Source organism: Epargyreus clarus, unplaced genomic scaffold (assembly GCF_041222505.1).
Source record: "Epargyreus clarus isolate Ecla_fem2 unplaced genomic scaffold, WU_Ecla_fem_2.2 ptg000009l, whole genome shotgun sequence".
Lineage (NCBI taxonomy): Eukaryota > Metazoa > Arthropoda > Insecta > Lepidoptera > Hesperiidae > Epargyreus > Epargyreus clarus.
In genome coordinates this window covers 6,452,460-6,524,548 of record NW_027332217.1, presented here as the reverse complement: position 1 = coordinate 6,524,548, position 72,089 = coordinate 6,452,460, and the positions used below count along the sequence as shown (strand labels likewise).

General features: G+C 33.9%; 2 protein-coding genes across 3 annotated transcripts; both read right to left on the bottom strand.

Annotated features, from left to right (window-relative positions):
* Positions 1-3,726: 3,726 nt before the first annotated feature.
* On the bottom strand, positions 3,727-8,092 carry LOC140745145 (uncharacterized). The gene is made up of 3 exons (XM_073076916.1): positions 7,945-8,092; positions 6,555-7,515; positions 3,727-4,749 (listed from the first exon to the last, which is right to left on the bottom strand). The coding sequence occupies exons 1-2, from the start codon at positions 8,090-8,092 to the stop codon at positions 6,563-6,565; spliced, it is 1,101 nt and encodes a 366-aa protein (XP_072933017.1). The 3' UTR covers positions 3,727-4,749; positions 6,555-6,562.
* A 4,636-nt stretch (positions 8,093-12,728) lies between these two features.
* On the bottom strand, positions 12,729-49,051 carry LOC140744850 (uncharacterized). Of its 2 annotated transcripts, none has more exons than XM_073076542.1 (11): positions 48,786-49,051; positions 39,383-39,444; positions 27,628-27,715; positions 23,864-23,971; positions 22,749-22,888; positions 21,689-21,919; positions 20,990-21,292; positions 20,619-20,715; positions 19,705-19,817; positions 14,332-14,403; positions 12,729-12,990 (listed from the first exon to the last, which is right to left on the bottom strand). In XM_073076542.1, the coding sequence occupies exons 2-11, from the start codon at positions 39,437-39,439 to the stop codon at positions 12,868-12,870; spliced, it is 1,332 nt and encodes a 443-aa protein (XP_072932643.1). In that variant the 5' UTR covers positions 39,440-39,444; positions 48,786-49,051; the 3' UTR covers positions 12,729-12,867. The 2 variants fall into 2 exon arrangements, with proteins under 2 accessions (XP_072932643.1, XP_072932644.1); XM_073076543.1 differs by having other exon boundaries at positions 19,705-19,814.
* Positions 49,052-72,089: the final 23,038 nt, after the last annotated feature.

Here is a 72,089-nt window from a genome sequence, read left to right as displayed (position 1 = left end):
GTTTGAGACAGAAATGCGAGCGAAACTTCAATGGTATGCACAATTGTAGCACTACCATGAGTTTACAAAAGTATTACTCGCTAGCGACTGCGTAAAATAAATGTATGAAAAATTGTACAGCGCCTCTGGTGGTTACTCGTAGAACTAAAATCCGTAGTGGCGTAACTCGATACGTAAAAAACCTATCGAAATCAAATCGCTAGCTAATGTCATTATGATCTATTGCCATACAAATTCGGTCCCATGAGTCATTAATTTGACAGACGTTGTCAAGAAATACCGTAACGATAGTAGTTATGTTATTCACTAGCAAAATGACAATAGTTTTCTATTTACAATTTCTATAGTGGCGTTTCTATGCCAACTCATGGTAGTGCTATTGAAGTCTCAAACTGTCTTCAAATTATGAAATTATCCGTATAACTTTGTATTTGGCGAGTTGACACGGAATGCAGTGAAACTAATTTTGCAATCTCTTACTGCTATTAAATAAATGAGATAATAATACAGGCATTTATATCAAACTGAATAATATTACTTCTGTTTTACTTGACGTACAAGTTTTCTAAGAAGTTAACAATTATCTTAAACGTCGTTAACATTAATCTTCAGCTAGAATGACGACAAAATGTTTTGAAACTTCATATTTTGGCAAACCTTTGAAATGAGGTGTCGAGGTGTTTTATTATTAGCAATTATAAGAATGATGTATAGCGAAGATACTGGAATTGTCGTAATATTATTAAGATACTCTCAACCCTATTTTTCAATGTGTTTGTCACCATCAGGTTAACAAGCTAAGTCAAGACAATATTTTGTCTACTGGCCACAACCTGTATGTATATATTATATACATATGCGTTTTATAAATTGCTAGATATTTACCTAGGTGGTATAATTCAGTTAGCGAATAGTTTCTTTCTTCTATTTTTACGCCTACTGTAAGTACTTCAACGTAAGAATATTCGATATTGAAACAACGAAGATATTGTCAGCATGCTAAATGTAAAAAGATTGTGTTCTGATGTCCTTTTAACATTTTCAACAAGTACAAGCAACAAAATGCAAGCACGCTCTCGTATTATCTAACGAAGTTCGTCGTGTCACAGCCCTATGACTTATGGGGTTTAGAAAAGGTGTAGGAATATTCCATCTCATTTCATATTCAATTTTTAAGGAACATGCTTAAAGAGATATCTTCCGTGAAATGTTTCTTCGCGCGGGTTTCATTTCACGTAGGGCTGTAAACAACGCAACTTGCCGGCTTTACGAGTCCACATTGCGTATTATTGCGAATTTATCGTCATTTTCTTGTTTGTATTGCGTTTGGAGTATCGCGTATCGTATTACCGTTTTGTTTTTTCAAGACTGGGAATACGTGTTCTTAGTATATTATGCTACTGTTAAAGTAACAATGTATTTTGTTTGCATTTTCTGTTTATTTTTCCTAAGATTAATTCAATAGCGAGGCGTCATCGGACTACTAGGTACTTAATACTCAAAATATATGAACATAAAATAAGAGGCGTAGCACATTTTCGTAGTAGTTATAGCACTTTTAGTTCGGGGCTATTAAGCAGATACCCAAATTCTATTAAAAGATATGCGAGATATCGTGTTTCGAAATTTACGTGCAATTTCAGTCTCTACCCCTATTTTTTAGAATAAATTCCTAGTATTTACTCCCAGTGAAGTCTTATTAAAAATAGTTCGTAGTAGTAATCGTTAAAAGTGGTTCGTAAAACGATATGTATTTTTGTGTAACAATTTTTTGAATACACACAGAATAAAACTCAAATTTTGTTATTTGTATACCTGTTATTATTACATATTTAGTGATTATCTATTTAGTTTTTTGTTTACGACGTTTAGATAACTCAGTAAGAGTCAAGCTCCTCAAGGGAACAAAAAATATATAAGAGGAAATCAACCTAAGTAAGGAACGTCCCGAATGAATTCGTATGAGTCAGATATAAATGTATGTCATTTTAGCTTACTTACGACTGACATAGGTGCTTTATATACAAGTTTCATAAAAGTTAGAATTGTTTTGTATATAAACAATCTTTCATTGCCGGTTTAGCCCCTTAGGGGTTGATTTTTTCAAATATTTCTTTAGAGCTCATCTACGTTATATAAAATGGATATATTCGGCATAATATGATATGCTTTCTGTATTAAAATCTGTATTTCGTTTTAATAATGTTGTTTATCAGTTTTCTTCATTTATTTATAATATACGCTGGTACTTAACATCGTATCACGTTTTACTATCGAAAAGAAACGGCGCAAGAAACTCTATAGCGCACCTCATTTTCTATACTTACCTTTATCTCGAACAGTCTGAAGAAACGACTAAAATACTGCCTCAAAAAACGTCAGCTCAAGACGTTTAGTACGATTTATCTCGTATTATTCATACCTTTTGTCGCACTTCTCTCGACCTCCCACGTACATCGGAAACCCGATAAGCATAATAACTAGTCCGTGATTATGTTAAAAGGTTCATTTGTATTCGGTTTCTTTGTTATAGAACAACGCCTATACGCCACGTATATTTTTTCTATAATATATCACTCGAAAGATTACGGAAGAAATACGTAGCAGAGGTAACTGTGCATAACAAAACGTGGGAATGAAATGTTGCATATGAAAATGTAGGATATAGTTTTACTAAATTGTATTTTGTTTGTGAAATTGAAACAGCATTCGAGCATGTAATCTACTTGAAGTATTAGAAGAACTTAGAAGTAGTTGCCCATACACGGCAGGCTAAGGAGTGTGTGTAAGTAACCATATTCTGTAGTATTAAATGTAATCGTTTATAGTAATGCTATTTTATAATGGTTATAGTAATGCTATCCCTGAGAAATGATAAAATTCTTCAGTCAAGAGAGAAAATCTGTACCCTTACCATGAGTTTATTGTTTTGACAAATATATATATAAATAATATGATTGTTTTGGTATTTGTTTACGTATTTGCCCATACAACTTCCAATCAGCGCCCCTAGCGGATTGTATCGGAACTATAGTGTCAGTAACGTAACATTAAATGTCAAAAAAGACTTTAGCACTTACTTATTTTTACGTTTACTCAGTCTACTGAAGCAAACGTAACATAATTAATGATTAAACGAACTTACCTGTAAGTGAAGTTCTATCATAATTATGTGAGGTGCTTCGTTCGAAGAGATTAGATATAATACACATGTAGTCTCACTTACAATGTCGCCATCTATGCACTTAGTTCAAAGAATAGATAAAAAAGAAAAAACAAAAATATGTAGGTACGTCACCAATATTACCTGACGGCTGCACTGTATTCAACTTGTCATTTAGTTTAGAGTCGACACAAGATTATATTTCACAATTATTATTAATGGGCGATAAAAATATTTTTGGGGAAGGGAGGGATGCTAATCTCTTCGAACGAAGCACCTCACATAATTATGATAGAACTTCACTTACAGGTAAGTTCGTTTAATCATTAATTATGCTTCAGTGCTTCGTTCTTCGAGATTAGATATAATACACATGTAGATGTTGAGAGTAAATTGTGAAATATTAATAAAATATTGTGAGTTATTCAAACGAACATATATTTTATAAAGAAAATCATAAACTAGTATAATAATGATTTTAACAAATCAGAAATACTAGAAAAATAAGAACAAATAATAAAGTGTAATTTCATGAAACTACACAATATGTTAATTATAACCAAGTAATGAGATTAATTGTTAATATCTAGTATACTCCTAGCGAAGGAGTGATTATGACAGTCGGCAGTTATTGCTCTATTGTAAAATTTGGCAAAAGTTGTAGATGTGCCACTCCATCCGGCAGTTTTTCGAATTAAATCTAAATTAATACCCTGCCTGTGAGCTCGAGATGTGCTTGCATGTCTAGTGCTATGTGCAGAAAATTTTGTCACATCTACTCCACAAGTTTTCAAAGTGCGTTTTATCCATCGACTCAATGTTTGCGGAGACACTTTATTATGTGGTTTTCTCGTACTAATAAAAAGATAAGTGTGGTTATTTCGTAGGGACTTAGTTATGTCTAAGTAATCAGATAGTAACCTGGCTGGGCAAATATCAGGTCTGTCCCGAAAATAAGGGAGTACAAGAGTTGGTTGTACTGAATTCACAAGTGAAGTCTTTATTAAGTCGGGTATTTTAATTGTAATTTCACTACAGCTAATATTAATGTTACGAATGTTAATTAATGAAAAGGTTTGAACCCTGTGTGCTGTCACTAACGCGAGTAGAGTGACCAATTTATATGAAATTTTTTCTATGGATAAATTTTGGTTTGGTGTCCAACTTGCTAAAGTTTCTATGACTAGTGAAGTATCCCAAGTCATGTCGTACTTTGGTAACGGAGGTCGAAGTCTGAATAAACCCTTAAAAAATCTTTTTATACGATCATCCTCCCCGAGTCGATGGCCAAGAATAAGAGAGAGGGCAGATCTACAACTGTTAAGGGTCCCGTATTGGGCGCCTGAATAAAATAAATCAGTTAAGAAATATATAACATTGGGTATGGAAGCCTGGTAAAAATTTATATGATTTTTAGAACAAAAAAGAAACCATTTCCTTAAACAGGTGTCATATTGTTTGATAGAATTTTCTGATAGCGACGCAAGCATGATGTCGATAGACGAAGGTGATATACCCCTCTTCAGAAAAGACTTCCGCACAGTATCCCGGCAACCAGGGTAATTTTCTGGTGTATGCGTTGGTTGCTAGAATGTGAAATGATAAGTTCATTAGAAGGATGAAAATACAATGGCTTAGATATCAACAGCCCTTGGAATAAAGGGTACCATGGCTGTGTTGGCCACACAGGAACTATGAGGATACCTCTAGCTTTATCGCTTATTATTTTTCTCAATGTTTTGAGAATTATTGAAAATGGTGGGAATCCGTAAAAATACCATTGAGACCAGTTTATGGAAAATGCATTGATAGAAAATGCATCAGGATCTTTATGCCAAGATACATATTTGGAGCATTTCTTGTTAATGCGACTTGCAAACATATCGATATCTGGTTTGCCAAAATTATTAATGATTTGTTTAAATGCTAAATTAGACAATTCCCACTCAACGTCAGGATGAACTCGTCTTGATTCGGCATCAGCGATGCAATTTTCGACTGATGGTATATAAACGGCATAAATAAAAATATGTCTAGCCTCGCACCACGTCCATATGTCTTTGGTGATTTTTGTAAGATGGGGGTATTGAACTCCACCCATGCGATTGATATATGATATTGCTGTCGTGTTATCAATACGTAATATTATCTGACAACTTCTTACTTCTTTAGCAAAAATTTTTAAACCTATGAACGCTGCCAGTAATTCTAATAAATTGATGTGTTGAATTGATTCGTTACAACTCCAAGTACCACTTGCCCTTTCTCCCGCACAACAGACACCCCATCCCGTAGTTGAGGCGTCAGAATATATTTCGAGATTATATTGATCATACTTGATTCTACAAACAGAACTATCAATAGATTTTATCCACCAATCAAAATCGGAATGTAATGTCGATGGTATGGTCATATAATTATTATAATTTTCATCTACCTTAAGATTTAAAAATTTACATCTTTCGAATTCTTTCGTATATAGCCAGCCATACTCAATAGCAGGACAGGCAGAGGTTAATAAGCCTACTAACCGAGCAAATTCACGAATTTGACATCTCTTCATTTTTCTAAATTTTTGTAATTCAGTCTTAATTTTTGTGCGTTTTTCTAAAGGTAATTTTATTTCCATTTTATTAGAATCTATTATAAATCCTAAAAATCTACAAGAAGTACTTGGAGTTATACAGCTCTTTGATTTGTTTATAACAAATCCGAGGGCACAAAGGAGTTTCTTTGTGATATCAATATTGTTAAGGCAACTATTGTAACATTGTGATATTAAACAAATATCATCCAGGTAAATTGTAGATAAATTTCCAGTACATCGTAACAATTTTATTACTGGTTTCATTATTTTTGTAAACACGTAAGGTGCGGTATTGAGACCAAATGGTAAGACATTAAATTCGAAAAGTCTATTGTTAAACCTAAATCTTAGGTATTTTTTCGAATTATCGTGTATTTTAATCAAAAAATATGCATCCTTGAGATCTAAAGTGGACATAAAACAATTTTTTGAAACGAGTTTTACCATTGTTCTCAAATCTTCTAATTTAAAATGCTTTGTATCTATAAATTTGTTAAGCTGTTTTAAATTTAAAATGAAACGTGATTCGCCATTTGGTTTTGGTACTAAGAATATACTAGATATAAATTGGTTAGTACATGGTTTACATTCTGATATAGCTCTTATGGATATTAATTTTCCTAAAGCTTTTTGAAATTTATGCATTTCGGAGTCAGAATAATTTGGACACTCTGGAGTGTTGCATTGATATGGCATTTGAGAAAATGGAATTTCATAACCACAAATCCAAGACAAAATAGTTTTGTCAGGGGTTATCTGTTTCCACTGATCGTAAAAACAACAAAGTCTACCAGCATAATTTACCGTTTCATCTAGCGTCGGCCGCGACTCGTGCTCGGACGCGAGCCTCTGTATGAGGTGGTATGCTGATGCTTCGGAGGGGCAGGCTCTTTCGCTCTCGGTGTCCCCGTTGGCCTGCGGTTCGCGGGGGGAGCCCTCCAGTTTAAATTCCTGGTGGACGGTGCTGATTTCAGCTTATTTGCGCTAACTTTAGTTGGCGCAGTGGTCTTCAATTCGGCTCCAGATTTGTTAATAGCTTTCGCGGCTTTTAATGTCTCTGAAAGGTCCTTCCCGAAAAGTAAATCCTCGATTTTTGTTAATTGGAGTTGATCTTTTAACTCTTTCTTGAGCGATGCTAAAATAAAATTGCGTCTTGTGACCGACTCATTGTGTTGGGCGTCACAGAGAATACGTCCTGTATCCATCAGTAATTTTAAGATTATTTGATCTTTAGGCTCTTTAGACAAAACGTGAGTTATAGCTTCGCTAAGAGAAGATATGGCGCAACTTATTTGTTTTTGTTTACCCTGCATAGCCTTATCACGCTTTAAAACAATCTCTGTAATTGCAGCCTTTATCTCTGGATTTAGAGATGGGGCGTCAATAAGTCTGCAATTCGTTGGGGGTAAATATGATTCAAGAAGTTCCTTTCGAACGTCCTTATTTAAACCAGAAGTAGTTATAAACTCAAAACGGACAGCTACATCCTTTTGTATATCTTTACCAAACGCTTTTGTGGCTAAGGGATCAGCTCCTAGAATATCCAAAGTAGCGTCATCCAACTCCTGTATTGGAGTGTGGGCCCCTTTGTCAACATCGGTATTAGAACCATCTAATGCCTGAATAGGCACTTCGGGTTGTGGTACAGTTCCGTCTTCGATGGTTGGCTCCAATGAGTGTTGGTAATCTGACCTGGTCGACGGACCCGGCTCGTTTGTTTCCACCATAGAATTTTCTACGCTACCCGATTCAATAATTATGTCATCTGAAATCGAATATTTTTATATTATTTATATGCCCTGAATAAACGAGGTTATAATATAATAATATAAAAACATTTAAATGACAAAAAACTATCCTTTTGTATTACGTGAATACGTAAGGAAAAAACTCGTCATGAGATAGTATAGAATCGGTAAGTTGCTTATATACCTAAACAGGTATTAGCGGGTACAAAGTGTATAACTTGTACAATTAATGCGGGTAAGAAGAACTCGAGGCGTTGCTTCGTGAACCCGATTTATACAAAATTTTATTGAATAACATACAACTGTGTTGTATCAATAATTCACTATTGGCCGGTAACAACTCGAGTCGTTGAAACGCATGCCGTTTATGTTTCTTCATTCATTGAATAGACTGTTCACTAAATAACCTATAGCACTTGAATGAATATAAAGAATATAAAAATTACCTTGAAGGTTATTTGACAACTGCGAAGAATCTGTAGAACTAGAATTCCTACGACGGCGTTTTCCTTTTAAAAGTTTCCTTTCCAGCTTCTTTATTTTCTTCTTAATATAATCCAAGGAATCGGTATCACTACGTTTTCTTTTAGGCATATTTAAAAAATAATTTGCACGGACGAATAAAGAAAAAATATTAAGTGCGAAATGGCGGAGCACTGAACTGTGAATGACAAGTTGAATACAGTGCAGCCGTCAGGTAATATTGGTGACGTACCTACATATTTTTGTTTTTTCTTTTTTATCTATTCTTTGAACTAAGTGCATAGATGGCGACATTGTAAGTGAGACTACATGTGTATTATATCTAATCTCGAAGAACGAAGCACTGAAGCATAATAATAGATTGAATAAACGTAACGTAAAATTGTGGGATGTTTTGAAAACTCATGGTAAGGTTACTGATAATATTTTTCAAACCAGTCTCTAATAGCACTTGACGCTACTGTATTAAGACAGCGATGTGGCGTTTGACCCTTCGAAGTTTGTATCAGTACGTTAGAACATTTGTAGAAGATCAAATAATGCGACTTAAGTGTCACAGGTGCTATATGTAGAAAACTTATTTTAAAAGCACTGATATATACTGTGGCCCAAAAAGATTGATCGTATGCAGGTTCCCAGATCTCGCTATGTCTGTCAAACTAGTTGGTAATACTCATGGTGTTAATCAGTGCTTGTTCATAATGCATAAATTTCGTACTCGGCATGTTCCTGTACTCCGAAGATTCATTTCATTAGCACCACGCGCGTGACTAAGCAGAATATTCTATTTCGATGTAAATTACCGTCTTCCAGATTTTAGGAACTTGTTCTATGGTAAACTGATAACGACAACTTTTAAGAAGAACCCTTTAGTACTCGTTTGTAGAGCCACATCATAACGCTTCGGGACAAAGTTCTACAACTTTCATTTTCATGTTTAACGTGTAGAACAAACCATACATAACACATACAGAACATACCAGAACAATTATAAGACCGCAATTAGTGATTTCGATGGAATTTGCTTTGAAGCATTCGTGAAGAAAAATGCTGAGCTGAGGCGATGTTTTAACGTTCCTTTAATCCTAATCTTCCAAAAAATCGATTCTCACTATTAGTGCAGTATAGAATATAATACGATAGATTTTTTGTATTTTTTCTTACCAAGAATACAGTTCATCGTTTATTGCTTCTCTTCTGCTATGAGACTAGTAGGAAGATATCGAAATAGCTGCGGCATAGTAATAATGTTAAGCTTCAGGCTGTGACGTAAATATAATGGAAATTTCCAAGAGTTTATCTGTATCAAATCGCTATTTGTATACAGTTATACTAAACAAGTTTTGGGGCGTCATTGGAATTAGGATTTAAAATTATAAAGCTATTTTAGTGGTTGAGACTCTGCCTCTTATTCAGGAGCTCCGAGGTTCAAACCCTAGGCACGTATCTCTGACTTTTTTATATAATAATATAGGAGTAGCATTTTTATAATAATATAAGACGAACATGCAGTCCACCTGATGGTAAGTGGTTACTACCGCCCATGGACATCTGTAATCAACCCCAGATAAGATTAGATATTCCTACCTGAGGCCGGCCACAGATGCCCCGCTACCCCTGCGGACTAAACTAGAACGCCTCGAAAACGTATGTCTCCCTTACCACACCCTTCAAAACAGAAAACATCAGCGCTTAACACTGCTGTTATTAAGTAGATATAGGTGTGGCGGTGGTGCCGCCGGGGTCGAACCACAAAGGGTTCTACCACCTTCCATAAGTTCCATAAGTTCCACTTTACAAAGTTATGTGCGTATAAGAGATTAATTAACATTTGCTACATCGTGAGGAAAGACTCACACCTGAGTATACTTTAAAAAAGTTCTCAAATGTGTGAACCTTATTAATTCGCACTTGGCCAGTGAGGTGAACTACGGCCTAAATGTTTTTACTTTGAGAGAAACCGTGCCAAACGGTTGGACAGTAATGGGTTGACGAAAAATCTATTTTTCCATTAGTATTCCCTTTGCAATAAAGTTTCAAGTACAATTTTAATATAACATGGATATGCAAAACTTATTCAAACTGTAAACTTAATTTAGATTGCATTCATAGCATACGCGGGAATCAAGTATAGAGATAAGTTTCTCATAACTTTGAGTTTCTGTACTATTTTCATCAGAGTTTAAATCTTATATATAACATTCCCGTGTCACAATGTTAGTTACCGTACTCCTTCGAAACGGCTTTACCGATTTTCACCAAATTTTATATGCATATCCAGTAGGTCTGAGAATCCGATACTATCTATTTTTTATACCCCTAAGGGTAATAATTGATAAGGTTGTTCACTCTTAACATTTTTTATTTAAATGGTAACACAACGTTTGCCAGATCAGCTAGTAATTATGTATTATTATTCAATATTAATGTAATTATTATATGTAATTAAACTATGTACTTAATTACTATGGTACTTATTACGTGATTCCTTTGTATAATTTATTGTGGTTAAGATTAAAATCTTTTTTATCGTCTTGCTACTTCAATGTATTAGGAAAAATCTCTAAATGTTGTATATTTATAGTAGATTATAACGATACTAAATTATAATAATCTTAAATAACTATAATACAAAATCATTATTATATCAAGAACAAAACAAATCATAGTATTAAATAGTCGAGTCTTATATATCCGTTAAAATATACCCTTCACCTACTTCTAAAGCCCAAAATAACTATACAGTTTGATTTATCTGTACAGAGTACATTGTTTATTATCCAAACTTAAAAGCTTAGGAACCGTATATTAGAATTATGGGGTCGCGTACCGATTTATCAAATTCTTTCTTATATTCAACTTTCCTACGCTTATGATGTTTAATAACCTAAGTTTGTACATAAATAATAGGTTACCAGCACCGTTCTACTTAAAGTTCATGATATACTTTGGTGAGAGTAATGCGTAGAGTTTACTAACAAAAATGTACTCCTAATTAGTTACCGTAATTACAAAATAAATAAAAATATTTTCAATGTATATTTTGTATTAACTAGTGATCTTTGTTTTTAGAACTTTTTAATAGCACCGTAATTATAAAGGATACGTTTATATGGTTTCCAACTAAGATAACTAATATAACTCAGTTAAATAACTAGCTAACTAAGTTATCTTAGCTTTAGTAACTTATCTGTGTGCCATTTCACACAGGACTGCAATTCTGTGTATGGTTTTAAAATTATGTCAGTGCCTATACGACAGTTACTTATGAGGTAGTAACATTTTTTACTAAAAAAAATTGGTAGATTTATATTATGACGTCTAAGTAACCTTATTTACGTATACTTTCGCGATACGACACGACATTAACAAAAGTGTCGTGTAGAGTACATCCATACAAACTTAATGTAATAACCTCTCATATTTATATAATACCTTCATGAGAATCAAGTATTTATTTATTAAAGGGCGATAAAGCCCTTATTTTATTAATCTCTACATTACGTACTAAGCGCACTTAACATGCTTTGCTTCAGCTATTTGAAAATATAAACGCGATTTGTACCACAAAACGGTTTTCATACCTGACAGTAATAGCCTTAAGGGTAGGGAATAATTACGGGATAAAAAGAAAAATGAGTTTAACCCACGCAACGAGAGTTTGTGCCTGCACAGGAAATTTAATGAGTCTGATGGAAATAAACACTTGTTACAGCAAATTTTTGACAGAAACCCAGTTTGATAAAATCACATTAAGTACTGCACCACATAAAAAAATGTAAGTGACGTCTGTAGTAAGTTCAGCTACACAAGCATTTTCAGAGTATTTAATTGACCCGCGTTGACATTTTGGAAAATGTACCATTGTCGCGACCATGGCAGATTTACCTTTTTTTTTTGTTGACGAGGGGGAAACCTTCAAAAGGTACCCGACGCCATGAAAGTGACGCCGGGTTATGTGGGATTTTCACCGCACTAAAACCAACCCGGTGGCCGTCCTCAGCCTTTGGTGGAGAACTCTGGGATCTCCAACGGAACACAACCGGAGTCCTCCTAACGCGATGACCTTTTATCGGGCTCTGCCCTGGGGGGAGCAATTTACTCCTCTCACATCCCCTGATGATTACAGCGATATGCGACCACAAAAACCGCTGTCCTTCCCGGGGTCGCGTGGTAGATTTACCTACCAATTTACCAAAAAAACTGACGGAACTCATTACGAATTTTGACGGTGGTAGAACCCTTTGTGGTTCGACTCCTGCGGCACTACCGCCACACCTATTTCTACCTCATAACAGCAGTGTTGAGCGCTGCAGTGTTCCGTTTTGAAGGGTGTGGTAACGGACACATACCTTTCCGACGCGTTCATGGCGATGGTTCATGTTCGAGGCGCATATGTGGACGACCTCAGGTAGGAATATTTAATCCTATGTGTTGTTGATTACAGATGTCCATGGGCGGCAGTAGCCACTTACCATCCTACCTATACCTACTTTCTTACTTTCTGCTCCATCAGAACTGCTACAACAAAGCTATGCTAGCTATTGGATATTTATGTTTAAACTTGTTTGTTTGCATCATGTGGATTGAAGTCTTTGGCTGACCTTTTTTCTGTTTAAATAAAAAACTCAATTGTTTAATAAATTAGGTATGTCTAAAGGTCATAATTTATGTGTAATTAGCTACAATTCAATAATAACAACCCCTATACACCGACAGGAAAAATAATATGTTTTTAGAAAAATAATATATAAAAAAATCTTTATTTTTATGAAAATTTGTACAATACAGTCATACTATAGAGTATTTACATTTAGAGTATAATACTATTGTGATGTAAAACCGATATAAACAGTCAGATATTTTTCTTAAGCTAATATTATTATTTAAGCCTCTGTTTCAGCTTCTTTGTCTGCAGCCTCTTGAACGATAAGTACTTGTTTGTTAGCGCGTCTCCTTGCGTGAGGTCCAAGCCTAACTTGAGTTGGTTCTCCGCCTTCTTGAAGAATCTGAATAAATACAGGAACAAATTAAATTACTCGCCTGTAAAGTTGTCAAGTCAACTTGCCAAGTACCTAATAACTAGGTTAATAATGAACTTATTGTCATTATTTCCTTGTTGTCCTATAGCTAGGTATAGATCTTCTATAAGATTGATAAGAATGAAGGCCTCGTCTCATAACAACCGAAGATTTATCAATCTCCAACTTGCTAACGGATAACGTTTTTACAGAATTTTAAGAACTTTGTATTTGATTATACATAGAATTCGTATTCGTAGGTTATGTCTCGTATGTCTGCATAAGTGATTATAAGCAGAGTGAATATAGGCTGTAACTCTTGACATTGTAGTTTTTCCAAATTTTGAATTAATTTTATATGACAGCGAGTCAAGGGCAAAAGCCTAATTAAATTCAGAATTTTCAAACAAATAAATTGGATACTCTTCAATTGGTTTTATACATCAGTGTTCGTATGAGTGGAAAGATTTCGTTTATAAAATGTTTCGCTCTTTGTAAGAATGCTCTTACAAAGAGCGAAAGGCAAGTTAGGTAAGAATTGGTTCGTAATAAAATTATATAATATTTATACGGACGAGGATAAAATAAGTATAGATGTACCTCTTTATACTAAAAGACAAAGTAATAATCAATACCAAAAACTGCGTCACAATTCCTAATTTTCTCTCTTCCTAAAAGTCTTTCAAAGGACTGAAGACCTGTTTGCTTGCCCAAAATCATTACTCATAGGCAATGAGGCCAAAAGGTTCTTATGACAGAGAAATAAGTCTACGAAACAGAATAAGTAATAAACTTAACCAGACGCGACTAAGCTTAAAAATAGAAACGGAAGATAAATTATTTTGGTCCACATTTTTCGGTGTATTAGGGCAGTGTAAAGCTGTTATTCTTGTTTGAAGAGCTAGCTAAGAAGATATTTTTGACTCGATTCTAATTTAGTCATCAAGGACAGCAATATTTGATACATACAATACGGGTATGAATCCGTTGATTTTGCGATGATAATCAGGTTCGATTAAAATAAAATTCCATCTATTGGTTAGGCAGCACTCCGTGGTCGGGTTTATTAAGAAAATGAATGACAATCGAGTTATGAACGCCTGCGTAAAATTAAAGGCAAAGTTGTTATGCCGAACAATTATCCTGTCGACCTTGAATAATATAACAAATGTTCTTCGGCGACACTGACCACATTGTTATGTTCTTATCACGAGCAGCGCAATGTTTATAAAACAAGCAGGATTTTCAACAGGAAAATATTAAACGCGGTGGTGTTGATTTAAAAACTCCGACTTAACAGCGGACCGAGTTTTTCAGATTTGCTCTTACCTGGACATTTTTGCGAGTCGGCACATTATTTTGCAGGAATTTGTTTACCGCGCCCAAAGTGTTAATGGGGATCTGTAAGGAGAACTTTGCTCAATTGCTTTTTCTATTAACTTAAATGTATAAATAAATGAAAATCAAAGGTATAAAAAAAATGAAATTTAAAGGTATACTTTACCTTACCTTTTTTTTTGTCTCACCTTCACCACTTAAGCTTAGTAAAATCTTGACAGTTACTGTAAGTTTTACTGTAAGTCTTATAAAATACACTAATTTTACTAAATATTACCTGCTTTTATTTAATATTATCAAATCTAAGTTAGTTAAGCACAGTGTGGAACTTGACACGAACTATAATGTTGGTTGAATTTCGAAATAATTTAGGTTAGATAATAATTATAATGTTTTACCATATGTGAACATTACACTAAATTAATTTAACTTAACATATTTCACTGTTAATCATAGAATTATATCAAATTGTTCATTGTATATTATTATCAAGGATCTATTACAGCCTATTTTTTAATTACGTTATTAGACACTAATACACTTTAATATTAGTTATTTTACATTAGTAATCGTTACTATGCATATAGGTAACATGATGTTTACACCCACAGTCATATTTTTTGTCAAGATTGTAATAGTTTGCTCATTTAAAATTTAAAACGCCTTTTTTGGAAGTAAATGGCGATATTATACAGAGAGAACTTTAAATTTTAGCCGCTTTTTACGTTAAAATAAGTTTTAAATATTCACTAGTGGGAAAGCCGAAAAAGCCAAAGATAGTGTGGAATTAGGATAACATCATTATCGGGTACGGTCTTCATTAAGCTACATACAATGCTACCAAAGATTACAATAACATTATATCTTCGAATGAAGTATAACTAAGATAGATTGTATCGACACTTAGAATTGAAAAGAAAAGAAGGAAACATCGATAGATACATTTTTGGAACATTCTGTGAACAAATGCTTAAGGTTGCAAATGAATTCGACAAAGTTAGTGGATTAACTAGTCAGATTTAATAAAATAACAGATATAATATCGTTGGACAATAGTAATTGTTCCAAACGTCATGCTGGAAAATTTGAATACGGTGAGTGTCGACACACTTTAAGGGCGTTTAGCACTCTACGGACGCCCGCGGGTCCCTGGGCATACTAGGCGGACTCCCTTTCCATACACACACACTATGATATACCTACATAGTACATTATGAAATAGCTTTATTTGCAAATCCTGAATACAATATATCTTGGTAATAACTTAGGATTTCACAAAATCGTTTAATAAGTTACTAAACTTAGAGCTTATAAGCTCAGGAAATAAAAAGAAAATTTATTGACGTCACCCAAAGGGAAACCTGCGTTGTAGCAACGCAAAAACATAAATAAATTATCTGTGTAATATATTTTAGGATTATGCGACCCTTCGTGGTCGTACATTAAATAGGTTATGCAAATTTTTGTGGACTTGACCTGTTTATGCCGGTTCACTTGGCAAGCCCTAAATTTGCATAGGGTTTCCTCGTTTTAACCGAGGTGGTTAACATGTTTGGAATAAAATATTTGTTTTAAATGATTTGATTTGTACGTTTGAGCTGTGTATATTTCCATCCATCCATCCATCCATCCATCAGCCTTTTGAGGTCCACTGCTGGACATAGGCCTCCCCTAATTGGCGCCACTCCAACCGGTCCCGTGCCCTTTGAAGCCAGCGGTTTCCCGCCGTCTTCTTCAGGTCGTCGGTCCACCTGGTCGGGGGGGCGGCCTGAACTCCTTTTGCCTACGCGTGGTCGCCACTCGAGGACCTTCCTTCCCCACCGGTTATCGGTCCTCCGAGCGATGTGGCCGGCCCATTGCCACTTCAGCCTGCTAATTTTGAGAGCTATGTCGGTAAGCTTAGTTCGTCTACGGATTTCATCGTTGCGAATCATGTCTCGTAGCGAAATACCAAGCATAGCCCTCTCCATAGCACGCTGAGCGACTCTGAGCTTTCGAACTAGGCCTACAGTAAACGACCACGTTTCGGCGCCGTATGTCATCACTGGCAACACACATTGCTCGAATAATTTCGACTTCAGGCACTGAGGAATTTTGGACGAGAAGATACTCCGTAATTTCCCGAACGCAGCCCAGCCGAGTTGGATTCTTCGAGTGACCTCCCTCTCAAAGTTGGACTTACCCATCCGGATCGTTTGTCCCAGGTAAATGTACTCGTCAACAACTTCGAGAGGAGTGCCATCAACAACTACCGGTACGGGTGTGACATGGACATTTGACATGATTTTCGTCTTGTCCATGTTCATCTTAAGACCCACCCGTTGTGAGGCACTGTTGAGGTCTCCTAGCATTTTACTGAGGTCCCTCAGCGAATCTGCCAAGATGACTATATCATCGGCAAATCGAAGGTGTGTGAGGTGTTCGCCATTGATGTTAACGCCAAGACCTTTCCACTCCATCAGCTTGAACACATCTTCCAACGCAGCGGTGAACAGCTTCGGCGATACAACATCGCCCTGTCTAACTCCCCGCTGCAATTGGATAGGGTTCGTCCTCTGATCGTGTACTCGGACTGACATGGTGGCGGCTTTGTATACACACTTCAACACCTCGATGTACCTATAGTCGATCTGGCATCGCTGAAGGGACTCCAGCACTGCCCAGGTCTCGATAGAATCGAAGGCTTTCTCATAGTCCACATAGGCAACACATAGCGGCAGATTATACTCCTCGGTCTTCTGTATAATCTGCCGGAGCGTGTGTATGTGGTCCATGGTGCTGTAGCCTTTTCGGAATCCGGCTTGTTCGGGAGGCTGGAAGTCGTCAAGCCTGCGTGCAATACGGTTAGTGAGGACCCTCGAAAAGAGCTTATAAACATGGCTCAGAAGCGCAATGGGCCTGTAGTTCTTCAATAGGGTTTTATCGCCCTTTTTGAAGAACAGTACCACTACGCTTCTGCTCCACGCTTCCGGGGTAGTTCCGCTATTGATCACGGAATCGAACAACTTTTGGAGCGCCACTAGTACGGGTTTTCCGCCAGCTTTTAGCAGCTCTGTTGTGATTCCGTCATCTCCCGGTGCCTTGTTGGTTTTAAGCTGTTTGAGAGCCCCTCTAATCTCGTACAGGCTGACTTCCGGGAGGTCTTCGGTGTAGTGTCGGGTCAGCTTAGCACGTTTGTCGTTCACAGTCTTACGGGCTGGAACTCGTGCAGAAGTATACAGCTGTCCGTAGTAATTCTCGATCTCCCTCAGAACTTCGGGCTTAGACGAAACTATGGTGCCCGACTCGGTCTTCAACCTCGTCAACAGACTCTGCCCAATGCACAGATCTCTTGCGAACACTTTAGAGCCTCGGTTTCGCTCAATAGCGTCTTTTACGCGATTAGCGTTATAAGAACGCCAATCGCGTCGCCTACCTTGGGAGATCTGTTTATTAAGCAGCCTGTATTTCGACATTGAGGTTGGAGACTGCACACACAGTTCTCGTCTCTCCCGCATAAGACCGAGAGTATGCTCTGAGAGAACTCGAGACTTACCACTGGAGTGGGCCTTGAAGTACTTAGACCCTACCTCGTGGACAGTTGCTACAACCTGGGTGTTAATATCGTCCACGGAAACGCAAGAATCGAGGCACGCGAAACGGTTTCGTAACTCAATCTGAAAGCCTTCGGAGCCCTGGATTTGGACAGATGTTGGGCGGAGCGTAGACTTCATCAGGCGTGACCGTTCGAGCTTAACGTTGATATTTAATGTGCCTCTTACCATCCGGTGATCACTTCCGGTTTTCACCCTGTTGATCACAGAGACATCATTAAATATGTGCCGTTTGTCTGCCAAAATGAAGTCTATCTCGTTCTTGACGGTACCATCGGGACTTATCCAAGTCCACTTTCGCTGTGCCTTCTTCTTGTAGAAGGAGTTCATCATAAAGAAGTCTTCCCTCTCCAAGAAGTTGGCAAGCAAGTGGCCTCGGTGGTTCCGTTGTCCAATTCCAAAGGGCCCCACCTTCAGTTCGTCACCATTTCGCGTGCCTAGTCTTGCATTAAAATCCCCCATAACAACGGTAAAATGGGTTTTTGAGGTATGTATGGCTCTACTTATGTCCTCATACATAACCTCAACCTCATCGTCTGGGTGTGTCGACGTCGGCGCATATACCTGTATGACCTTCAGCGAATACCGTTTAGATATTCTGAGTATAAGGTACGCTACCCTTGCCGACACACTGTCGACCGTTACCACGTTGTTAACGAGGGATTTGTGGACGAGGAACCCGACACCTCCTTGAGACAGGTGTTCGCCCTCCCGGTGATAGAACAAGTTGCCGGATTTAAGGATTACCGTGTCCTCCCCCTGTCTTCGGACTTCTGATAATCCCAAAATACTCCAGTTTAACTTGTCTATCTCTTCTTCCAGCTCCTGTATCTTCTCGTCGGTCCTCAGTGTCCTGGTATTGTATGTTGCCAGGTGCAGAAGTCGTCGTGTGTGGTAGCCGACTCTCTTCCGGGGATTCTTAGCACCCCCTGCCCCGCCGTTACCTTGGCCGCTACCATAGCCCGGAATAGCGGGGCCGCCGGGGACTGGGGGCCGTGGCTTTTCTGCACCTATCATTGGGGGTTTTTGCCATAGTCACCGCGCCTGGCATGCGTGTTGGTGACCGCAGTAGGTGTTATTCTTACACGGGAAAATGCTGCTGCCCATCTCCTGGTATTTGTCCCTTAGTCGGCTCTTACGACATCCACGGGAAGAGAGGGAGTGGTGCTATTCGAGGCCGGCACCACACGGCATATGTTGTGTATATTTAAGGTGTGTATATTGATGGGTGAAAAATTTAAAGAATATTTTCATGTATTTTATCATTTACGTAGAATTAATTTGGCTGGCTGCAACCTGTTTGCAATATAAGTTAAAATTTTATATTATGAGTATTATGACGGCCGAAAACCTACCTAAATTTCTTCTGGGTTAAGGAATGCTTAAACTTTACCATGTTATTGATTACTTATTACAATAATAATTGAGTAAATTATATACTTACTGTGCAATTATTTACCTTCCAAACATGCAAGCAGCTTAAAATGGAAACTTCGATTAATTTATCTAATTGACTCATTTTAATGCTGGAAACCCTTTATAAAAATATCAAGTATATTAATAAAAATATAATTAATAAAGTTATAATTTTAAAATATTTACAATTATGGATATTATGTTAGTAAAATGCAATTTAAATGGCACTGATTCCTAGAATACGAAAAATATGTATAAAACTAGACCAAGCATATTAGTTTAAAGTCCAAATAAAACCACACATTGTTATGAAAAAAATGAAGAAAAACCGTTAGTAGATGGGCAATGAACTCACGGCGAAAATATCATCTATTAGTTTAGACGCGCTCGGTGTCTCTACCGAGATGTGCGCGCTTGATGATGAAACTGATGATGGCTCATGCTTCGCTGATTCAGAATCCGTTTCTACTGAAACCATTAAAATAAATGATCAATCATTTTCAAATATAAAAAAAAATAAACATAGGCAAGAAAATTTGTAGGAGCTATAGAATTTGAGATAATAGAAGCAAGTGTAATGCATGATGTGCGTGTAATATATTATGAGAACGTAAATGATCGGTTAAAACATGTAAGAAAAATTGAAAGTTGCAGAAATTTGTTGCAAACATTTCTATTTCAGAACAGATGGCAAAGAAAGAATTAAGTGTTAAACAAGGGAAAGAAAATGTTAAAGTACAATTGCCCAGTAAAAGAAAAGAGGCAAAGTATTACGCTACAATGCATCTGTTTATTTAGTGCAAAATATTTTTCATCTCTGCCTTCGGTGTATACTTTCCGTTTGTGGTGGCGGTCGTAAAAAATAAAAACATAATAAAAGCTAGAAAGATAAAAATATCATCAAAATTACGAGGGCAACGGAGGCGCTGAGATTATCCTTGGGCTCTGTTTGTATAACGCAGGTCGCTTTCGCGTCTTATCTTGACCGTAAAAAATTAATACATAATTTCTTTTTCTAAAACTTTACATAACTACAACTCATAAATCATATCTTTGTTTTTGAGAAAATGCTACATTAAGTACTAAAATATTAGCTCTACCTAGTGACCTTATGTTTAGACATGTAATTATGAGGACAGCATTTATTTGATCTCATTTTTGGTTCAACACAGAGCTAAATAATTTCCCTCATTACCTCATTTATTAAAACTTCCGTACAAAAATTTGAGTAACTTAATTAAATAATGTTCATGTTTCACAAGTAAGCACCTGCTTGAACCGAGGCGGACTTCTGAACGGAAATGTTTGTATTCGCCGCCGTGTTGCTGAGTAAATTACCCACCGCTCTCAACGTTTGAATTGGGATCTGAAAATATTCGTCGAAAAATAACTTATTGCCATATTGTTGAACAATTTAATATGTGTAGCTCCAATTTGTTTCAAAGTAATTAAATCAAATTTGTTTCAAAGTAATTAACAAGAAAACTAAAAGTTTCTTGATGTGCTGAAAGTCATTGAATTTGATTGGGAATGTCGAAATAATATCTTTGCTAATTATGTGAGCGAAACTTAAAATATTTGTTTTATTTTAATAAATTTAGTTAGTTGGCATAGAATTAAAATATTTGATCCATACTCACATTAAATATGTCCTGGAATAAAGTTGGATTCTTTTGGTAAGTGATTTGCTTTGTGTAAACCTGACCAGTGCCGTGAACATCACCACCAACAGAAGCGCCGGCATTTGCGCTAGCTTCAGCACCGACATCAATTCTCTTCTGAATAGCAGGTTCAGTTTTGTAAATAACAGGGGGCGCGACATCTCCCTCACCCCCAATATAACCACCAACGTACGCCGTTTTGCGGAAATGTTGGCGGCGAGGTTTATAGTGCGTGTGGATGATATGTTTCTCCACTACTTGCGGTTGTGGCTCCACGTATACCTGTTTATTACATCGATATTAAAACGCTATAATAAACCATATTACAGTATTTCATACAAATCAACATTATTAACACAAACTTGTTAATGAGCCCAGTTGCTAGGCAAGAAGTAATTGTGGTAACATTAAACACATAATGTGCAGGTAAAAATTATCAAATTGTTATATTTTGCAAAACGTTAGCTGCCTCAAAGCCTTTGGTGCGGTCCGCAAGACTTGAAGACAAACCTTATAAATTCTAGGATTGTAATTCCGATGTGTCATCATCCAAGGCCGACGGCTATATCCTGAACGTGGACGCACTTCGAACACAGAATTAAATATATCGGGGAAATTAAAAGTAGAATATATTGGTTTACGGTAGTAATAATCGTCTAGTCTCCATGGTCTACTCACTTCTTTAACTATGACTGGCGGTTGTATATCACCTTTGACCTCCACCTTTGTCTGAACTTCAGATTTTCCACTGTTTAGTGGTACAAACTCCAGAGGTTTAATTTCATTGGTCGCCTCAATATTGAAATCACCCTGTACATTGCCAGAGATAGGTTTGACTTCAAGCGGTTGAACATCATTTGTACTGGTGTGCAAAATTCCGCCTGATCCTTGTTCAGATGTTTCCCCTGCCTGCAAAAAAATTCTTTTAAACATTTTGATATCGTATTCAAATATATACATGCATCAGTATCATTCCTGAAGATTGCATTTTAGTAAATTAAAATATAAGTCTAAGGTCAATTGATCAAACAAAAAATAACTCCTTAACTTTATGTTATAGCTTAGATAGCCGTGCTTTACCAACTACTTAATACATTCAACAAGTACTTAATAAAATTTCCCATAATCCTTATTAGAAAACAAAACTACAAACAGAACAGAAAATCGTGCTAATCTGTTAATGCATTTTGAAAACTAGCCAATTGCGAAATTATGAAGCGTATATACTACGTGATCAAAACAAGCTTAGAACACGACGTCCCGAATACATTATGAGAACTAAGTGAATTTCTAAAAGCACCAATACATTACGTGCATGCGGGTATAAAATTGGATATTTTACCTTCTTGAGGGTATTCGGAAGTTAGTTTCACTATTAACATAATAGAGGATCATTAGATAATCATTAAATAAGTGCACTTTACAAATTGTTAGACCATTTATTTTATTAGAATTGATTATTGTGTTATACACCCAAATACAGTACAAATATGGTTAGACAAACTACATAGTTAAAAAGGTTTTAAGTATTAAAAAGTTATACATCAGGTTTGGGAATAATTGGAGTATTTTAACTCAATGAGTATAAGAGCAAATTACAAGTAGAATAAGACATGAAACACTTTCTTAGAACTTATTGTCCCTTATACTGGGCACGTAAGGCCTTCTCCAACTCCTTCCTTTTTTGTTTCTCTTCCTTTCTTCTTCTCCTAAGTTCCTTGGCATTGTTGTCACCTACCAGTCCGGAAGAAGCAAAGTGGTCTCCAGCCTGAGCAGATGCAAAACCGCCTCCAGCCGACCTCGCTGCGTTAACTCCTCCACCAAGACCTGCTGAGGCTTTCACGTTGCCTCCTGCAGTGGCTCCAGCGAACAGACCACCTAGAGTAACAAGATCATTTTAATCAAAATGAATTCATAAATATGGATAGCGATTGATTTAAAATCACAACTTTTGTTTATGCTTTAGTATCATTAATTTAGTAAATTAATGATACTAAAGCATAAACAAAAGTGCCCTGCCCTGGTACATGAGATACTCTAATTACTTTTGACTTAGGCGTCTATGAACGACGTAAAATAGGCTTTCCAGATTAATTAATTATAGATTAATCCGTAGTAACTCCGAAATATTAGGTCTCACGGGGTAAATAATATATATCTATATCGATGTTAAAGCGCTTGTAAATATCTAAAGATTCTTTATAAAGGGAGATTTTTTTCAAACGTAAGTACTGTATAAAAATTAGCATCCCACAGCTACGTTGAGTCTCAGTCAAGCGGTGCATTTTAAAAGTAGCACTCTAAAATTTTATTTGATATATATTACAGTTATTCACAATAAATCGAATAGCTATATACGTTCTACTGACTTAAATAATAATTACCAAACATTGTACTTTATAAACTTACTTTAACATTATTTAAATCAGTGTATAATGGTTATCTTTATTATATTTCCTTATTGAAAGGCGTTATTAAGTCACTGTAATTGTAATAATTACTAAGACCTTTAACATAAAGTTCGAGGTAAAACCAGCGGGTACTTAATGTTTCATTGCTTGTCATTACGTATAGTATTGTTATTTTCCACTTCATTTCATGATTTCGTTCATAACATAATACTTATAAAATTTGAAGGTGGGTAGAACCCTTTGTGGTTCGACTCCGGCAGCACCACCGCCAAACCTATTTCGACGTAGTGTAAATCGCTACTGTGTTTTGGTTTGAAGAGTGTGTTAAGGGAGACAAACTTTTCCGATCGGTTCAGCTTAGTCTAGTTAATATTTTTAGACGACGACATCTTTAATTGAGTGAATATTAGTTACAGTTTTTTAATAAAATAAGTTTAGTTACCTGAAGCACCTCCCTTCTCGTCCACGGATCCACCAAGGCCTGCTTTTGCTGATTGTCCATATGGAGTGCCAGCCTCAGCGTACAAACCTCCAGAGGTTCCTGTGCCACCTTAAAAGAAAAGATTTCATATCAAAATAAAGAAGGAACTGTGAACAAAATACGTTTTTGTCGCAAGATATGTTTAGCCACGGATGATATTTATTATAAAGGTTAGTTAGTGCTAATTAAACAGCGTCGTCTCCTTATACTATGACGAGCTTTTGCCCGCGGTTTCGTTCGCGTTACGAAGTAATATTTTCATCCCCTATTTTATCGCTTTGGAGCTAGAATTGATCAAAATCCTTTCTTAGCGGATGCCTATGTCATAACATCTACCTCCATGCCAAATTTCAGCCCGAACCGTCCAGTGGTTTGGGCTGTGCGTTGATAGATCACTACGTCAGTCAGTCACCTTTGATTTATATATATTTAGATTTCTAAATATTCTATACTTATTCGAAGTCTATTCGGTTAACTCGTCTGTGGCAGTTGACTTATTAAATGCCTAAAAGTCGAATATTCCTCTTAGGTATACTTAAGCAATTAAAATACTTATTATTGCAACTTCCTTAAAAAGTGAATGGAAGAAACCACGTGCATCTATATTAACCATATTAATATTTAAATATTCAGTAATGACGAACGTCATACTTTTTGAGTTTTGTTATGTATGGAAAAACCCAAGAAGCATTTTCTTAGGTAATTTATATTTACGAGCGATAATAATCGAGTTTGAGTTGTAAAAATCAAAAAGTAAAAATACGATAAAGTGTAAAAAATATCGCAGTTGAATAAGGTATTATTTATACCTATATTAATTGTCCTTGTCATACCTTGACAGTGATATCAAGATTTTACGGATAATAAAAGTTTACACTTCTTTAACCATAATAGCTCGAAGGACTTATAATAGCTCGAGTAATAGATTCACGTCAACATATTATCGTCTGAATTATAAGTAACAGAAAAGCTGTATTGATATAATAATTTAGGGAACTTAAGAGCTAAATACTTACAAACATTATCCTTACCCTTAAGTTTTAGTTTATCGAGAGTAATATATTACTAGAGCATTACAAATTACAAGTAAGCAGTTCCAGTGTTTGTGGCTTCTCATTACGACACAACGCTAAGTTGTGTTGTGGTTTGCTATGAATCTTGTCGTAATTACGCACCGAGGCTCAGTAATTAAATTAATTATGTGAGTAATGTCACTTACAACACAAGCGATTAATGCAATTTTGCTTGCCATTAATGGAATGGACAAAAACAAATGATGTAATATTAAGCAAATATGTCGTAGAATACTAAGTTCTCACCAGTTGTAGTAGCGAACCATGTTTATAGTCATAAAAATAAAATATTAACAAAATTTAATTTTTACATGCACTGGATTCCATTGTAGAAGAGACACAAGTACAAAACATTAGTTTGTAAGGCACAGTTGCGTTCAAAATTATCTTAGAAATGGTACTGATTTGAAAATGTAATCATAAGAAATACACAAAGGTTATCATTATTGGTGTGGTGCCTACTCGTAAACAATTGTTTTATATATAAAAAAGTATTTACGTTTTTTTTCACGTAAAAGCAGTTTTTGAACTAAAAAACACACTGTTATTGTAAGAGTTCCTTTTGTGTCAGAATCTAAAATAGTAATCAATAGGGACACTACAAATAGTACGAAATATCTAAATGTCAGAAAATCACTAAATATTTCAGTCCATTACTGTTTTCTTTAAGTCCTAAGCACTCATCAAACTGGCGTAAATAGGGGATTAATTAGTTAATGTAACATTCCATTAGGAGTCACCTCTGTGACTGGGCTTGAAGTAACGTCACATATTTACGGTATAAATTAACTGGTCTTATTTGAGGATAGTTTAAATCCGCTCAGTGTTTTAAGGCGGAACATAACCACAACGAAGTTACATGTTAACAATTTCTTTATCAAGTTTTGAACTAAGCAAGCAAACGAGCATTCATTTGACAGTAAGTCACTGCAGCCTTAAGTTATATCCTTCGTGTATGTTTGTCTCATGACTCCATTTAAACTAAAATATAGCAACACTTAACGGCAGAAGTAGGTACCTATATACCATCTTTTTGCGTATCAGCATTAGTTGATCTCTAAATAATCGACGAACAGGTCATGAAAGTTCTAGCTTACTTCAATATATGTAGTTCTAATCACAGTTATCAGAGCACCTAAATTGGAATCCGATCGCAAAGACTAATAACAGAAGTTATCAAGATAATTGAATCACCAAAACTACTGGATTCCTAATGGAATTTTCTACCAATCCAATTGCACTCCTAGTTTGAAGCGTAAAACACAGCTTTGGTTGAACTAAACCGACCCGAAATTTTAAAACAAGAAACTGTAGAAACATAGATTAGCCTTTCTTCAAGCCGTGCTTTCGATATCGAAAACCAATCGCCCCAATAGCGCAGATGTTTCGGGAAGAGGTATTGGTTTTGCTTCGGTATTGCAAAAACAAAGCACAGCAATTGAAAGAGCAAATACACGGTCCCTAGGTTTTTTCATTAAATGCTACGGTGATCCGATGTTCATTGTTTTTTCAGATCTGACTACAATATCCCTCATTATTTATTATTTTTATAAACGAGAATGAATAAATGCCGAGTCTGTTTTGTTTTCTATCAACACAATGCATTTTGTTGACGGGCAAGAGTGTATTGGAGTTTAAAATATCGAATATCACGTTATTCCACGTACTCTTTCATTTCGATAATGAATGTTTGGAAATTAATCTTTGTTAATATTAATAAGTTCGTGGAAAAGTTTCATACGTATTTTGTTTTTGTTAATTATCTGTTATTATCCCCCACATATTCTGCGAATATATTAACCAGATATCAGTTCTACCTTTAAAAGGTGGTCTTAACACACAACCCTTTAGAGTTGAAGATGATAATGAAATACATACACTGATTAAAAATGACTTTCGATATAGCCATCCTTGAATATTAAACCTCATATGGCTGGTTATCATAATTCATACTAGACATGATAGATTTAAACCACTATTACAAAAATAGCTACAACGATGGTACCTGTGAAATGTTCACGAACACATCACATTTCCAAACAACAGATTTCCACCATGTTCACATTTTTCATTACGGTTTGCATAGATTACTTTATTCGATAGAAGTTGGGTCATCTAATAATATTTGCACAATTTGGTAACGTTTCGACCGATCGTTCGTGCTCGTCCTACAATTCCACGCCGACGTACGGACAAAAATGTTTATCTTGAATAGATGTGTGTTTACAGACTATGCTTATTGGCCCTGTCTGAAAATAATTTTCTTCGGATGAAATATGAAAACATAAATTGTTCTAACAAAAGAGCTTTGCTACTGCGTCTAATAAAATCGTAATAGTTGAATGAACTAAATGAATAATACCAATTATATTATATTGGGTATATTTTCTCTTTATTACAATCTCTCGCAATAAAAAAGCATAATAATTTTGTTGCTGAAGAATAATACATTTAGTAATACAATGCATTTGATCGTGTAGAAACTTGAAAGTGTTGTGCATGAGTCCACGAAGGTTTCTGAGTTGGTACGACAAATTTTCAACAGATGGCGCCTCTGTCATTCCAATGAAGATACAAATTTTCAGGTATATGTATGTTAGTAATATATTAGTAATTGTGAAAGACAAATAAATAATTTCGAATATAACATACCTAGAAGCCCACCAATGCCAACGCCTGCGTGGTAGCCACCAAAGTTGACACCGAGTTTCCCGTCTTGAAAGGTTATAAATTGAGGTTGCTGTAAAAAAAGAAGTGGTTAATATGTAAATATATATGTAGGTATATGTCAGACAATAATGCCATAAATAATCCTCTAATAAGTATTATCATTATAATTCGATTATTACTTCTTTTCTAAAATAACGGTCACTATTATAATAACAATTTTCACGACAAAATTTGCTTATATAGAAAACAAATCGATGCGTCTTATTAAGGTTTGGATAGGTTAGGTTGGAATATACATTGTGCACACCTAATAGAAAACGCGTGAAATTATGCTAGAGGTATATCCACAAAAAACGCTTATTAGATTATGTGTGACATGGATATATTTTATTTAAGCAGATTATACCTACGAGTAGTTTTACCTAACTTCAATCGGTAAACCTAATTCCGGCTAAACCTAGGTATAATAAACAAATCTCTAACTTGATTGCCAGTATAAAGGTGAGACAAAGAGTATGTATAATATGGAAATTATTATACAATCCACGTGAAACCTCCCAGTTATAAATATTCACGTCATAAAACTCAATGCTACAAGCGAGGCACGCGACGCTCAGATTACTAACGAGTAACGCGATTGCGTTCAAGATTAGGTCCTTGTACGATCATAGGCATTATGTGATGCGATTTTTAGTTATAAGAAAAAAAAAATGCCCACTTGAGTATGTGGTCACAACTGCCCATGGCTGTCTGTCCACAAGTTGGTATACATCATAGTCAGGTACCGATAACAGAATGTTGCGTTGCCACTTCTGATAAGTATGACGATGGTCTTATGTAAATCAGCCAGCATTGACGGCTTTTTAACGAAACGCTAGAGCATATAAAAATATACCTTAATTTTTCTGTAAAAGGCGTATCACACGATGTTCCTTCAAAAAATATTGACATATCTTGGGAGGTGTAGATAAGAAGTGTTTTAATAACAATTGAGGTAAGAAAAACATATACTGTTATTGTATTCGAGCACTCAAAACAATTTTGACAAAATCTCGCAACATTAAAGCGATGATAAGAAAAGCTTAAGACACGGGAGAAGGAAAACGAAAGAATGAATTATGTTATACTTGATTTTCATTAAAGTAACAGGAAAGTAATGCATTTAGATTTTTATTCAAGCGAAAATCATAATATCTTGTTGTATTATAAAGCCGATTAAAATATTTTATTCATCATTGGTATCATCATCATCATCATCAGAATATCATTAATCAGAACAAAGGATAATCTATAAAAACATTTTTTTTTATAATATAGCAGTAGCAGACGAGCATGCAGTCCACCTGACGGTAAGTGGCTATTGCCGCCCATGGACATCTGTAATCAACCCCAAATAGGATTAGATATTCCTACCTGAGGTCGGCCACAGATGCGCCGCTACCCCTGAGGACTAAGCTGGAACGCCTCGGAAAAGTTTGTCTCCCTTACCACACCCTTCAAACCGGAACACAGCAGCGCCTAACACTGCTGTTATTAGGTAGAAATAGGTGTGGCGGTGGTGCCGCCGGAGTCGAACCACAAAGGGTTCTACCACCTTTACATGATCTTGATGATTTACATGATGATGATGATGACCTTTTTTACATGATCGTCAACGTAAATAATAGGAAACCCAGTAATATATGTATTACTATCAAGTTAGTAATTTCAAGGATCTGGCCATATAGAAGCGACGTCGAGCGAGGATCGCTCGTAAACGGTTAAATTGCACCGCGGCGCTACTATTTAAAAATACTTTGTATAAGAGTATATAAGTTTAAACGGGTATCGTGTTCGACACGCGTCCTTTCTTAATGTCTCTTCTTTGTGGTTTGCGTATATCGTGCGAGCGCAATAATTAAATCGCCTTACAATTAAAATCGTTTATTAATAAACGCTTTACGTAATTAGCTAATGTATCATTTATAGTATTCCTTTAATATTTAACATATCATGATAGAGTGGTACGAGTATATGGTATAGTCCGCGTAAAACTGCTAGTCCGCTCTGAATATAGAAATGAGTAGCGTCGCCATAGCAAATTTTATGACTACACCTGCTCGCAACAACTTTAGAGCGGACTAACGGTTTGGCGCGGACTATATCTGTGTCTACAACAATATTGATATAAGTAAAAAGCAAAATATAAAGTTAGGTAATCGTAACACAAAAACGTTTAATTGATCAATAGTGTATTATTGTAGCACTTATTCACAATCGAGGTGTGTAATAGGATATCCGTATGTTACGGTATTTGTCGGCCTTGTATGTAAAATATTTGAACACACATTGTTTGGCAATAATATAAGTAAGGTCTCTACAAAACATGCTATTTCTAGCATCAGTTATCGACGATTTAGTTGTTTTCGAAAACTAGATGCAGTGATAAAACGCTACATCCTGCGCAAGTTTGAGTGTCGCTCGCGGCTACTTTTGAACGCCCGATGCAGCATTTGAATGCAATAAAGCGATGCACCGTCGACACAATCTCTAAAGGGCGAGTTGCCCATGCTAAAAGTGGTCATTCCTACTAGATGGTTATCTACGAGACATAAGTAAATAAGAATATCTATGTCTGTATGAATGTTTTCGAATGTACAAGTAGAAAGTAAGCAAAAGTAAAGAGGCGTGTTGCAGGTAAGAATGCAATTGCTTTTTTTTTAGGATTGCTCACAAAAATGATTCTATAAAATATTTGTATTTCTTAATCTATTTTCTCCTTATTTTTGACTGAAATATTGTATTAATTTCCTTATGTTTTGCAGTAGTATCCTATGAACTTTTTACCTACTTTTATCTAACGCCAATTTAAAAAAGGAAATAGTTTAAAAAATATAAACTTTTGCAAAGCAAGAATTCAAGCCATGAAATAGTTAAACAGATTAAATAGGTGTTATGTGTTTTCAGAAGTTTGTAGTTAACCAGAGTGTGATATGTTATCCGCTAGAAAGCTCCAACAAGTTTTAACGATGCATAGTGAGCACAAGTCTTAAAACACTTGGTTGCAAGAGCATTTGTACTTATGGATAATCGCTACACACAAATATTGCAACTAAGCGAAACTGAACGCGGTTTGATAATTGATCAATTAGATTACCAACATGTTGTTGCTAATTTGACATATCGTATGTATCGTATCTAATTTGACGTAAACCAAGAAGTAGTGACAGGTTAATGGTAAAAGGCATATTAAACTAAAATTGCAGGCATGTCAAATGTAGTTTTCAAATGTATGCGTTGCGTTATACAAATAAGTTATAGTTTATTTGAAGGGTAAAAGAAAACATCGTAAGGAAACCAGCACACTTGAGAGTTCTTAAAAAAACTGTGTGAAATCTTCCACTTATTTTGTGCTTTATAATAGCAGTATCGAGAACTGCGATGTTCTGATTTAATGGGTGTGTTACGTAGATACAGTTACACAAGCAATTTACGATTTATCTAAGTGTAGAGCAGTGCATGTGTCCTACTTCACGTTTGACTGCAAACCTATTTGGGGTTGAGTACATAATTATATCCGTTGGCAGTAGTTACCAGTAAACAACAGATTGACTACATGCTCGTTGCTACTTTATTTTCATAAAACATATTATAATACAATGGAGATATAAATATTTTGAACGTGAAAACGTGCCTTTTAATTTGCCATCGATAAAGTCTTACCGCACCCTTTTTGACGACCCGCGTGGCGGAGCGGTTACCATGCCGGTCTGACGCGCAGAGGGTCCCGGGTTCGATCCCCGGCCAGACAGATTTCTAAATGATGAATTTAGATTTCTGATTCTGGGTCTGGGTGTTTGTGTATTTGTCTCTGTGTGTGTCCGTAGCACCTACGATACAGGGAATCCTAGTGTGGGGCTGTGAGTGTAGAAAGCGTTATTAAGCGTTATTATTACCCTTAGTGTTCTCGTCTTATACATTCTTGACCGACTTCGAAAAATAAGGGTTTCTTAATTCATGTCAATCTTTAATTTACTTTAAGCAAGAGTTAAAGTAAAAGTCTTAAGACAGTTAGAGACATTAAAATCTTGTTATGTTACCCTCACAATTTAGTAGCTACCCGAGTACGGAATGTTTTGAAACTGTCCGAAGGATCCATAAGTTTTAACGGCTGGTACATAATTGCACTCATACCCAGTCCAGGATAGAACGTTTACATAATGATCATCAACCCTTTAATGACCCATTAGGGTTGGGTCTATAAGAAACTTTAAAATTGTAGTATTGTAATGCGGTGAGCATTGTGTGCGCTTTGTGGACATCAAAAACCTTCAAGAAAATGTTGCCGGTCTTATTTTTACCTACTTCATTTTAGGTATGTTTTCAACATTTTTCTTAGCCATTTAATAAGTTTTAATCAATTTTAAATATGTTATTTGAAGTGATTTATTTGAACTCTGAATCACACTCCGTTTTCGCTACAATATCAGGCCATTGAGTATGTTTGTACGTACGTATTTTTACAACTGCATTAGGTGTTGTGACGGTAATTGGCGTCCTCTAATTTCCATGACCTGAGTTACACGCAATTACACCGTATAATTGTCTTTGGTTGTACGATAATATCCAAACAGTTTCGAGTAGGTACAGATTTTTGTTATGAAATTACTTATATGTGTAATAGTAGCAGTGAAGAGTTTTATTTATATTTACCACGAGAAATTTTAATATAGCACCTCTAATAAATATTATAATTGGATGTTTATTTTGCATTTTTTTATTGAAGCGTACATAAATACTCGTATATACGTAAATTAGATAAAACCGTTGGTAATTTATCCGAAATAAATTATATAAATATAAAATATCGTATTAGTAACTCCTTCCTGTGGATAACATTGGTTTAAGGTATGTAAAAGTTATTTTAGTATCATTTAACTAGTATACGTGTTTAGTTTTTTTAACACACTTTTTTAAAAACTAATTACTATTACATTGATTAGGTAGGTCTAACTTTTTGTTATTAAAATAATAATTAAGTTTTCAATCAAAAACTTTAAAGAATACTATCCGTATTCTTGAGCTACTCGTTTAAAGGTGAAAACTTACAAACAAAACTTGAACAAGACTTCTACGGATTCCTGCCAGTACTATGCAGAAGTACGCGAAGTCTAATTGAATAAAAACTTCGTAATTTCGCCTCGGCTTTGGAATTTTAATTTACGTTCTTTTTTGCTGTCTTTATCTTTAACAAAGCTGACGTATTTCAAATCTTTATGAATAAAGGGAAAGTCAAATGTCGTTTCATCAATACAAATAGATAAAACTAGGTTTTGTCCGCGATTTCGTCTCTTGATGTTGAGTGCATCCATGAGCAACATGGTTAACAATTTTGAAATCCCTCAGTGTAACTTATAACGCTACACGCAAGGAATATTATTTACGACAATTGTGTTTAAATTATTTTTGGAAGAATGATTAATTGTCACTTAATTAGTGATATGAAATACAATAGGTACAAATACTTTTATTTGCACGCTATTTTGAAATAGATAAGCACATCCCTTTAAATGCATTGCTGGGCTGTCTGTTTCTCTATTCCAGCTACTTTCCAATATGGTTGGGCTAGTTTTGATGAAATTTTCATTGCTAGATAGCTGATGATATATGGAGTACTGAAAAAGGTTGCAGGCTAAAAATTAAAACATATGATTTTTTTGAGTATTTTGCTCGATTTTAACTCTGTGTCACTTCCCATGGTATCTATGGAAAGAGCTTAGATTAAAGATCAATTCAACGCAGAGACGTTTAGATAATGTAGGTGTTAAAGCAATCGACCCTTATTAGTGATCGAAGAATCTACCTAATAGAAACACAACTAGTTCTGTAAATAGTTTGATTAAATAATTGTTGGAATTTAACGGTTCCTTGCTTACAGATGTTATATTAAGCCTTGTAGTCGTATCGCTTTGTATAAACAATGTCTTTTAGAAACTAAATGCTAATAAGCACAGGTCTAACACAAACACAAAGATCACATGCCGTAAAATGGTATTTGGCGTGGCGTGGCCCCACAACCTTCACACCAGAACGAAGCTGACTTAAACCGCGCATAAATAGCTTGTAGAAAAATACAGCATTTAGAGAAAAGTAAACTATTTAATGTACTTAATGTAAATATTTGTATTTCTATTTTATACTACAGTTGATTCGCAACAGTGCTAACAAGATTATGGTGTAGCAACGTTAGAAACAAAGTCACTTAACAATCAGACGGAAGAACAGGATGTCGTCATGCAATATGCATTAATCTGTTAGATCGATTTGTGCTGATACAAATCTCTATTGTTCCTTAGACGATTACGCCTTTGTAATGTCCTATTAGGATACAGGAAATAACTAAGTATCCTCAATGTAATTGGATTAAATAGATATTGCGTATAATAATTACTTGATTATGTAGCTATACCATTTTTTTTAGAAATTCCTAACTCTCTGAATAGTTAAGGTCCTTTCAATAGTAATCACGGCCTATCTTGTACATATCAATAAAACCTATACGGCTAAAACCTTTTTTATATACCATTGTTGGGGGCGTGCACATTACATACATAAGCTCTTCTAATAATTACAATTAGAACATTAAGTATTAACATAACACAAAGTAACATTCACTATTAGTAAGTAAGAGAACTTTAAGTTATTTTATTGTCTATTCACAAGTATGTTCCTCGTTACAAGTAAGTTTGAAGAGTGTAAAAAATGAGTTTTAATATAATTACGGTACAATTGCAATTAGCTCGAAATAAATTAAATCAATGAGTATTAAATAAAAATAAAGCCTAGACCATTATACTAACCAATCGCCGTTAGTCGATTGTGTTAATGACAAAAGTAATAAACAACAAAAATTAGAAGAAGAATATCAAATTTCCCCCCTTATATTGAAGAAAGCTATAAAATTCACAGAAGGATACAATTTCAAGATTAATATCCTGTTCACTCTTTGTATTCAACCGTTTCCTGCCTCAGAATGAAATAAAGGCGAGCCAAGGAGAATAATATAACAGACGGGCTCGTATAATGGAAACAAGCTTAAAATTCCTGTTCAAAATACACGAGCCAAGAACATCAATAAATCTGAACCTATCTAGAAACAGGTAAAATAAAATGTATCTTCACTTTTCTGGGTTTTTATTTTATACCAACTTATGCACTATTTTTAGCACAGATTTTTGGATATTTTGTTTTATTTTGTAGACACTGAACGTTGTTTGTATCAACAACTCTGATACGACTAGCTTAGACTTGATTTTATTTGTAAATCAGCTGTGTGCATATAGTATGCATGATGTGGAAAATCCTAATGTAGAAGTATGAGTTAAGTCGTTACTTATTTATTAAGTGTACAACTTGATAAATCAATGTCAGTTATGATTTGTATTCAATACATTTAAAATGTATACTCGAACATAAATTTGCAATTCAATCAAAATGTATTCATAGTTCCATGTTAAATTGCATTGGTATTTTTTAAATTCGTCTCGAGTCTAGACAACCTAATTTAAAAAGTCCCTTATATTTTATTTTGCTTTCACAGAAACGTGCAGAGCTCATATGCTAATTTTCTTCATTTCATATACAGAAAAATCATTATGTCAAAAATTAACATAAACAATACAAATATACGCGTGTTTGCTTTTGGAGCCGGTTTTAAAATTCAAACGTATGGTAATAAGTACTAGTATATACACGTGATAACGATTGTGCTGCACGATGGCTATAGAATAATTATGATCGAATTAAAATAGGGATTTTCCTTTGTCATACCAATATCGGCGATATGACAACGTTCAATTTCTGATTAAATATGAAGCGAACCATTTTCCAACTTTATCCGTTTTGAGATTTCATAAAGTTGTCATTCGGCTGTACCACTTTTGGCCATGAATTTATCTGAATTGGGGCAGAACGGTATCTTTTTGAGTAATTTATGGGCTTACACTTATTGACATTCGCCTGTTCATAGAACTCTAAAACACCGTTAACGTCTTATACCTACTTTATTACAGGAGTACTAAAAGTAATAGGACTAAAAGTAAGTAAATACATATTTGTCATCTATTAAATTTAATTGCTGGGCAAACGCATGTTCGTTTGAAGTTTTTGTTGATCAAATAAAACTAGTCACTTAGAGCACGAATCACATACCTATCAAACATGTACGAGTATGATCAAAATGTAAGAAGTTTTTAATGCAATAATATTCGCAATAAATTATTGAAATGTATACTTAACTTAATCATTAATCTGTGTTTACCACATTGTTGAGCACGAGTCTTTTCTCACATAATTTTAATGCTGACCAAAAGCGGATTCCTTCATATACCATTGAGAATATTATCGAGTACCTTCCTAGTATTCCTCGCCGTCCATTCATATAATTGATTAGATAATTTAATATTTTTACTACTTCTCATGATGAAACGAGTAATATTTAAACATACAAATATGAACGCATTAGTTGCATTGGATAGTTTATGGAGTAAATCTAAAATTAGACGGGCAACCATTTGTCATCGTTATTTATCACATAATTGTAAATTTCATCTTCATCATCATACGACTTTCTATCTTATACTATCTTTGTTTCATATGTAGATTGTAGACCATTACTACAGTTAAATCCTTAAAATATAATATTCCCTAATCTGAATTTGCTGATAAAATTAATATATTAATATCACATTCACATTGTTACTGGGGTTACAGGGACTTGAGCAAAACCAAACTATATTAGGTCAAGGGTTCACGAAATCTTAGTCATTAATATTCAAGACGTCACTGTGTTTGATAGTCAATTGTAAATACGGCCGAACTGTATGGCACTTGGTTTACTCGAGATGACATTTCAATTAGATTTTGGAGATTATACACTGAGTCATATTAAATTAGAGTGCCGAATAAGCAGTAAATTAATTATTTGATGGCTTAAAGTGTAAATAATTCAAAATGTGAAACTTTACAGACGATTTATATAGACATTACCAACCTAGACATAACTTAGGCACTCTTTTAATATTCCTATCAATGTAGATAAAAATGAATGTAACGGGACGTCCCGTAATTCTATTCGAGTATTTTTTACCTAAATTTTTCCAGTTACCTATATCAAAACCAAAAATACTTGTATATGACACAAAACATGTATTTAGCAGCTTCAATGTGTAAGCCAAGAAATAACTTTATATACTTCATGTAGGTATAGGTAAAGTTATTTTGATAACCGACAATCATTAGACTAGAAATAAAATTATCAATTAATACCTTAACGTGATAGAAGACATAAAAAAAACCTTTTTCACATAGCATGCTATATTATAAAGTTATAGTTTAATATTAATTTTGATATAATTAAATTGCTGTATGAATTATGAACAAAATATTCAAAAACAGACATTTGAAGAACGCCTTTGCGAATAATATCAAGTAATTTGCAGTTGCCAATAAGTATAATTTCCTTTACTAATTAAACTTACTAGCTTATTCCCTTACTAATTAAAGGCAAACCTGTTTGTTTGCGAAACTGACAAGAACAGAAATTGGTAATTAATATAGAAATAATTAATTTGCCGAGTAAATAAATGTATTAGGCGACTGTTCTGAGATATAAGTTTTAAGTAGTGTTTGTGTTCTAATGATACTTGAATGGATAGTTGTGAAATTATAAGAATGTATTGTAAGTACCACAATATTGTTTCGTAAACTTGTTTGCAACATATTGAAGTGAATGTAAAGTTGTTAACAAATGATGCTAGCAATTATTTCGTTATTACGTGCAAATATCAACAACATGAATCAACATCATTTTTTAATTTGAGTTGGAAATGTTAAGTTATACGTCATTGAAATTACGTCATAAATTTAAGGTAAAAATATTTTTGTGTAAATTTTTACTACAATTGTCTTAAAGATTATAATCAAATTTAATTTATTACACTTTGTCCTTGTTTTTATTTGTCTGATGTTAAACAATAATTGGCCTATCAACATTTTTAAACTAAGACATGGTCCTATTTGCGGTGGACTATGAGTAAAAAAATTATTCTTTTTCTCATTTTTTTTTTGTTTTATTACACCGGATCCACCCTAGCAAACAAGTGTCCATTTCATCTGAGCAGCACTGCCGCCCATGGATATCCGTAATCAACCCCAACTTAGGTCAGATTACTACCTCAGGATATCCACTAACTTTGAATTCTTCGAATAAGTATAACTCCATTACCACATTCTTCTAAGCGATATACAGTACCGCTTAACCATGGTTTTATCAGACATAAATAGATGTAGAATGTAGATGAAAGAAGAATGTAGAAATAGATTTCTCCGAAATCTATCCACAAAGGGTACTCGTACTTTCAAAGTCTACAATTCTACCTCATTGTGCAATTGTACAATGTAACGATTCTTAAATAAGCAAAGCGTTTGCACGTATATATGGCACACGTTAGGGGAGCATACGAGTATACCTTCATTCTGTAATAATCCAGATAAGCCATTTAAGTCATAACGGGTAAAGTACTCACGGACTGAAAGCGGCGAATCGTTGAAAGTCATCGCTTCGAAATCAATTTCGCAAATCAAATGCGCACTTCGCATGAAAAGATCCCAATTTTCCATTCAATACTGCCCACAATTTTTACGTTTTGTCATATTTTAAATTGCAAAATTCATGTTTTTAATTACATTTTACATTTTCTGATTGATTGATTGATTGATCGTGCTATAGTATCTACAATAGATTAAACGTAGACATTGTTTAAAAATATTTTCGAAAATCTAGGTAGACTGGATAATATCTTAATATTAAATTTAATTACAGACAACTTTACTATGTCAATCCCTATTGAATGAAAAAAAAGCATATATATGGTCGAAATGAGTAACCTCCTCCTTTTTTGAAGTCGGTTAAAAAAACAGTGTAGGCGCGTAGAAAAATGATTTTTGCTTGACATTTAAAAATATTACGAAATATATATTAAGGTACACTTGTTGTCAATTACATGAATATAATAACTTAATAATTATAAGTAATCTCGACGGAACCACTTGGCGAGATCTGATACGTACTTAGCCTCTTTTTATAGTACTCAACGGACTTCCCCTTTGTTTTCGGATGAGAGATTTCGATTAATTGGGTAAGTAATCCATAGATTGAATATGATTTCCAATAAATTAAACGGTTTTACTTTCTTTTCATGTTTTTATAAAAGACAGATGCTAATTAGTTCATGGAATACGGGAATTTCATCAGCGTATTTACTTTATTTTTTTCATAAAAAATCTCGGCATATTTTTTTCTGAGCATTATATATAAGCGTTTAATTTTCTTTGACTATTCTTTTAAAAAACCCAGATTATACGATCGGAAATGTGAGCAATCAAACCAAGCAGAACACACATACACCAGCCAAGCACATAATTGCTCTATAAGTAAGATTTTTGGACAACATTTATTTTCCGTTACTCCAGCATAAAACAAATAAGATAACATAAACAATATTTGGTTAATTTTACCAGCTATGCGACCAGCGAAGCGTGAACAGCGTCAAACATCTTACGTTAAGAAAGATTATTTTCTTAGTCGTTCATATTTTGTTGAATACAAAGCCAGTGAGTGTAAACATCGTAGAACATATTAATTCTTGTACTAATATTAAATACCTGTTCCATGTTTTTGGAACAAAATATTACTTACAGCATATACTTGTGCCGCTAGCACCGCTATAAGAAATAACGACGTGAAGTACTTCATTTTTCCTGGAACAAAAAAAAATATGATATAAAAGGAAAACAGTTTTCTAAAGGCACTTGAGAGATTATTTATTAAATATTCCTATGTAGTTGGTAACAAAATGCCAGGGAGGTCACCGAATATTAATATATCTCGTATTTCTTAGTGTCTCTTTTCTTACATTAAATAAAGCCGAAAAGCCAAATATTTCGTTGGAACAACGATCTATTAAGTATAGTAGTTTTGTGTTCCTAATTAGAGCCTCGGAGCGGAGCGGAGCATGGACCTTCACTATGGAACGAAAAATGGAACGTGCTAAGTTAGGTATTAACATGCGAGACCGTATCCCTAACGCTGAAATCAGGAAAAGGACAGGAGTGGCTGACATAGCTCGAACCATAGCGCACCGCAAATAGCAATGGGCGGGGCCCGAGAAATGATGGCCGATGGACCCGAAAAGTCCTCAAGTGGAGACCAAGACGTGGCGAAAGAAACGTTGGGAGGCAACCGGCACGATGGACCGACGACCTGGTCAAAATAGCAGGCCGTCATTAGATAGGAATGGCACGCGATCGAACCACATGGAAACACCATGAGAAGACCTATACCGAGCATTGGGTGAATAATGGTTGAAGAAGAAGGAGAAGAATTAGAAGATTAGATTATTATTTAATTTTATTAAAACCTGATGGTAAATAGCTGCCAAATCTGACAATCTAATTACAATTTTCTATTTTTAGCTTTTCTATTTGTACCGAAATTACTTTACATTGCGTTATGATTTTCTTTATCAAAATATAATTCTAGGTAGAAAGAATACAAATTCAATAGTGTGGAATTTCATTTAACAGTATAGAGTTAATGACGAATTCCAGGATTTTTGTTATTATATGGGCGCATTGCAATATAATATTTATCGATGGCCAATTATATTACCAACTATGGGGACGACTCATGGTAATATTAAAACAATGGATATATGTATTTCCAATGAAACAAAGATATTTAATGCCAAGTCTGATGTAATAAATTATGTATTGAAACATGGAAATTTCCTGTGGAATAAATGAAAACACAAAATTGAATTATAACGATGTATTGGTTGTAGGTTTTTACGAAAACATAAAGGAATTCTCAGTACTGAGTTCGCATTAAGTAGGTACCGAAGCCGTCCAAACTTATCGCGATATGTAAGATCACATGATACATAATATGATACATGAGGCAGAAATAGGTGTGGCGGTGGTGCCGCCGGAGTCGAACCACAAAGGGTTCTAGTACCTTCAAAAAAATCTCGAATTTAATTTCATCATCATCAATAACCCATTACTGTCCCACTGCTGGACACGGGTCTCCTCTCATAATGAGAAGGATCAGGCCATAGTCCACCGCGCTGGCCAAGTGCGTGTTGGTAGACTTCACATACCTTTGAGACTTTTTTTTTAAATCTCTCAGGTATGCAGGTTTCCTCATGATGTTTTCCTTCACCGTTTAGTAAGTGATAATTAATATCTAATACGCACATAATTTTGAAAAATCAGAGGTGCGCCTGGTATTTGAGCCTCGGACCCCCCGATCAAGAGGCCGAGTTTCTTAACCACTAGGCTATCACTGCTGAATTTAATTTGTATGTGTAAAATTCTCACGTTTATATAAAACAGTACATTTTCTACAGTTAGTATAAAATCTCATGTTAAGTACCTACTGAAGCTGTTTAATTTTCACATAATGTCTACATTTTAGTTGCAGTCTCTATTTCTCCGGAGAAACTATTTGCCTTACATTTTACTGCACTATTTTAATACTGCAACATTTCTACGTGAATAAAATATACTTAAGAAGATCTTAACAAAACGTTTAAGAACTAAAGCGCTTTAAGAGTAACAGAATTCTTGCCTTTTAATTGCATTAAATTTATTTATCCTAAAGTCAATTGTAGAACATAGGACCTTTAGAACCTTTGTGGTTCGACTCCGGCGGCACCACCGCCACACCAATTTCTGCCTAATAACAGCAGTGTTAGGCGCTGCTGTGTTCCGTTTTGAAGGTAAGGGAGACAGACTTTTCCGAGGCGTTCCAACTTAGTCCTCAAGGGTAGCGGCACATCTGTGGCCGACTTCAGGTAGAAATATCCAATCCTATCTAGGGTTGATTACAGATGTACGTGGGCGGCAGTAGCCACTTACCATCAGGTGGACTGCATGCTCGTCTGCTACTCCTGTGTTATAAAAAAAAGCACTTAAATTGATGCACATTGTACGATAATTGGACAAAATATTGATATTTAAGTAACGCGTAATCTCTCTTATTTTTCATAATAATACTTCAAAAGAGTATCTCTGTAAATATGAAATGTTTGCTTGTTTGATATTAAGTCTCAATTTAATATGATTTTACAGGTTCTTATTATTTTCTCTAAGGTACTTTATTTGTCTTGTTGTTATTAGGTATTTGTTTTAGGAGCGAGCAGGAGCAATATTAAAAAATATTATTAAATCAGGACAATTTGTGACTACCATTGTATGTCTCAGATTTATACAATAGGTTAGCGCGATAGATTTAATTTTTGTTTTGCGTTTTTTTTTCAAATTTCCTTATTGGTCTTCCTCCTCCTTCATCCTTGTATATAATTTTGGGATCAATATTGCCTATAATGTGGCAGCTATGTTCTCGATTCACGAAATATCTGTTTTTTCTCTTCTCTAATTCTGTACAATCAAAAATATATGGTGTAGGTGTATGTGTACAAATATGGTCTATGTATAATTACAGAAATATACATTCTACAAATGCATTTATATCTTCCGTAATGCGATCACACAGACACGAGTCGATCCTGTCCAAATATTGTGTAGAGAAGTACGATTTTGTCGGAAATGACACATTTGATGTATATCTATATAAAAATGGTGTCTTATACCTTCATCCGATACAATCACATACGCAATCAGAAATAATAATAGGTTTTGTTATTATAAAGTTTCTTAACATATTTCATCCATAAAGTAATAAATAAGTACTAGCGGCACGAGATCTAAACCAGAGATTGCAATGCCCATCGTGTCGTCATCTCAACACTTTCACTTGTGGCTTGCATCATCTTACGTAATATTATGTTTAACCATCATGATACTGAACTCTTTTAACATTGAACTTAGCGGTTTATTTGTAGTCAACGTAAAAAATGAAGGAGTTATACGTTTATACTGATTTTGTTTTCCTTATTCCTATAAAGTGATAGCTAATTTTGGTATCAAACATAATTATATCAGTTATAGTCTTCTTAAAACTATAATGGTGCGAGCTTAAGTTAACTGTATGAAATAGAAGTAGCAAAATCAACCCCACATACGATCAGCCTTACTAGAGGTTGGCCACAGATGCTGTTCATCTCCTTAGGACTAAGTTGGAACGGTTCGAATAATATGTCTTTCCGTAACGCATTGTACTGTTTTAGGTAAAAGTAGGTAGGTGTGACGGTGGTGTCTCTGAAGTTAAACTACAAAGGGCTCTACCTCCTACAACTTACTGAAACTGAAAGTAAAATATATTCTATCCAATATACGAAATAACATCTTTGTAAAACTATAGGAACGTTTTATGAAACGGCATAATCAGACCATCACCTAACACGCCTGCTAATTCGAACGCGCATAAATGAGCAGATTGCAAAGAAATAAAGCCTGAATGGTAATCCTTATGTCCTTTGTAAGCTCAATCTAAATTATGATCAATACGGCCTGCACTGCATACACGTTCAATTATACTGTTCATATTAACAATTAGATTTGGGGATTAGTATAATAAGAATAAAGATGAATCACAGTAGATCCACTTTAACTAACTTCAGGGTTTTTAGCCCTAATTTCAATACTAAATAGTAATAATATATGATTTTAGACTAAAATTACCGCGGAATTGAGACATATTATTATGTAACGGGTACTCACGATATGCGTTTTTTATATTGCCGATATTTCGACCCAGTTGCATGGATCGTGGTCACGGCGAAACTGAGGTGGAGGGGAGAAATAAAATAGAGAGTATAAAATTCACTTGCGAAATGAAGGACAATGGGAAGTTGGCATTCTTGGATGTCGCATTAGAGGCCCGCCCTGATGGTACATTTAGTCACGCAGTTCACCGGAAACCTACTCACACGGATAGATACTTACACGGCACTTCACACCACCACCCCAGACACTTAGTTTCGGTTGCAAAGTCCCTCACGAACCGGGTCTATGAATTATGTGACAATGATCATTTGGCGCAGGAGTTGGAACACCTGGATAAGGTCCTGCGTCTCAATGGCCACGCAACTGAACACAAACGAACTGAACGGAATCATAACACCTCCAGCGTAGTACAGAGGCATTCTGCATATTTCCCGTATGTAAAAGGTGTCACGGATAAGATAGGGAGGATTTTAGAGCGAAAATATAACATAAAAAGTATATTTACGCCTTTTAAAAAGCTCGTGGCCTATCTTCGTTCCTCCAAGGATACTATTCCATACCAGTGCCCAGGGGTCTATAAGGTTGACGGTAGTTGTGGTAGCTCGTATATCGGGCAGACAAAACGAGCAATATCACAACGCATTAAGGAACATATCAGCGCAGTGTCGTGATATGAAACCTAGAAAAGAAAAACGAACTAGACGTAGGGTAGATACATTAATCTATTACTAGTACTTGTCAACGGTTTCTCCCCTCCACCTCAGTTTCGCCGTAACCACGATCCATGCAACTGGGTCGAAATATCGGCAATATAAAAAACGCATATCGTGAGTACCCGTTACATAATAATATAAATAGTAATAATACCTAAAATAAGCATGAGTAATTCTACAATGTTTTTAAATTGTAATGGTTGAAACAACAATCACTATAACGTTGTGTCCCCATACGTGCCACCATGTATCGTACCTATTTTATGCGTATTCTGAATTGAAAATTTGTTTTAAAAGTATTTCGGATCCGCCGCCTATAGTTGGCAGTAGGTTTATATTACTAAATAATAGTTATAATGGAAAGTCACGATCTCCTGGACATTAGCCGCGACTTTTGACGCCGGCTCTGAAGAAGATCTCTTTTTGCACCGTATTTGAAGTACTATTCATTATGCATTTTAACTCACAGCGGTAGAGTATCCCATCCTTAGGTCAAGCGAGCCTTTTTATCAGAGATGTACGAAGTAACTAGTAGATGTGTGTCAATTTCACCGATAGGATTACTTGATTTTCATTGCTTAGTTGGGGATAGCTTTCTTATCTCAGCTATGTTTTTTGATACAGATTGAAGCTACGGATACGGATGTACCTTTAAACTATTTATAGCTCATCGTACTCGTTTTGTTTAGCTTAGCATCGTAGCCAAATTTTAACCTCGCACTCCGGTTAGCTACCTCGGACATCTCTGAAAATGCACACTTAACCTCAGAATATGATTTCACCACAGACCTATATCTAAATAGATGACACATGTACCTTTATTTGTATGAAAACCAAGCGTGCCACTTTTTTCCGATCGACTCGATCAAGAAGGTTTTAGAGATGATAGATATAGAATTCTCCGTCAAATATCGCTGCAATATTTTCTTGTGGAATTTGTACAATTTATTACCGCGCAATTCGGCATATTTATTGATGTTAATTGACATCCGATGTCAAGAAATCTTACTTTCGGACTAAATGACATTTCATCAAAGTGAGTTGAATCCACCTCCTTTATTTCGAGGTTTAATCATACTGAATCGATCACGTGCGGGATCTATTTAGATACAGGTCTGTGGATATCACCTATTCTTATATTTGTATGTATCCACGGTCAATAGTGACAGATTTATATCGTATAAGCTGCATACCGAAAATGTGGGATGTTACCATAAAAAAATTGATGGAATCCCCTACCTATGTCACGAGCAACAGTTGAATTTTTCAACAGCATTTTTCCTTTAAAAATATATTCTCTACCAGAAATTTTTTGATCGTTTTGATCCAGTGATGCAATTCGTATATTGAATAGGTACGTTGAAATTTAACTATAAATACATTTCTAACTTTACTTTGAGGATCACGTTTTTGAAGCTTACACATGGCTGCACTACGTCAAAAAGTAAATAAAAAATATGTATATTAGTTAAGCAATATTTATTCATCGCTGTTCGACGTTCAAACATTGCCAAATTATGAAGAGTCCAAAGATCATAACCTTCATCTATGATGTACAAGACGTTATTTAAAAATACAAGTTAAAATTGTATTTATTTATTTATCAGAGAATTTTCTGGTAATAAGTTGTTCTGAAATATAATAATATCAATAAAAAATTGTCAATGTTCATTTTTTACCCCTATACTTCATCTTTCCGTATGTGGCTGACAGGCCTTTAATACTTTTGTAGGTCCCTTACGGTCCACATATTCCATGGACTGGCTAATTTGGAACCACTCATAGTGGGTTCTGTTAATCACACACTTCAGCGCATGGTTGGGCACAGATATTTTCTATAGACCTTCCTTGAATCTATTGAAGAGACAGGGATTCGGTTCAATAGATTTTTTTTAATATATTTTTTTTTGTAAGGTTAAAGAAGCAAATATGTATGTATACTACCTAATGATAAGTGGTTAATGTTATCCATGGACATCTGTAAAACTCTATAAAATTCTATCGATTCTAACTGAAATCCATCACAAAAACACATCCCACTATATACAAATCACAAATATTGTAATAGTATTTTTGGTAAAAGATATCGTATTTCTTTTTCATATTTACCGAAAAGAAAGCGTATTGAGAATTCTATTACCTGTTTTGAGTTTTGTAGAATTATTTTCCATCATTACTGTATTTTTTTTTGTACATGTGTCTTTAAACTAAAGGCCTAGATCGCATAAAATCACTCCCTGATTCTTTCTCTTCAGTAATAGGAGTGATAAAGGATGAAAGCGATGGATAGAAGCTTCTTACTTTGAAAATATTGATCATCTGCGGTAACGTTCACGCGCAGTGAAGCGTGGTGACAACGGTAAGACCCTCCTTTTAAGGGGATGCTTTTATAAAGTTGACTTAAACGGCTGATGGATGATCAAAATTCTAATACTTTCTTTTATTACAATAAAATTGGCGATGGAGTTGCTTTAAAGAATATTCGTTGGTTAGAATGTATCATCCAAATTGTTCGCCTTTGTTTGTAACTATCAGGGAATAGTATCCATTGTGAAAAATCGGTTATAAGCTTGAAAAAAGTAATTGAAAACTAGCCTGTTGTTCTATTCTATGCTTCGTTGTAAATCCCTATTAGTATTGCAAAGAGGCACATAAAAATACATCTGTTTCATAAAAAGTTATTTGGAAATAGTTATTTTTGTAAATCAAACTAAAAGGAATAGGAATTCAAACCTAAAAGACGATAGATCGATATGAAAATGTACTTTTTACGAATTCTGTTCTTTGTCATAATAGAAATAGTTAATAAACATCTGGAGAAGAAAATACGTATAAGTCGTAATATATATAAAAATATAAACGTAAGTTACTTAACATTAACATTATCTAAGGACTACAAATATAGTGCTATCATAAATATATATATTTATTTAACAGTTTTTCGTACACGGCTTTTATAATCTTACCCGGTTTATCGAGAAATTTTAATCAAATATTTTACCAAATCCGCTTATTTCTGACGTCGTAAACATTTTTTTAATATTACGAAATACCTGAAAAATAAAATTCAATGAATTTGAACATGCCGTGGTTAGGTTTTAGTTTCAACCATAATCACTAAATACCCACCACTAAATATTGGCATCATATACAAAACGTGTACCTTTCAATGGAATTCAATTAACTGATTCAAGTACTGATATTGTAATATTTGATGCAATCATTACGGAATGCGGAAAGCGCAATAAAGTATCGCAAATTGTTCATTGTGGTGTTGACGTTTGTTTTTACAAGTAGAGTAAGCCCTATGTTATATTTCAATCGATATCCTTCGATATGACTTTATATTATTATTATTTACTAGCTGACCCGACAAACGTCGTGTTGCCATATAAATAAAAAAATGTTAAGGGTGAACAACCCTTATCACTTAGGGGGATGAAAAATAGATGTTGGCCGATTCTCATAGATACCGGATAAGCACAAAAAATTTCATCAAAATCGGTCAAGCCGTTTCGGAGGAGTATGGCAACGAAAACTGTGACACGAGAATTTTATATATTAGATAAGATTCGCCGTTTTCTTTTTACCAAAAGAGGCAATAAGTAACATTAAAATTTTGTATAATAATTATTTCGCATATTATGTAGAGATATAATAATTATTTTCAACCATTACAGCCCCATATTTTCCCGCACGGGTATCTCATCGGATAAAAATATTGAAATTAATAAAAATGTAGATTCCTAAGCTTTGAATTACAGTTTGAGATGGCTTATTTTATTTATAATTTTCTGGTACCCCTATTTTGAAAATAAGTTCTTTTTTAGTTTATAGTTTATTTTATTACTGTATATTGGAAGTATTTAGTACTTATAATTGTGTAAAATGTAAATTAAAAATGTAAAAACTCGCAGATATATATTATCTATAAAGTTTTAAGAAATGTAATTCATGAAGTATTTTTTTGTGTTTTTCTTTAGGCTTCGATAAGCAAAACAATATTATGTTTATATTTCGTGATGTATTTAATTTAAACAGGAATCTTATCCACTTAACCTCGCAGTCACTTGTGACCTTAGTTGAGATGAGAATTGAAAGTAATTACTTTACGACTTGAAATAGTGAACCGATACGAACAGATAAATGTTCAGATAAGCTGGAAATTATCGTTTTATAATGTTGACATTATAATTATTAAGTTTAACTGATATATTGCTCTTTGTCACTAGTATGGACATAAAATCAATTCATATTCATGAGCTGTGGCTATTAAATATTTTCGGTGGTGCTGATTTTAAAAATTTATAGAATTTTAAAATTATAATTTTAATATTAATTATTAATTTATCTTGAAAACAAATTTAAATATTTAAATTATGCTTAAAAATATATAAAAAGTAAACTCAGTTTCATTTTGATAGTCAATATTGGTATTAAATTCACGTATAAAAATATATTTTGATTAAAAAAATATAAATTATGCATTACGATCATAAACTTAAACGGCAATAGGCTTAAGGTGACTAACCTTACTAGTTTGCAGTATAGATACTTTTAAGTATAATTTCCAATTTATATCTGGCTGTTCTAAGAAGTCCTGGGTCTTCGAATACCGCGAACGATATAAAACAGTTGCAATGATTTTTGATTTCATATTGTTAGTTAATCCTTGTAAATTTTAAATATTATTCTTACCTTTATATGACACACAAATCAGTACTAAAATCACAATGAGCACATCGAAAAATGTTCGCAAACTATTCACTTTGTATTTAAATTTTGCGCCAAATTCGACTGTGGACAATCGCGTGCGTCAGCGAAGGCTTTGTGGTACAAACTACGGTCATAGACCAGTCACTGCAACAACCGGTGTCTTGTAATAACGACCTCAATCGTACCGGAATCGTGATTCATTTACTGGTTACGATTTTGGGTATTTTATGAATAATTTTGTCGTGTTTCTGCGTGTAACGTAATGATAATTGCCTTTAACTTGCACAAATATGTTAAGTTCTGTTTCGGTCTGTAGTTTTATATATTGTTTTCTTTTTTGCACTTAATTGCTTGAATTTTCCACAGCATTTTTATGATTACGAGTAAATGTAACATAACAAAACATAAATGTACTTTTGTATATCTGTCTGTACAATTTATTTTGATTGACAATTTCGATCATAAAGGCTAGGAATTACTTGAGTTGTAATTTAATAATTAGGGGATTTAATTAAAACTTGAAAACCATACAAGGAAGGGAACAAGAGCGACTCGGCGGTTGGAAACTTGTCTTTTATATAAACATTATGTATGTACTTATTTAATCCATTAACCTGGCGAGTTACTTAGTGTGTTATAATAAAACGTAGTACTTTTATACCAGGCTTTATATCCGCGTGTAAAACACAAAATTAAGACGAAAATTATAAAAGTTTAAACAGAATCTCCAAGTCTTGGCAGATTAAAGTCTTTATAACAAAACGAAATAAGAGTCTGTAGAATGAGGAAAATGGACCGGATTCAATAAGGCTGTGGTCGCTCGGATCACACCCCGGATCATTCAGTCACAAATGTGCTTAAACAAAAAAATAAATTATTAGTTGGAGGGAAATTGTTACGTAATTTTTTTAATACTTAATTTTTATTGCACAGATATTTTCATAGAATCAATAAGGGTCTGTATATAATACTATAGTAACATAAACTTGGATAAACAGATATTTAAAATAAAGGAGTGGGAAGGATATAAGATTGCATAACGATGATTTTTAACCAGAATTAAAGAATGTTTTTTCTAAACTGGAAACGCTCACTGCACATTTACTTTTAATAATACGATTAAATACAAAAAAGTAGAGCTAAAATTTTATTGTGAAATTGTAGAGGCACTTTATTTTTAATGGAAATATTTTATGAAAGCGGAAAAGGATACATTAAACATACGAGTACAATTATTTAAAAAATCTCAAACACCCACATAACTCAAATTATAATGTCTGTAACCTGATGCAATTATGAAATAGTTTAATCGTTTTTAGAGGGACTTTTAAAAAATTAATGAACTTTAACAAAAAATGTCACGTACTTATTTCATTTCACCAAAGTAATAAGGGCGGAAAATATGAACTATGTAACTATAGGAGAGACGTTATTTCCACGTATTATAAAAAAATAAAATATCAGGGACATAGTGATGTCCCAGTGTGAACAGTGGTTCAATTTAACTTCCATTATGCTTCTAATTCAGAGCCGATTTTAATTAAAATCGGTTTTCAATAGGGCTTTGGACAACAAATGCGTAACAAATCATTTCAATAACTGGATGCTGCAGTGTTCGATCCTGTTTTTGCTATATTGGTAATTAAAAATAATATGAGAGATTCCAGAAAAGAGCTAGTGTGAAATAAAACAATACAGAACCATTATACAGGTTTGTACATTGTAAAATATAGAAATAAATAAATAAAACAACTATGCGAAATATTATAATTAAAATATTTCTAGCGTAGTAAGATTTCTCGGCTGTAAAATATATATAATGTTAATTACCCGTATTGAACAAATATATAAATATTTATTTAGTTTAAACTGATAAAATACTAGGCTATGTATTTACTATCAATATAATCACAATTTACTTCTTGTAAAGCGGTAATTAGTGAAAGAATCCTCCACATTAGTACGTAGGTACATGCTTTATATAATTTTATGGTCTTATATAATTTCATAATTAACATGCCCGAACGATTCATGTCATCGTTTCATAAATATGTAGTACATTCGGTTGGAACAGCTGAAAGCCAAATTTATCTAACGCATTGCCGTGATTTATATAAGTTTTAGTATATTTTAGACAATATTATAGACAAAGTATGATTTATACTGTAACTGCTCAAGGCATGACAAATTCAGTACCTTCTTTTAACATTCGCTACGTAGAAATTAATATTTAGTGGTATGTAGATTATCTTTGTCAACATTATGTTTAACAAGTAGTCACTACTGTAACGAGAAGGCCCAATATTTGGTTCCATAAATATATTCAACGAAAATATGTTCACGATAATGTTAATATAATATATAATCGCCGAAACCTTATATAATGCTTTATCTACCCTGATAGCGTAAGCTTCCCTTGATCTCAAATGTTTTTCCCAAAGATTGGTGAGATTTACCAGAGCAGTGTATCTCAAAGTGGGCGATACCGTCCTTTCGTGTGCGCTAGAGGCCAATTGGAGGTGATGAAGAGTTCAAAAAATCGGGGGTATTATAGCGATTTGTGTTTTAATAAAGACCAAATGGCCAGGTTGGTGATTTGCGAGGTACCTTTTTCCAATCAAAACTTTATAATAAATAAGTAACTCTTTATTTTTTATCTGAGACAGATTATTGTTACAGGATTTTTTTTCGCCTACCTATTGGGGAGCACTAGCTATACGAAATAAGTTTGAGAACCTCTGGAGAGGATCACTATAAATCTACTGTATTTGAATGGTACTGTCGATCACTGTATACATACTGTATACCTTGTACTCGTAGTACTTTTATAGGTAAAATCAAATTTGAAAATACTTAACACCATTATACAGAACCTATTTTCAAATTCTAAGGGTAATATAATGGAAAATTCGTTCTTTGTGACAATTCACAGTGTTATAATTCTACAATTATAAGATTCTTTATAATAAAACAATAAAACAAACAATCCTATATAACTCTACTAACGCATAATTATATTAAATTTTCCTTTGACCTTGGACGTCTGTGTAAATGAACCTTGTGGAATAATTTTAGGGTTCCTCAGGTGGCTATCATTAACCTTATAATAAGTAACTATGTTTATTAAGAGGGTTGAGGGTTTATAATAAATAAGTATGATAGGGATGTAATAATATATGAAACAGGCTATAAAAATACTTATAATAAAATAGTTAAATATAATAAGCTTCATCCAAATTGTTGTCTCTTGGAAGAGTCCCCAAAACGCTGGCGACATTACCTCGCTGAATAGCAAAGCTAATTCTTTGCCCGAGGTAAGCGCCAGCCCTTTGGTCGTGGGTGCACTCGATCAAACGCCTTGAAAGGTGTTTAAAAAAAGATCGAGCGTCAGAACCCCACGGCCCCATCGTCTCTACACCAAACGGCAGAAATATATAGTCTCGACTGAGACTAGCATATTTCTGCAGTTTGCGTATTTCCGCATCGGTAGCCACAACACCAGCTGCCCTAGAAGATAGTTGAAGATGGGATGGTGCCATTGTGTCGACACACGTAGCATCCCACACAAGACACCTCCCATTCTTCCAGAATGTAATTAAAGAAAATGTTATGTAAGTTTTCATAGAAAATATTTTTTTCGCTGTTGAAAAAGTTTATATCTACATAATGTCAAATATGTATATCTAGAGTAAAATTCTCAATTCTTGGAAACTAAAAATATTTTGAAAATGTATTCGTTTCATTCACGTGGAGTGAATTTCATTTCTTGGCTTTAATTTCTTACCGCACTCGACAACACCTTATTTGATTAACATGCGAATTTTAATCAATAAGAGTTATAGCTTCAACGGCAAAATTTAAACGAAAAAGGACATAGTTCAAAACATAAAACAAAATAATAGTGGCCATTCACACTCAGTTGAATGCGTCATTTTACATCAAAACTCCCATGCACACAGTTCCAGATTGCTACTTATTAGTCCTGGTTTTACTGTAATCGTCAATAATTTTACCGCACAGGACAAGGGTCCGGTACCTCCGTGAACAAGATCGGACTATTTCCTGGAGAGTAGCCAGTCGTTTGCAGAGACGTTAACCGAATAGTACAAGGGAGGAACATGTTACAGCGAGAGGTTTTAGGCTTGGTAATCTGCAATGGTAGACAATCTCTATCACGTCACAGTACACGATTGTGATAAACGTGTAAAGAACCGTAATGTACATGGATATTATAAGTAAAAAAGGCCGCACCAGATAAAAACTTAAGGATTACTTTTAAAATAAAAAAAAATACGTTTTTTTTTTAAATTGATCACATGTAATGGAAATAAACTGCTTGACGTATACGAGTAAAAAGAAATTTTATTATTTATTACTTTATGAATGAGTTTCTATTTTACATGTAAATAATGCAAACTTTTTTTGATTAGATCATGTTTGCATATAAAATTGCATACCAATTTGAACTTGAACTAAATGTTAAACCTCTTTCAAGGATAGGTTTCGAATTTATTTATTTATTAAAGTAAAATAAATATATGTATTTCTATTTTAGATTCTAACCGAATTTGTCTACCTAACATTCGACGCGCCCTAGGCATGAAGCATTAGACATTTTAATAAGAGTAATAAATATTATAACGTTGACTTCATTTTTAAATAAACCTTGGCATAGTACAGAACCCTTGTTTTATAAAATAATGATATAAAAATCGAATTTAAATAAAACATATAAAAAGAATCCTGTATGGAGATTTCCTGTTTTAAATAGCAACTCTTGTGGACCAGTTTTATTGCCAACCTTATGTAAATATTAAATAAAAAGCCTATTGACTTAAGTGAAGGGACGAAAATTACGACGATTCTCTTTGTTACTTCTTTAAAACTAAGGACTGTAGGAAGTAGTAAGACAAATCATATGGCATTTCAACATAATGTATTACCTCGTATGACAACCTTGCACTTTTGCTGATATATTTGATAGTTTCACAGTCTACAAACTAGAATAGTCATTTAAAATACGATAAATAAAAATGCATATGCATTTTTACATATATTTAGCCAAGGTTAAACCACGCAAGTATAATTTAAGATACATTAAAATAAGTATTACAATTTATTTATAAGTCTTGTTGGTAATTAACGAACAAGTTTTATTAAATAGACCTATAAATTCATTTTAAACAGTCTGTTTCTCACATTTTTCTGTAGGCAATTAATCTACACCTTTTTAGCGTGAAGTTGAGCAGCACTTCGGTGGAAGTATATGGATGCCAGCTGACTCACATATGACGCGATCTTCGTATTCAGTACCCTTACCATGAGTTTTTACGTTTTGACAAATATGACTGTTTTGGTATTTGTTTACGTATTGGCCCATACGATTTCCTAGTTCTGACACAATCCGCTAGGGGCGCTGATTGAAAATTGTATGGGCAAATACGTAAGCAAATACCAAAACAGACATATTTGTCAAAACGTAAAAACTCATGGTAAGGGTACAGGGGGCCTACCACTATCTTTTAAAAACCATCATAGTTCAGAAAATTTGTTGTTTTGTTGTTGTTTTGTTTCAATATTGCATCATCATCATTTTGAGTACGAAATTTAAATGTATGATTAAAATAATATTGTTTTAAGAGATGGTAGTAACCCCCAGGAGCGGCATTGCATCTGTAATCGACTACAGGTGGAATCTGTTCTATATGGAGTTGGTTACATGTACACGTGCGTAACATTTTAACATTAAATGGGCTGAATATTCGTTGCCTACGTCAAAGTAAAAAAAAAATGTTATTCAAAATTTATATACTAGTCAATTCTGATTTGAAAATTCGATTTCCAAAAATAGTTTTTTTATAATTTTCATTGTAGCTGTATCCATCGTCAATATTGACATTATTTCTTCATTATTTACGTACGGACAATAAAGTAATATTTTATTGGAATGTTAAGGTAGGTAAGAATGTAAATGCTTCATGCATTGCAATTAACTTGGTACAAGTATCAGTCATTAATCGAAATGTAGAAAAAAACTTTAAATTTCTGTTTGCGACTTGAGTTAAAGCGTAGTAACTTATGTTTTGTTTACATGTTACATGTACTTAGAGAAATAATTATGTAAACAGTTGGATTTTTACCGGTAAATAATAATTTTAAATTATAGTAGATACCACTATAATTTAAAATTTAGAAAGTCTAGTTACGGTGGCACTGTAACCAAATTATTTGTATACTTATAGCAGCAACTTGACGATATGACTTATAGCTGCGATTTTAATCGAGTCTGTATTCTGGTTGAAATAGTGTGGCAAGTCAGTACAAAATTAGGTAGAAGTATAATGTTATCTTTTCGTATAATAGGATTATTATACCGAATTTTAATCTCAATTCGGAAACAATTGGTTATTATGAATTTGGTCAAATCGATTTTAATATTGTTTCGTACACGCTTTACAACCTAAAAATGTTATTGCGTTGTAAACGGTACGATTATTCTCAGAAAGAGATCACATATGTTCGCAAGCATTCAGTTCTACGCATGTTATCAAAGCTTTTACAATACCGTACTCTATAAAACACTATACTGTCCTGTATTATAACAAATAAAAAATCTACCTAAAACCTATCAAGAAAATATGTTTCAAATGATAGTTTCTTATTTTTGACAATATTCAATTAATACAACGATAATAAAATAATAATCTTAATAAATTAAAATCAATTCACATTTGCATAAAAAACAAGATTTATGGTACAAAACTGAATTGTGATAATGGTAACACAATCGGGATCCAAAAAATTTTTTGTACCGCCATTTTTAAGTTTCGTAGTTGATATTATTCATTTTCGTGATAGTGGTCGAACTCAAATGTTTTCTAGTATAGTTTTCATAGCGTGTTTGTTTTTTTTAATTGTGTGCAGTTATTAAGTTTTTGTTTTTTGTTGAGTTCGTGAAAGATTTCGTTTCTTGTTAATTTGTTAGGGTTTGCAATACCTGTAATCGTATTTTGGCAATGACAGTTCTTTTTTTACATTTTGGATACCTAATCATGAATCAGACTATACCTGTCTATTCAATATTTACGCCGAAATGTCAGCGCCACAGGGCTATAACCGCTCCGACACCCATACGGCATTTCTTTAATGGGACGACAAGGGTACGGCACGGCAACGGCATAATATCTAATAGACGACGCAAATGTATAAATTTACTTTGCGTCCCAAAAGGTATTTCGGGTATCCCAAAGGAGAGCAAGGCTCTTATGTATGTCAATTTATATAGTTCGTTATTGCATTTTTTAATATAAATTCGAATATTTATATTAAAACCAGCACCAGAAAACTCTTCGCTAGATAAGTTTATTGAGTATCGATTAAAGCTTTCGATTATTTTTATTTCCCTGATATTTTTGGTTCTAAAATTATGTTTCTCTTATAAACCTCGATAGATCACGATCGTTAAGTCACAGTAGGTAAAAAACTGGGATGCTTGGTTTCATACAGAACGGCGGTAAGCGCGAAATCTATTTAGATTTATAGCTATGACCGACACTGACAAAACTGACAGAATTGCAGTCAGCATCGTTGCCGTACCGTGCCGTTGTCGTCCCAATAAAGAAGCACCCATTAATATACGTGTATTTCGTTCGATATACATAGTAATATTTTGTCAAAGGAAATTGCTTTTGTTTCCTTTACGGTTTTCCTATTACGCCCTAAAACATCAAACATTATAAATCGTTTATGGGACCGGCGGCTGTGAACGGATTCCACACAATGTTTATCTACCTATTTCAAATATTCGATCACATTACAAAATACCGAGTTACAGTTTGTCTACAGGAATATTAAACTAGCTGAAATTAGTACAGATTAGTTAGATTTATGCGCAATTACTGGATTTTGGACGATTCTATACCTCAAATTATGAAACAGTTTTGCAATTAATTAACCACTTATTATTGTCATACTAAGCACATTATTTCTTCTCAGATTGAGAATGGAGGTAATACACTAAAGAGATACTCATTGATTGTAGAGCCATGCACCTTTGAGAACGTTTTAGGGAACACTCAATTAGGATCATAATGTGTTCCTTCACCGTTAAAGCAAAAATAATTAATTTCAAATAGAGAGTTTGTTGACCTAAAGTTTAGTATGTATGTGAAATTCATTATAAGTCAATTTATTTAAAATAAGTACATTTTGTGTATTTATTATTAGTTATGACCGATTGCGCCCTTTTTGTGTGTGCCAGAATAACATAATACTTTGAACATTAAAGATATATGTGTCCGATTTACTCGTAATATTAAAAAACTATATATGCGAGATAAATGTTTCGAAGTTTGAAAACTTACATCAATGAGCTTGGTTATTCATTTATTTAGACCATTCCTTATCAGTATTACTGAAGACCATTTACCCAGATTTGGAACAATATTGGACTGGTTATAGTTTTTAATATCTTGAATCTTCTATGATTTGGTAAATTTAAAATTGGTATGCAAAAATATAAAAAAAAAACTATCGTAAATACGCACCACTGAACAAGTCAATCTCAGTTCTATGAAAATTAAAAGAAGATTGTTTATTGGAGACGATGCTCGAGAAATGTCTTAAAGATATGTTTGACGTAGACAATTGGGTATGCATGTTGAATGTTGATTCAGATATTTCAAAATGCATCACTAACTTTCTTAGAGGAGATTTCAAACTTTGAAAAACGTACAATATTATGAGAATAGGTGGAAGTTTCATAATATCAGATGTTTAATATGTATGACACATTAATTTAGAAGTTAATATAACTGATATTAGGGTATTATTAGTCGCGCTCACAAGGTTACTAGCCTTAGCCGTATAAACGTAAAATTCATTCAAGTACTTAGTTTACACGTAGTACTTAAATTACTTTACGTCCGCATATTGTACTCATTTTCTAGGTTTTTATATTTTTACTTCCTTTTTTTAGATAAAGCTCTGTGATATAAACGTTAATTAATTTGCTAAATAAAATTACAGGTCCGACGAATCATGTAACAAAAATAACAAATTATTTTGGACACTAACAGAGACAATTTAATCCAACCAATAATTGAATCGAGTACAATAAACACTGAAATCGACTTTTAGTACAAAAACAGCCCCTCGTAACTCAATGTACAATTGCAGGAAACACGAAAAAGTCTAAAATGGTCCGAATTTGAGAGGATAATTTTGAAATTAAGTCTGGCGTTCTAATTTGAAAATGGAAATGGGGTAGAACAGGGTAATTATCCCCGGCTAAAAACATAAGCTGTGGGATGAAGCGGCAAATATGTCAAAGTTTTAAGAGCTGTGCAATATTGTAAATACGGCAGGTTAATTTAGCGTTTCAACACATTGATGAATTTCTGTTGCAAATTGCGCGATTCATGCTTGCGAAAGGACAACAATTTTTGAGGAACATATTTTTAGGCTTACGACATATAAATGTAACTTATTCAACGGTAAATAGGTAAATACCATAGTATGGAGCAATGTAATATAGTGAGGTTCTTTCATAATTGTAGGATCTGTGCCTAGCAGTTAGACTGACAAAGGGTTGCAGCTTTTTACTATGAAATGTAAAATTTTCTGAATACAAAGTAATGTCACATAATTTTATAATAAATTCATATATATATCATATTAATATACCATTTTTATATTGGAAACTCATATTGGAAACCTTAGAAGTTATTATCGATTACTTCACGGGGACTTAATTATTTTGGTATAATTATTTACATTTCGGTAAAAGTAGCCGTTGGTATGGTTTTGTATAGTAAAATATATTGTTGGTATAACGTTTTTCTTTGAATTGAAGATTTATAAGGATCACACAGGATTAGTTTTGCTACATATATAAAGATCAGTTGCTTATTCATGGAATGTAGCAACTACATATTTATATCACTAGTGCCTTTTGAAAGAAGAAGTATGATATTGGATTAACGCTAAAGGCTTGCTCGTTCTTAAGGCAAGTAATTCTGACCTTTTACCACCATTCGAAATTTGTCCGCTTTCAGGAGAAGAAAGAAAACGTTTTAAGGAGGAGCCGAAAAAACGCCCCGTCATTAATTCTGTATTAGCAAAAAATGTTCCGTAAATTATCCGGCCGTGCAAGCTTGATAAAGCGAGCTAAGGGCATCTTTACATTAGGTAATATAGTATGAGAACGCTCAGAAAGAAATAAAATATTATCTTCCACAATCATCAAGATTTACATTAATACATCTTTGTCCTCTAATATAACTCAAAGCAAGACTGAATATTCCAAAACTATAAAAAAAGAAAAAAATATTTCATAAATGACATAAATTATTAATAATCAATAATGTGATTATTAATAACATAAATTAATAATAATAATAATAATTATGTGGTTTGTACATGAATCAGTGTGATATGTCTGTAACAATAGTAGATAATACTCATGGTTTTAGGTTCCAGAAATAAAGATTCATTTTAAAAATTATGTTGATTTAGTCTTATGAGTACCAACCACTATAAGGAGCTAACTTTTGTACGTTTTATAATACAATACAAACATTTTAAGTAAGCTGATACGTGCATATTTTATTACAAATACATTGTTAAGAAAAATATAGAAATGTCATTACATAAAACGAATAACATAAAACCTATACATAAAATCAAATATCTATAAAATTTAATGAGACATAAAATTTTATTTGTTGCCATTAGATATTAATGGCTACAAATATTTTAATATGTTGTTGGAAAGGTATAAATAGACATTATTTGAAATTGTATTCAATAACAATTTCATACCCTTACCTAAGTGTTATTTTCAACTCATCTATAATTCACGTTGTTTTTTTTTTATATTATTTGCTATTGTATTTTAATAAATTGAAAATCTTAATTTTTCGAGCGCCGAAAAAATGTACAATTTTAAATAATGTTGCATATTTCACATTGATAAATTTAAACATAGCTTTTAAATAATTATTTTAAGATGGGAGTTCTAAATAATTCACATGTGCTTTTATGCATCCAACACTATTTTCATAATAGGCATAAAGTATACAAATAATTGTAGAATAAATGTCGTATGCGATCATCATCAGACCCGTAAAGATTTTTATAGCATTCTAAAATTTTATTCCCCAATAAGTGAACTACTTTCAGTTTTAAAGATATCACAATGGAAATATTTTAGTGGAACTTTAAGTTATATGATTTTTAAAGATATCTTCTCCACCATATTTATCGTAAAGTCAGTCTCGTAGAATCCAAATAACGAAACGTCAGCAGTACCTACTTCATATTTTGCGTGACATTTGGCATTTGGATTAAATAATGGCAGATGTAGTAAAAAATTATAAACATATCTAACATATTTAATATTTTTTTAACTTCGATCAAAGAAAAAATGCTTTCTGTTCGTACACTAAATTGTTACTAAAATGTTGTAAATTAGAAGTTAGAATAAGAACAGAAATTTTAGGTTTTTTGATTCGCATCATTGTTTAATCATATCTATGTAGAGATAACAAAATTTACCTAGTAAAGTACACAATAATATAAACAAAGGTAAAATTAAAAAAGGTAGATGAATTCGAGAAATATTACAAGTGTGTAGGAGCCTTAAACGTATCAGACCGGATCTTTTTGTAAAATATTATAAGATGACTCGCAAGTTTTCACAAAATTGCTCTCTTTTCATTAAAATAGACCCATAATTGCTTCATTAATAGCTTCAGGGGAGATATGTAAAATATGGCACAAAAACATCAACACACTACAGCGTTTGAAACTAAAAACCTTGTAATTATAAAATGTACAATGCTTTTGTAACATGATGAAATAGCATGTAGGGCGATGTCAGCAATGGAAACATGACATTTTCTATTGAGATACCACTGACTTTTTCATTTTTATCTATATTTGACATTTTATTGTTATTGACATTTTATCTTATTACAGTTTTAATAATATTGGAAATTAGTATTTACAATTTAATAATTTGAATTTATAAAATGCGACTTAAAATTATATTTGCACGCCATTTATGGCAGAATGAGCGAAAATTCCTGACTATAACACCAATATATACACCTTATTCTACAAATAAGGATTTTTGTATTTGTATTTGTAAATATCGTATGTTTTTCTAACTTGACGGTTTTTTTAATCAAAAGCTAAATTAGCATTTCACGTGAGATGGCGCTATATTACGTGGTCAAGGTTCTTTTAATTATTGCCGGTGCTACATATTTCTTGAGAAATCTTGCGCATCATTTTTTAGGTTTTATCAGAAAAAGGAAAAATGAAGGCGTAAAAATTCTTAAAAGTCCTTAATAATTTAACCATATAAATAAGGTAAACATTGTTTTTTTATTTGAGTGAATAAATGTAGAAATGAAATTGAAATTCTTTACATTATGTTAAATGCTGAATGCTGAAGGTGGTAGAACCCTTTGTGGTACGACTCCGGCGGAACCACCGACACATCTATTTCTGCCTAATAACACCAGTGTTAGGCGCTGCTGTGTTCCGTTTTGAAGGGTGTGGTAAGGGAGACATACTTTTTCGAGGTGTTCCAGCTTAGTCCTTAGGGGTAGCGGCGCATCTGTGGCCAACCTCAGGTAGGAATATCTAATCCTATCTGGGTTTGATCACAGATGTTCATGGGCGGTAGTAGCCACTTACCATCAGTGGACTGCATGCTCGTCTGCTACTCCTATATTATAAAAAAAAAGCTATGATTTTCAGTTCATGTGCATATTTTCATATTGACAAGATATTGTAATTATGTATGGTTAACACTGTAAACTGCTTAACTAATTCGTAAGGGGCATTCGCGGGAAATATAAGAACACAACATTGTTGGGTCTCTAAAAGATTCTTAAAAGTGAAAGTGTGAAGTCTACTAATGCATTTACTAGTTAGGTATTATGATGGAAGTTACTAAGTAGGTAATCTCTTCTCATTCTGACAGTCCATGCTTAACAATGAGACCGTAACAGTTCGATGGTAGAATGCAATAGTGACATCGCCACAGTTAAACAATGGAGAGATCTATCTTTAAATGTTCCCCTTTGAGTATAGTCACAGTACCTAAAATATATATTATACATATGACTGCTTGCCTTGAAAGTCACCTTCTACAGGATGGCGCAAAATTAATCACCCTATTTGTTTTTGAATAACTTTTGTACTGAATAAAAAAAGTGATTTTGAGTAATAGAAATCTTTACCAGGGCCTGTTACTTTTTTGTCAGTCAAATTTCACACAGAATATTTAGAATACGAATTAGAAACGAAAAATAAACATAAATACAAAATAAGTACCACAAAAACTTTTAAATACAATATGGTCTGCTGACGCACACGAGGCGTTTGCCCTTCCTTCGATGCATGTTTTCAAATTAGTATACGTCACGTACAACGTGTCTGCGTAAATAATTACTTTTTCTCATAATCTAATAAGTTATTTATTTTTTTCTCAGTTGTGTTATTTTTAGTGTTCTCTACTTTTACTAAGCTGTCACCAATGATAGTTTTTCTTTCGCCTTTTTAAAAAAAGGTTTGTATCCTATGAACAAATCGCAAAATTGGAAAATTTGGTAGATCGTCAGAATTGGCACATAAAAAGAAGAATTTAACCAGTGTCTGGCTTCCAGTAAAAACTCTTTTCATTCCCCTGTCCCCTGTGTCGTTGATTCCATGGACATTAAAATCCAGACTCAGAACTGTTAGTAAAACTCATCATTCAGATATCTGTCTGGCCGGGTATTGAACCCGAAATACTTCGCACATCTGACCCGTATCTATATGCTTAACCTGTACCTATAATAATATTACCGCTCTACCACGCGGGTTGTCAAACACAAACAAAAGTTTTATTAACTTTCAACAAAATTTCAATTATTCAGGATCCTCTAAAATAGCACGTTCTTATCCTTAAGGACTAATTGAAACATACGCTTCAAATTAGAACAGTCAAGTCAAGTCTTGAAGTATTTCAAGAATACTATTATCCTATTTCAGCGTGGCTTGGATATGAATTAGTCTCTAACATGTGGGACTAAAATTATTGTATCTGAATTCTGTAATATAATTCTACACGATAACATACAGAAGTACGTAAGGCTTACCACAAAGGCAAAACTGAAATTTAGGTACTAGAGATTACATATCCACCATCCAAACGCACCCGACATCTGTGTGGATTCACGACCTAAGTGACTACACTTCCTAATCTCGGCTTAGCTTCGCCTAAACGCATCACAAATTCTCCCGTCCAAATTTACGAGAAGCGCCATAATTTAAAATCTCATATCGTATTACTCATCTCCGCGTCGACATTCATATGCGGTTTACGTTTCGTGCCACTACAATACATCACCCCGCTGTGACACCGTTCACAAATGGGAATTATTACATACTAGATTGCTCCACGCGGCTCTGCTTGTATTTGGTGTTTAGGTTTTTATGTACGAGGACCTGTCTGTCTTCATACGAGTATACCGACTTCTTATTAGAGCCTATCGTTATAAAAATGATGCTATTAAATGTTTGCATGAGAATTTGTGGAGGAAGGTATGGTTTAGTTTAACCGAAAGTTTTACACACAGACCAAACTATCTTAGATTAGGATAAACTGTCATCCAATTATAACAACCAAGACCTGGCTTTATAACACAAAGGCGCAACTGAAATCTAGCTACTACAGGTCACATATCCACCTTCCAACCGTACCCGACGTCTGAGCTGTGTGGATTCACGACCTAAGCGACTACACTTCCTAATCTCGGCTAAGCTTCGTCTAAACGCACCACAAATTCTCCCGTCCAAATTTTCGAGAAGCGCCATAATTTAAAATCTCATATCGTATTACTCATCTCCGCGTCGACATTCATATGCGGTTTACGTTTCGTGCCACTACAATACATCACCCCGCTGTGACACCGTTCACAAATGGGAATTATTACATACTAGATTGCTCCGTGCGGCTCCGTTTGTAATTGGTGTTTAGCTTTTTATGTACCTGTCTGTCTTCATATACCGACTTCTGATTACAGTCTATCGTTATAAAATGATGATATTCAAATTCAGATTTATGAAGATTTTTTATGAAGTGTGTGAGTAATCCCCGCAATTAAAATATCCCAATATTGATGTTCTACTTTGAAAAGTAATAAATAACTTTTTGTAATATGATTCCGGCAGAATGTATCGAAATGGGTATTTGCTGTTCTTTATGATAGAAAATCTACAAACAATTGGTTTACATATGATAATTTTGTAACAATCATAGTTTAAAACGTATGGATTTACTTTGATCAATTCAATTAATTGATTGATTATTATTATTATATTTATATTTTCAATTTTTTCTTTTGAAATGTTGCAAGCATGATATACTTCGATGCCAAAATAACAATAATATAGGTACCTACTCCGCGTAAATAAAATTGTAATTAACACACAAAGAACTCGCTCGGTATTATGGTCATGTCATTTTAAATTTAAATCACCACAGACTTACACAGACTATGCGAGTTTAATTCGCAGTAGTAGGTGATGAGTCTATACTAGTATACAACATACACTGATTACTTTAACAACGAGACCGAACGGCAAATACCACCAACGGCTAATCATGTGGTTTTGTTGCGCTGTACAAACTTTTCAATCAACCTAAAATTGGTCAACAAAATTTTTGTTGAAACTATTTTCATCCTTTTTACATTTTTTTAAAGTAAATCTCGTAGTTCGACACTGACACTACGGACACACCTAATGCTGCCTAATAGCAGCAGTTTTAATATTTTTCTGATTTCAAGGGTGTTGTAACGATGAGATTTTCACACGAGGCATCCTGACTTAGTCCTCGGGGGTAACAACTCATTTGTGGCCGGCTTCAATTAGAGCTTTAATACTATCCAATAACCCAGTTATTACAGACATCTTGAGGACCAGCGTTCACTTACTGTCAAGTGCATTGAATGCTCATTTTAGACTATGTTGTAAATTATTATAAAGATAAAAACCCGAGTCCCTAAATATAATTAACTGGAAAGGAAAGTAAGGTAGCCTATATAACTCGCACGGTTTATACAAATCCACTGACACCTCATATTATGTTAAAATTCGATTAGCCGTTTGAGATGTCGGACCTGCCATAAATAACACATGCATAAATACTCGACAAACATTACCCTCTTTAGTCGGGTAAAAAACGAACACTATATTTTACAACCTTCATGTAGAATTGTTGTTTCACCTTGAAAGCGCTTAAAAGAGTACAAAATACTCTACTATTTTTATTAATGCCTAATTAATCAAAACAGCCACAGTAATTTAATACAACCGAGTAATGTTACTACGAAAATAAACAATTACCACGAAGCCGGTTAGTGCAGTCGGCAAGAAGTTTCTAGGTTTCCACAACAGACTAAATTAGTTCACGTCGTCAGAGGAAGATTCCATTTTCAGTGATACTCAAACTGTTTATAAAAATATGTTTCATGCGTATTATTATTAAGCATGTTTTTTATTGGTATTTACATTGTGGGCTACAACTGTATTATTAGATATTAAATAACATAGTAATGAAGTCTAAGTTTAAGATCTAGCAGAAATCTATAAGTAAGTATGGTCTTTGTTATAAAATATGCCAATTTTTACTTTTGCCTAAAGAAATGAATGGGTGAATTCTTATCATACAAGAATTTAACTTAATGCACTTGTGATATAAACATTCATTGGTACGTGTACTTATAAGGAAAAATACAGTTTCATTTTGAATATTATCTATCTAATCATTAAAGAATAGTTTAATACATTTTTCAGCGAATAAAAACATAATAAATCCTAAAAAATACTACTAAGCAAAATTAAATATATAAAATATATGTATCATTGAAATCAGGTAAGTTGAGAACCACTGTCCCAGTATCTTGTTGTTGTTGCCTACTCTGTTACTCTAATTATGTGTAAAAGAACCTTTTGTTCCGTTTCACTCGCACACACTTGGCTAAATGAAACGGACTAAAGCATTGAAACAAAATTGGCTAGCGCGTACAAACTCGGTTAGCTTTAAGTACTAATTGTCAACTTCACGCAAAATTACGTGGACACAAAAATAGTAAGTACAAAATTGTGCCTGTGGGATGAAAGTTTTACGATTCAGTTTATTATGTTAAGTATTAGCCACTTTTTTAAATATAAGAGTAGCAAACGAACATGCAGTCAATCAAGTGGTAAGTGGCTACTGGACATCTGTAACCAACTTCAGAGAAGATGTCCTACTTGATGTCAGCCAGATGTACGCCGTTACCCTTAAGGATTAAGCAGGCATGGCTTAAAAAGTGTGCCTCCCTTACCAAGCCCTTCAAACCAGAACACACCAGCGCTTAATACTGCTGTGATTAGGGAGAAATACGAGTAAGTAAGGGTAAGTTTTTAGTTATTAAAGATAGTTCCTAATACCCTTTCAATTCTAATGCTAATAATATGCCTAATACTACTTTTTAATTATTGGTTCTTTTGCGCAAATAAGAATAGTAAATTGAATAAGTATTGAATCAAACATATTCTGATAATAAAGGAAAATCGAGCATTAATAGAATTATCTGGAATTAATTAATTATCGTAATGGTTGGATACAAGCAATTAAATTAATCAGCCGTGTTGCTCATCTGCGCGTATAGGAATTGAATTAAACATGCGATAAATATAATCCATGCATTCATTAGAAAAAATATTAAATAGTAGGTACCTACCTCCTGAGATATGTAAAGTATGTACCTACTTGTAATGTATGTAGAGTATGTACCTACTGGTAAAATGTTCATTTTTTATACACGAAGATATGATAAATAATTAAATTGTTTCTTCGATACAAAATTTGAACTTCGTTTGTTATATTGATTTTTACGAATAAGCAAGTCGTGATAGTCAACCCGTTACTGTCCCGCTGTTGGGCACAGGTCTTCTCACACACACAGAGGGAGGTTTACGTCTAACGCGCTGGCCAAGTGCGATTGGTCGACTTCACACATTTTAGAGATTTTTCTTAAATAACTCTTAAGTGCAAGTTTCCTCAAGTGTTGCAAGGGACAAGTAATTGGAGTTTACTCCTTAAGAAACGATTTGAGTTATAAGGCCCAGTACGGAAATTTTATGAGGAGTAAAATCAAGTGTAACACGAAAAGTTGAGGCGTTACGTAGAAAGAGACAAACATATATATCCACCCTTTACGCGCAACACCAGTGAAGTCACTGAATAGAAATGTCATAATTTTATTTTTTTGTACTAGTGACGTGAAGGAATGCGTTGTATCGGTAAAATAGGTTCACAGACTACATATTAAAAGTATTTTTAGTTACAAATAAAACACAGATAATTTAAAATAAGCCAAATACGAAGGTCCTAAACTCGGACATGTATACATGTCCGTGGACGGTTACGGTACATTTCGTTTCGGACATGTAGGTATACATGTCGCTGGGCGGTAACGTAATTTGTAATGATCCATTACAATCCCTCCCTTTTATTACAATCATCATATCCTCTCAAAAAGGAAGTAGCGATTTTAACCAAAATATGAATCAAGAGTGCTTTTATTAATTTAAAATACAGTAAGTTCAAATCCCATATGAAAGTAATTATTACAATAAAAATAATTAGCAATATATAAAACATTAAAACGTCATTAACTATTTTCTATTCGATATATATCATAATTATCGTTCGTAAGGAGTAAACTCCAATCGTGCGTCGTAGCTGACACACACACACTTTTTTTTTAATACGCATATAACTTTGAACCTCGGACTCACCCATTGAGTTTCCGAGTTTATACCATTAGGCTATCATGATCAAATAAATAAGTTTGTAAAGATAATACAAAGTTATCTAACAGTAATACTAAATTGATCTCAATTTAACTTTATCACGTCGCTACTCCCAATATCCTCTGATGGTATATTCCAAATCGATTCACGTATCAGGTTTCGAATCTCCAATATTTGCTTACATCAAACGCTTGTCGCTTAACTTATTGCTGACAGCAGCTCCACACATTGCTCGAGATAGTTAAACTTGATCTCAGGTACTCGACTGCGAACAAGGAAGTTAGTAAGGGAACCGTCACACTGCATTGTAAGATAAGGTAGTGATTTATGTATTTTTTTTTTGTTTTATCTTACCTAACGATAAGGCAGACGGGCTACCTGATGGAAAGCAGTCACCGTCGCCTATGGACATTTGCAACACCAGAGAAGTCGCCAATGCATCGCTGGCTTTGAAGAAGAGCTCTTTTTACACCCCTCTTGAAGAGCCCCATGTCATATGAGGGAATACATCAGGACTATGACATGTCTATAGGCATTTTATGACTGAGATACGTAATACAAATCGAGATATTTCCATAAAGAGACCCACGAACGCTCTTATAAGTTATTGAACCAGCTGCTTCGTTGAAAGAAACGAATGACGCGACCGTAAAATATATTTATTCATTGGGTATGTATTTATTCAACATAAATCAACATATTTTTTCTTAAAGTTTACGATTAAATATAAAAGTGATGTGAAATATTACAGCGTGTCTCTGGGCTCAAATTCACTTATATCAGGCGAAATACACGCTTGGTATCTATGAAACTTAAAAGAACCGTTCTAACGTACTCCCCGAGGACATCATTTGGGATTTAATAGATATGTCCATAGGCCATTAATGACTTTTTCTATCAGAAAAAATATTACATTACACTAAATAAGCGAAATAAACATTTCATATTGTTCAACTACATTTGAAGCGAACGATGTAAATCTATTTTTCACGTATACGTGTTACTTTTGACACCTTGCGATGTTACTCTAATTATGACGCTATGGTGTATGGTGTATAACTGTATACCTATTTTTGAAATCTGAATCTGTTAATCTACTATGAAGCTGACTGAACAAGGTAAAATGTAAACAAAAATATATTAAAGATATAAGAAATAGTAAAATGTGCGGATACCTTGAATGAACACAAACAACATGTCCAGTATTGCAGATAGTGACCTGAGACAGCGTGAAACCAGTAATGTATCAATATGGAGCGTATACGGAGCGACAAGTAACTAATACATGCCTCAATGTGTACAGTACACATAAACCAATAGCATCAGTTCACGTTGCAGCAGTGTGTACAAGATTCTCAGATGAACGGGTATGTTTAATCGTCTTACTTGGTTTATGGATTGGCCTGCTCAGGTTATGAAGTGTGAGTCTTAGATATCTGTCATTGCGTATAAACAGGTTCAGAGATCCTGATAAATAGTTAATGCAAATATGAAGAATGTCGCAGCCAAAATGCAAATTTAGTCAATATACATATTTACATAAAATATTGTTTTATATATTATATTGTGGTCGTCACCCATTATTTTAAGCACAATTTGAGGTAGACTTTGTCATTGAGATCTACGTGATTTAAATCCTTTGAACGTAAATTTATCGAATTCAAATATTTTATAGCAACCCACTGTCATTAAAATATAATGTAAAATAAATAATAATAGTAAGTAAGTTTTCCACCAAAAAAGTATAATAACTTTTGTAATGCCGAAGTCGCTCATTTTTTCATAAAAAGTTTCTAAACATTTCATAGAGGTTTAGTTAAAAATAAACGACTATAAGACACGATAATACGTATATCCATAACGTTATGTCAACCCGTATTCTACTAAGACTTGTCGATTATATCCACGTTATTCCGAGCATAATGGAAGAGCACACGAGGGCGTTAAATTCCGTTGCAAGAGAATTCCATAATATCAAGTGACACTACAAAGGACCATGCATGGCATCTAAGAGATTACGCCACACTATTCATAGTTCATAGCACCTGCTGTCCCACCGAAAATGCTGTAGCAATTTAGCCCGACTGTCATCTCATGGGACACGATATTAATTTAGCATCATTTGTAGACATTTGAAATTCAATTCCTACTACACAGAGACTGAAACTGAATTTAGATTACGTAACGTTTTGTTTAGATTAATAGGGTAGTGTCAAAGGGAGTGTTCATTCAGTGTTATTGTGTTCGAATTATACGCCTTTATTGAGCATTGTTGTATCTCCAAATTGTGTTCTGAATACCCTAAAGCGATACTTTATTGCGATGGTATAATGTGTGTCAACATTTACTCGAATTCATTAGTGATTGCAAATGCTTATTAATAATAATGCGCAATACGTAGACGTGTTATTGATTTTAGGTAATCCTTTTTAGTTGATGCAATAAACAAGTACTATTACTATTTTCTTGTTTATAATAAATGTGCCTATCTATCATTCTATTTCTTTAAATTCTAAATATATTCTGCACTCTATGTTCCATAGAGCGTTAGATTTTTTTTTATTTTCAAAGATATTTCTATCATAACTCTTATTTTCAATCCAAGCGTTTAATGCTAAACTTAAAATATAAACTATAGGAAACTATAGGATAAAATATAGGAATTTTAATTAACTTAATTGAATATGGATTAGTTATAAATTTACCCAGATTCGAAAAAATATTGGAAAATTTTTAAATAAGAATTCTAGTGAAACCAAAATTAACGAAGTACTTCCTTGAACCGAGAATGAATAATTTACTTAATTAAATAAAGTAACTCAATTACCCAAAACAAATAGCCACCATTAATCCTTAAAAATATTAAAGTCACTTGTATCTGGTTCATCTTTAGAAATTTGACGCTAAACTTTTACGCTTGGAGTAAGGCGACGAATTTGTTTAATTAAACAATAACAATTAAGAAGAAGTTTGCGATACCTTCAGTAAATTGAATAGTTTTAAGGTTGTTTACACAGCAGGTAGATTTCATTAACGTCATTTCTTTTAGTATAATATAGAAGAAGCAAACAAACATGCAGGCTAGTTGATGGTAAGTGGTCAGTGATGCCCAAGTACCTACATCTGTCATCAACCCCAGATAGAATTCATGTTTGTAATATCTTAAATAAGAGTCACCATTACCATACCATACCCTTTAAAATAGCCTACACGTAAGACCGTTGTTAAAGAAAGAAATAAAGATATAAGTGGTCGCAGTCAAAATTTAACATTTTAACAGATCCACTATTTTAAAAACATTTATATATTGGACTTCTTTCTACAGAAAAATTTGTTCGCTATTAAATTTAGTTTTAATTATCATCTACTATTTGCTATAAGGTATACTTAAAATTACGAACTTCATTTGACGTTGTAGTGACAAAATTATCAATGCCTGTATTTATCGTATACCTACGTGTTTTCTTTAGTTGATTCTAATCCAAATAGAATGCTAAGCCACAGGCGACGGCAAGTTCCGTTCACTTTAACAGAGTACAAAGCTTACAGGATCAAATAAATCTACATCTCGTGATGTTGAAAGGCTACGGAAGCCCCTAAGTTTGTTATTTCAGGAATGCACGGATCGGGTATGGTAAAACGGAAACTTTACTCCTTATTTAAGAAGGGGTTTTCATATTAGCTTTCATTGAAACAAATATATTTTCTTTAATATAGAAGAAGCTAACCGAGTATGCGGTCCACCTACACGTAAGTATAATCTATCGCCAATGGACATCTTTCATCCTTATCCTTATCAAATCCGGATAAGGTTCGTCTTACCTGCGGTCGGGCAGATGTCTTGCTACCCCTGAGGACTAAGTTGGAACGCCTCGGATAAGCGTCTCGCTTACCATACCCTTCAATGCAGGGTACAGCAGCGTGGTAAATAAGCGGGAGTGCTGCCGGAATGGAATCAATAAAAGTACTACCACCTTCGTTTAAGATTTTATTTATTTACTGGAAAATAAATCTTACTGCTACAGCGTTTATTTTAATTCATACAAGGTATAAAATTAAATAGTGTTCATAAAAGAAATAAATTATTATGTTAAATAATTCACACGCTCACTTACAGTTTTTATCAAGATTAACCTTAATTTGCTATTAGCCTCGTGTGTTCACGGCTTTACTTAGTATTAGTAGTTAGTAGGCAAGGCCAGAAGTAGACAACATTTTTTTCCTTTTATAACTTGAATACTAATTGAGGTAAACATAATATTTACCTAAATCGTGTCTTACGATTTATTTTTTAATATTGTAATTGAGCATTCTTAACAGGATTTATTTAAAAGCGAATGTTTTATGTTAATTGAATAATTATTATATTAACGTATTTCCTCAGGCGCTTTCAGTAAATTACTATAGAGGAATAAATATTTTGTT

Bases quoted from the DNA above. Each gene is read 5' to 3' on its own strand.
- LOC140745145 (XM_073076916.1), bottom strand. From the start codon at position 8,092: ATGCCTAAAAGAAAACGTAGTGATACCGATTCCTTGGATTATATTAAG. The intron at 7,516-7,944 runs GTAATTTTTATA...ATTCGATTTCAG, and splicing joins GTTGTCAAATAACCTTCAAG to ATGACATAATTATTGAATCG.
- LOC140744850 (XM_073076542.1), bottom strand. From the start codon at position 39,439: ATGAAGTACTTCACGTCGTTATTTCTTATAGCGGTGCTAGCGGCACAA. The intron at 20,716-20,989 runs GTGAGTATGGAT...GAATATTTTCAG, and splicing joins TATTCCAGGACATATTTAAT to ATCCCAATTCAAACGTTGAG. The intron at 14,404-19,704 runs GTGAGTTCATTG...TTCTCCTTACAG, and splicing joins TAATAGATGATATTTTCGCC to ATCCCCATTAACACTTTGGG.